The sequence below is a fragment of the Dermacentor silvarum genome, chromosome 1 (genome assembly GCF_013339745.2).
Source record: "Dermacentor silvarum isolate Dsil-2018 chromosome 1, BIME_Dsil_1.4, whole genome shotgun sequence".
NCBI lineage: Eukaryota > Metazoa > Arthropoda > Arachnida > Ixodida > Ixodidae > Dermacentor > Dermacentor silvarum.
Window position 1 is genome coordinate 88,750,765 of NC_051154.1, and position 65,419 is coordinate 88,816,183.

A 65,419-nucleotide genomic window follows, 5' to 3' on the forward strand; every position below is an offset into this window, starting at 1 on the left:
TGCGCCACTGAAACTAATCACAGAGTACAGCCCTACCTCAACTATAGTTCACGAAGTGCAGGCGAATCTAATGGACCTGATATTAAACGGCATATTTGGTGGCGCAGCAGCATCTATATAGAGTCGGCGATGTACATGAGCTGCTGCAGGCGGTATATAGTGGTTTTGCACCGCTGCCGGCGCCAACAGAATGTAGCAAGTTACGGCAGCAGCCAGACGTAAAACAGTAGCACAGCGCTATACCTGCTTTGAGCGCACGTTTATCGTATTACGAACCAAAGTGAAAGGAAACCCTTATCGGCTCGCAGCTGGGCGTATCCAGCACGTGCGCTCGCACACTTCGATAACACATGGTGGGGTTCACTGTGCAGCATAATGCCCTACCCCGTCGTGCCACATCGCATATTTTGTCTTGTCCCATTGCAGTCGCTAAATTGCGGCTGCGTATCTTTTGGAATTAGTTTCCCACTTTTTTATAAAGTATATTTTTAGTTCGCTCTTCTGTATGGGCGGTGCTGTAACTGTATGATCACCTGCACCTGGTTTTAACTGAAATGCACGAAAAGCATATTTCAGTTAAAATAAACAAACAAATATCACAACCCCCCCCCCCCCCCCAAAAAAAAAAAAAAAAAACTGATCTTCGAACGTGTTGAGTAGCACATTCCTCCCAAATGTGCTACTCAACGTTTGGCGTCCGCTCATGAAAAACAATGCAGGAAAGCGAGAAACTTTTCTCTTATGCCGAGAGCAATGGTGTACGTAAATGAATGCCCGTTATGAAATGTGCGAGATATCTCAAGTTTGTTGCATCTGATGGAGGGTTGCACGGAAGCATCTTTCTTCCTAGTACGTCACCCCGCTTGTTTCCCATTTTTAGGGCTTTCAGCAGAAGTTAAACTTTAACACCAGAAAGGCAATTTCTAAAAGGTCAAAATAGCTGTTTTTTCTAGTGGTATGTTGTTTTCCACATTTCGGCCCAAGATTTACTTAGAAATTTTCGACCCATAATGTAGAACAAGGAAATTATTTGCCGCGCATAACCATATACTTAAATTTTCCGCCGAAGACGCTATATGGAGAACGCACTTGCTCTGATAACGGTATTAGGGGTAGCCCAAAGTGTGCAAATACATTTCCCCCAAATTTACTCGTGACAACATTCATGAAGCCACACTGAAGATTCGCGATAATCTGGCCCATTCCGTTCAAATCAAACAGTTCAAGTTGCATGCACTCATGCACAGATTAGCGTTTGTTGTGTACATATAGAGATTTGGTTTAAGCCGTTTCACTGTCCTCTGAATGCTATAGATTGCCAACGTTTCGAGGACTGTCTCCACATAATTAAAATATAGGGTACGAGTTGAAAATATATTTCCCAGTCAGAATTCATGGATGGTCCACCATCCCCTTGAAAAAGGTTGGTCCACCGACCGAAACTATTCGGTACATAAACCTAAGATAACCGCAAAGTTGTGCTTCTCATTTTTCTAAATACGCTTGGCCCATTGAAAAATCCAGTTACTACTATATGTATAGGATAGTGCATCTATACGTCGACCAAGAGGATATGAAGAATAACGATAAAATAAGTATCTGCTTTCTTTATAGTTTCCTTGTTTGACTATTATTATTATTATTATTATTATTATTATTATTATTATTATTATTATTATTATTATTATTATTATTATTATTATTATTATTATTATTATTATTATTATTAACGTTGTTGTTATTGTTGTTGCTGTTGTTGCTGTTATTGGCGTTTCTTATTTCACGCTTTTTTCCCCTGAATATTTATTTGTATTTTTTTACCCATGCACCAGCAATCACATCTTAGGGTTGTTTCTGGGCATATTAAATAAACAGTTTATTATTTATTTATTTATTTATTTATTTATTTATTTATTTATTTATTTATTGTCGGCGATTGACACTAAACAACTGGCTAAGAGCCTCGTGGGAATCGCTGAGAATCAGTCTGGAAATTCCGGTTGTCTGCAAATGCATTTCAGCACCAAAATTATGCACAGCAGTTCCGAAAATCCTCCTCCGTTGTTGATGATATTCTATTTGTACAGAACGCTATGCCTGAGGCTCTGATCAATAGAACGCATTAGCTAAATTTATATTCTGGGGTTTTAAATGCCAAAACGACGATCTGATTATAAGGCACGCCTTTGTGGGCGACTGCGGATTAATTTTGACCGCCTGGGCCACGATTTTCTATCAATGCCTTTTCCGATACTAATGCCTTTTCGCGCTTCGTCATTGGTCAGATCAACACTCCACCCCCGTTATTAACAGCATCAGCCGGTCGTGAGCGGTGTATGATAAGATTGGCATAGAATCGAGTGGATGGCATATCTACAAAATAGCGGCCTAGGGGTTCTTTAACGAGCACCGAAATCTAAGCACACGAGCGTTTTTCCATTTCGATCCCAGCGAAATGTGGTCACATCGGCCGAGAATCGAATCCGCGACCACGTGTTCAACGGCGCAACATCATAGCCATTGAGCTGTACCGCGGCGGGCGAAAACGCAGCAGTTGTATGTACTGCCGTTGTCAACAGAAGCGCGCATGTAAAAACTTCCTGTAAAATATGAGTATGATTTTCTGAAATGCCCAGCATATCACTACAGGAACTAATTCACTGAATCAACCGTTAAAGGGGCATTAAGGACAAATAAGCTATATTTGCAAATTACAATTGTGAATGCGAAGAGGACAGTGTTAACATTATCGGAGATTTGATGTGTCAAAAGAAGGTAAATCTAAAAGACTGTTGGCAACACCACCTTATAATTTTCTCACCAGCCTCTTATGACGTTTCTATGACGTCATTAGATTTGGCACAGTTTATCGAGGGCTTTACTACTGTCTAACAACGAAAGAAAACTCAAATCAAGAACGTTTGCGAACTTCCAGCACAGCAAAACTCCGAAAAGTGCGAAAATGGCCCGGTATCTCTGACGTCACAAGGACACCACGGGGGGCCCCGCCTCAGGCACAAAGTTCAAGGAGGGAAATTTGGAGTTCGTTTTTCTCACTTAACGAGCAATCCTTTCTCTGTCGAACAAATGCAAAGGCAGTTTTTAAGGAGTAATCTGCCATTCTATGGACTGATTTAATAGTTCCCTTTATTGTCTCTTTAAGTGCTGCCTGTTAAATAACTCCGACAGAAGAAGGCAACGAGAAAGAATGGTGACGGCGGTAAGAAACAGCGTCCAATGGACGTCGCCGGCTCCCTTCGAATGTGCCTCCGCGGCAAGTCAGAGGTAGAGAGAGAGAGAGAAAGAACCGTTGGCGTGTCTGTCCGTGAGTCATTCAAAACGGGTCCCACCATAAACTGCGGGGGCCAAGCCCCGGGGCGGAAACTGAATGCGACCATCCAACTAACAACATCTCGCGCCGGGCCGTCCAGCAAGAAGATCGGCTCGGAAGCTGCCCACGGCGCGCGCTCCTCCCCCTAGGCAAGAGCGGCGACTTCCACGGAGGAGGGGGAAGAGTGGGAATGGCGGCGGCCGTGCATTAGAGAGATTATTTGAAGCTCTAGGACCCAGTAATTTGATCACCATGCAGTGAAACATACGACGTCCGCGGGTTGCCGCTCTGCCGGCCGGCTCATTCTTTCCTATTGCATCTAATTTATTCGCTGTGCGACGTAGTCGCGGCGGACGGCGCCGCCAACAGCGTGGCGTGTGGTAACTCCACTGAGTTCACTCGCCGTTCGAGACCGCGGCGCTCCTTCTTTCCTTCGCCGCCGCCTTTCTTTCGGTCGCGGCAGAAGTTGCCCGTCTCGGTTGCGAAAGAATGAATAGGCCGCACTTGATTCGTTGCCGTTTTCTTTCTTTTTTTTTTCTCTCCTCTTGTCGCGACGCTGCTTGAGGACGTAATGCCTTTTTTTCGTCGATAAAGTTATTAAGCGTTAATTCACTCGGTATTTGCGCGAAAATTCCATCATACTGATACATCTTGCATTATAAGTGTCTGCTACTCATTCAAGCATTCCCTTAACACCACCGCTCATGCCTCCGATTCAGAAAACTGAGTGCAGTGCGGGGGAGATTCTCTAAAGTATATATATGCTTGCGCGCGTGTGTTATTGAGATGGCGAAGGCGAATGCGAAGATAGTGTAGCTCCTTATTCATGCAAAGCCGCTTAACGCGATAGCATTGAATCACTCCCAAACTTCCTTTTCCTCATTCTTCTCTGGAAATCAGCCTGATTTTTTTTCTCACACTTTGCATAAATGATTACGCAAGACCTTTACCGTAGTTACAACGCGTTGATCGAAGCAGTAACAAAACATGCTCAGTCATTGCGTTTATCACTTATTGTTTCTTGTTTATTGCTGCTATCAATAATGATCATTCATCGGGTTTCATGCCCGGAAGCTGCACCTGGGCCATGATGGACGCGCTCGTATAGTGGGAAGCTTCGGATTGATTTTGACTACCAGTTGTTCTTTAACAAGTGCCTGAATCATATCAGAAGGATGTTTTTTTAAACCGGCCTCGCGATTCATTATTGCAAGAACAAGAGATATAGATAGTTCATACACAAAGTGTTCGCACGATAACTAATCGATGCAAATGTAAATTACCAATGTCAGGCATGTACTACAGCTCTGCGTCAGCTCAACACAAACTGAGGAAAGCCTGGACAATGAAGGCGTATGTGCTTCTTCATCGGCAGATGGCGAAGCTGATCCTCCACTCCGTACTTGCAGCGCCCATGGTTCCCTCGTCTGTATTTCCTCAGCATGATTTTACTGTTGCACTTCTTTTTATTACCTCGTCGTCTTTTCTTATTAATACGAAATCAGTTATTATGACTATTGTTAATTTAACTATCTGATTGTCATTAAAGTAGGAATTGCACCAGTATACATCTATTAGAACGTCGGCCGTCGCTCGCGCAAAAAACTATTCGTGCACTGGTGCATTTCTTGAAGGGCACCATCCTTAGTGACAGTTTATATGCTTGCCGTGCATATTCAAGCAGTGCATGCAGTGTTCACTGTCTCCCTATTGCTATTCCTCTTTCTATTTCCTCTTTCCATATTACATCCAGTGTACGGTACCAAACCGGACGCTCGTCTGGTTGACTTCCCGTCTTCCCTATAATTGCTTTCTCTCTCTCTCTCTCTCTGCAGCACATTGCCGCAAATTTTCAGCAAAACCCTATAGGAATGTACCATTTGAACGCGAAACTGTGTCATTGTATGGTTGTCACACGTTTTTCCGCATCCTTGGTGGCAGCGCGTATGAGGCTCACGTGCGTGTTTGATAGAGTATTTATTGATTTATTTTCTTGCTTTGGAAGCATGTACAACTTTGTTTATTCAACTCTACACAGTTTTTAAAAGAAATCCGCCATAAATACGTTGAAATCATGGCACATCACGGCTGCTCCTCTCCTTCGCGTTTTTGCCAACCAGTGCATAGCTAACATATTGGTCAGCTCAAACAAACAAACAAACAAACAAACAAACGAACGAACGAACGAACGAACGAACGAACGAACGAACGAACGAACGAACGAACGAACGAACGAACGAACGAACGAACGAACGGACGGACGGACGGACGGACGGACGGACGGACGGACGGACGGACGGACGGACGGACGGACGGACGGACGGACAGACAGACGGACGGAAAGACAGAAAAGAATAATAAAATACAACTTAAACAACTTAAAATATATAGAACTGTTTACACGTAAAGCTCTTACGCTAGAATCCGCAAAACTTCCAGCCAATCTTGATGCTGTACATATAGCGAAGCCGGACGGCCAATGGTACAAAACACTTAAGAATGAAAAGCTTTGTAAATACGGCCCATATTTCACAGGAAGTTCGAATAAGCACATTGTAGGCGCAAGCTGGAATCAGGTAGTGCAAGACAGGCGTAATTGGAGATCACAGGGAGAGGCCTTCGTCCTGCAGTGGAAAACAAAAATATAGGCTGATGATGATATCACAGCACCTACAATGTGCACAGCAAGCAATCACTTTTTTTTGTGAAATAAAATTAACCTGTCTAGCCAGCATCTGCCCTGGAATTTAAATCACGTATACGAATCCTATGGTTGCTATAATTTTTGTTTGGTTCTCAAGCTTATCTGTACATGTCGTGTGCACGAAGCCACTGGCTGCATGCCTTGCAGCCCTGTTATGAAATTCCATTAAGAGTGCCTCATGGTTTACGCTTTGATATTATACTTGTATCTATATTATACAGTTTTTGTTTGTTTTGTGTCTGTGAGATTACGTAATTGTTTGAAGTTTTATCGCTAGCAAGTAGACATGTGCTAAATTTTGTAGCTTTTAATATATGTATGTATATTTATTATGGGGCCACACTAGCCTTTGGTTGCGGGCCCAACAGATATTTTTTTCCTACAAATTCATGTAGAATGGCAAATAAATGAAAATGAAAATGAAATGAAAAATGGTTTACGCTTTAACTGTAACCTCAATGAACCAAACAAGAAGGGATGCAGACATCGGCGGTGAGTGAACCGTGGCTGAGCTTCGTGCCAACCTTGCGATGTACGTGCCACGCTACAACGTCGAGCCCAAAACTTTAAAAGCACTGTTCATCATCATCATCATCGTCGTCGTCGTCGTCATCGTCATCATCAGCCTATATTTATGTCCACTGCAGGACGAAGGCGTCTCCCTGCGATCTCCAATTACACCTGTCTTGCGTTAGCTGCTTCCAAATTGCGCCTGCAAACTTCAAAACTTTATCACCTCACCTAGTTTTCTGCCGTCCTCGACTGCGCTTCCCTTCTCTTGGTATCCATTCTGTGACTCTAATGGTCCACTGGTTATCCATCCTGTGCATTACATGGCCTGCCCAGCTCAATTTTTTCCTCTTAATGTCAACTAGAATATCGGCTATCCCCGTTTGCTCTCCGATCCACACCACTCTCTTCCTGTCCCTTAACGTTAGGCCTAAAATTTTTCGTTCCGTAGCTCTTTGTGCAGTCCTTAACTTGTTCTCCAGCTTCTTTGTTAACCTCCAAGTTTGTGCCCCATATGTTAATTATTGTCAACATTGGTAGCTGGAAGAAAACGTGTGTAAAACCTTGGTTGGATCAGTTCAGCGTAAATTTAGAAGCGAGCCCGAAGGCACTATAGACTTACCTTCTCTCTTCTTTCTCCTCTTTCAATCCCTTCTCCCCCTTCCCCAGTGCAGGGTAGCCTACCGGGCTCAGCCTGGTTAACCTCCCTGCCTTTCCCTTATGACATTTCTCTCTCTCTCTCTCTCTCTGCATTGATGTAGATTGTTGCACATGCCGCTCTCAAGAAATGGCATTCGTGTTAGGAACATAAGCTTCTTTCTTTCTTTCTTTCTTTCTTTCTTTCTTTCTTTCTTTCTTTCTTTCTTTCTTTCTTTCTTTCTTTCTTTCTTTCTTTCCTTCTTTCTTTCTTTCTTTCTTTCTTTCGTTTTTTGAAGTTCGGCAGTCAAAAATTTATATGTCGATTGGCCCTATATCAAGTTTTACGGCTATATCGAAGAAAAGTGAAGATGATATGGTGATGCAGTGCTCCAAGCAATTCAGATTATGGGTGCGAGAGAGTCGTCTGCCTGCCTAAGAATTATGTTGCGCGCGTGCGGGCACGAAAACCACCTTTTTATCGTAACAATAGGACGGATATATTAGTGCAACGAAGTTGTGAAGTTAGTGAGTACAGTTCGGAGCTGAAAAAAATGAAAACGGGTGAAGCGCGCTATAATGCTCTAAAGAAGCAGAGCATCAGCTGATGCACAACAGAATAAAGACACTAAATAATATTATGAAGAAAAAAAAAACGAAAAACAAAAACAAAAACACAGAAGAAATCGGCATGAAAGCAAAAAATTGAAAACTGACCGTTCCTTTGCGGGAGTCTTTAATTAAAACTCTTAACAAGATGCAAAACGTTATATGAAAGCGTCTTCATTGTTGCCTGTGTTCGGTTTAATTAGTGGCGCAGCAGTTACCGATTATACGGGCGATCGTTAATGCTCTGCCTATGAACAATAATTCACCTCACGCCGCGATCGGTTATGCGCGTTCGATACCGGCTGGCTTCCCTGGAAAAAAAAACCGAAAAAAAAAAAACCGAGAGAACAAAGAAAAGGAAAAGAAAAAGAAGAAGCACCGTGTTCTTACCGTGGAAGCCTGGCGGGCATCTCGATTCTTCCTCTTTGTTTTTTTTTTGGTTTTTGTTTTTTTGTTTTTTTTTGTTTTGTTTTTTTGTCCGCTTAGGTTGCAGCGAATATCTTGAATGGCGGGCATTGTCTGAGCAAAGAATAAAAGAAGTGCAGCCTCTCTGGCTATAGATACGCCAATTTCGATGTTTGATAAAATAAAGTCGTCTCCCCGCTCCCTCCTTTTTTTATGAATTTTTAATTTTCGGGAGTTTTCTGTGTACAGCGGGTGGCAATTGATCGCCGTACATCGGGTTTGTCGACAAACCCACATTATAGTAATTGTTAAATAGATTAAATAAACGGTACGTGTTCCACCGAGATGGCACGATGTCGTGGACACCTCCTAACAGTCGATATCCTGCTTAACCACATAAAGAAAAAACATACTTCAACAGCACTTTGATTACGACAAACTAACTTCCTAACAGGCCCGTGACTATCGAGACTTCACTATTTGCTGCCTGTGGTCACTTCAGATAATCTGAATAGCTTTGTTTCTGCGCTATATACGTTGGCAATTCTTTCATTTGAAGTTGCAAGGCCTTAAGTGTTAAGCAGCATGCTTTAAATGCCGCTCTGCAGAACCAGATGCTAGTGTCCAGCGCTGTTTTTTTTTTTTCCGCGCCTCTAGATTATTTATTTTTTACTCCACTTAATGATGTTATAGTAAATGGTACTTGTGCTTCTTTTTATATAGATATTTCTGTTTTTGCGTCTCTATGCCACTCTCAGCTTCGTCACTATCGTGTGTTGTGACCGTGCGCATATATGCATATATTCAGGGCAATGCAGTCAGTAAACCTTCTTTGTGAACACATTGTCCCCTGAACTAAATTACACCAGCATACATTCATTAGGTAACACGAGGCACTGCCTGGGACCTAGCTATCTCATGCACTGCGAATTAGTGTAGCTGCCGTAGCCGACTCATCAAAGGCGCCAACTTCAGAAGACGCCAGCACTTTTGTTTCAAACTCAGTACCTTCCGTGGTGTGTCAATACTGATCAATTTTTTTAAATGTTTATGGCGATTGAGTGCTGGCGGGTACCCTTTAGAGCTCCCTTTCAAATATACCGTACCATAACTTGAAAAATACAAGTAATTCAGTGTAAGAAATGCGCAAACGAACGAGGAATATATACTTTCAGAGAGAACACTGGACGAGACCTGCTTACAATGAATAATTTCCAACTAGTCCGCTTCACCATCCTTGTACATCAAAATACAATATGGATGACATAGTTGAAATATGAGTTTACGATAATGGTTGACTCTCCAATAAAGTGTCATATAGACGCAATTAATCAAACACTGCGAAATCGAGGAAATTAAGTAACATGATGGGCTGTCTTACTACAGAGGAACACTGTTTTCGGAATGCTGGGCCGTCTTTATGCGGATATACCCATCAGTATAATTTAATTATATCGACATTCGTTGTAAAGGCGCGCTGAAGCAAAAGGGTGTGGTAGGCTTTAGGCGCTATATACAGGTTTAAGTATTCTAACCTGGTCGCTGATATCCAAGGAATGTTCTTCTGTTATCCTCCCATGAAATAGAAGAATGGTGCACTAGTGACATATATATATATATATATATATATATATATATATATATATATATATATATATATATTCTCGCCTTTTCTCGCCTAAAAGGGTTTCGAGACTTTTCACTTAGAAGCGCCGAAGAATTCCGACACTTCTTGCCTGAGAGTCCGGCGGCGCGTGGCATTCTCACATCGGCAGCGTCATGCCCTGAAAGCTCACACGCCAACAGCCACGCTTTTCCTCAAGTCGAATCGTTCATCTCTACGGAACGCGCAAGGCAAGGGACGGCTGCAGGGCACGTAGATACACTGAGAGTGCAGTGCAAGAAAAACGGGGGAAGAGCAAAAGCACCCGCATGGGCCCTTTCTTTTTTATTGTTGTTATTATTATTTCTCTCTTTGCAGTGACAACGTCGTCGGAGGGCGAAAGGAGCATGACAAGATCAGTAGCTGAACGGTCTTGTGCGCGTTAGTCCTTTCTTTCTTTCTTTCTTTCTTTCTTTCTTTCTTTCTTTCTTTCTTTCTTTCTTTCTTTCTTTCTTTCTTTCTTTCTTTCTTTCTTTTCTGTTTCGTTCTTTTTAAAGTTGTTTTTACATTGCTTCAACTCGTTATAAAAGGCGCGAGTAAGAGCGGGGAAGCCGAATGAGCGTGTGCGTAGCATGAGCGCCAGAGAAGCCAGCACAAAGCAAACGTCAGCTGGTCCCGAGCGAAAGGAGGGATTCGCATTATTATGCTTCGCGCTTTTTTTTTTTTTTTTAATTCTGTTGTGGCCCGTTTGTCTTTTGTTTCGTTCGCCTCCAGAGACGCGATCCCCGCCCTTGCCTCTTCTTCCCTTGGCCGCGTACAGCGCGCGTGCACCGGCAGCTCCTCGGCGGCCCCCGTCATATCCGGCGTGCGCTAAAAGCCTCGCCGCCGTTTTGTCATCTGTCACAGCTACAGCGCGCTATGATTTGCTGCCGTCCCGGGGCAAGACGCAAGGGGTAAATGCATCCGCCACCCTTTTGCCGGGCCTTGATGGCGTTTAAACCCCATCCGAGAGTGGAGTTAAAATGTTCTCTCGCGCCACTGGCATGCGGACGCTCACGCTCGGCTGGAGCACCGAGAAATGGCCGCCGCCGGAGTGACTGCCATGCATGCTGATGCGACACCCCCCCTCTCACCCTTTTTTTACCTCCTTTTTTCTTTGGGCCCCGCTCCAGTGCTCCGCGACAAAGCCACTGACCGAAACAACACTTTCTGTGGCGCAGCGCGTTACTCGTGCCGCGACATTTTTTTCGGGCCAGCCGTGCCCGCCATTAGCTCGCGCTCTGCTTCCACACAGCGATGTTTTGTCGCCCGCGCCGCTCTTTCTTACTTTGTCGTTTTGGATTTCTCGCCCGAGGATGGCTACTACAACTCAGTGTGTCAGCAGCGATAGCTGGCGTGGCGCTCAGAGCGTTTGAGCATACACGTTTTCACGCCACAGAACGCACTGTGCGCCTATGCTGCAGGGTTAGTTACGTTTCGCGAAGGTTGCTGTCCCCCCCCCCCCCCCTTTTTTTTTTTTTTTTGTACAGAGGTCAACACACATCTCTAGAACGGCGCGAACCACGTTCGCAGGACTGCGCTGGCGAATCTGATGACGATATGGGGCACAAAATCGGCTGTGTGTGAGCTTGCGTGACTAAATTGACAATTTCCGTTGACTTCTCTCGACCTGGTGGTCGGCTTAAGCTTTCGTGGCAGCTTTGCCTCTCTTGCGAGGTGTGTTATAGACATGTGTGTTGACCTCTGTACGCCTATATATAACACGGCAAGCCCTAGGCGCTGAACACTCTTCCCAGAAATGTAACTGCACCTAGCAGGTAACCTGAGAAACAAGCGGTGCCCAAATGTGTGCTCAATATTCGAGTGTTCAGTATCCAAAATACCCGCCGCTCTGACTGGAGTGCTCGCATTGGCTTACAGATTGTGGCAGCCGCACTACGCCCACTATGGCGCACTTAAAAATTTTTCACCGCGTTAGACATGCTCCTTGTGAGAAAAAAAAAAAAAGAAGAAAAAACAATACATAGTTCTCGGCTACATCATCCGTCATATTCGGGTGCAGCTGTTGTATGCATTGTAATTGATCAGTAATTTTGTCATATACATATCGACAAAAAGAAAATCTCAGAATCGCTACCTCTCGCCACAGCAAGAAAACACTTTGCAAGAAGCCACTGAGCAACAGCGCCACACGCCCAGTGACGCACGAAAAGAAATGTACGGTTTGTTTACCGAATAGTTCTACCTGTCCGAAATTTCATTCTCTTGTCCATGCGGTGTTGTACATCAGATGTCATCTAACGACAAAAAGGAGAAGACGCGGTAAAGGTGAAAAGAGGAACAAACGCGACGAGTTGTTCGGCAATACGAATACACGCGTATCGCTTCCCGCTCGGTTTCCGATGCCTCCTTTGTGATTCAGCTGCGAAGGCTGTAAAACGCGAAGAAACGATTGTCGGACGCGGCTGACCGAATGGAAAAAAAAAAGGCGATATGGCACGCACGTAACCCTGCGCGAACCTCCAGAGAAGGGCGGAGAAGAAGGTGGAAACAACACGAGCGAGAAAATGTGTCGGGTATGCGGAGGAAGGCGTGAACAATGCGCAAGGGGGCAGGCGTCGGCCGCACTGAGTGCCGGAGCAAATAGCCGCAGGCAGCGGCCGAGGTGCCAACACGGAGCCCATTGTATTTTACAGCCGCAGGAGCGCCGGCCGCCAGGTGCGTCTCGGATCAATCCTGTCGGCGACTCGATATTGCTGGTCAGAGAACGCGCTCTTTACGAGCTCCATGGGAGCCCCTTCGGCAGGAGGGGAGGGAGACGCCATCGCCTCGTAGTGCAGCATGCAGCCTCCCATGAAACGCCTGCGACCTGCCGCGCACCGCGTTTACGGCGTCGCGAAAATGGACGCCCTTTGGGTTTCGCTTGCGCGCTCTTTACACGCATGGATCGTGTCCTGCAGGTTCCCGGCTAGCGCATGCCGCTTCAGCTGCCCGCTGAAAATGCGTAGGATTATTGAGCGTGATAGGAACAAGAAAACCCGGGGGTGTTTATAACGATGGTGGTCAGCTGGGCCAACATCCTTTTCCAAAGTAATCTACCCTTTGTAGAGCCGAATACTGTTGTTCCTGCGGGAGGAAAAGGGTACGACTACACCACACACGCTGGCGCAGAGATGCAATAATGGCTGGGTTTATGCCTGGGCGTGCGCACAATAAAGGCGATAATCTACTCGTGTACAGTCGACGTGTTATATTGAATAACGTGCGACGTTTGATACTCGCCTAATGTGAAACAATCAATCGAGCAAAATCGCACTTGGCTTTTGAAAACAGAACATTTGGGTTAAAGAAAAAGAAAGACAGAGAAGACTAACGGAGCGAAAAGGTATACAAGACCAGCCAGTGGGCGTACGCAAGCGGAACGCAAGCCCTTTGCTTCCACTAATGTTAAGCTAATATTAAGGTGAAGGCAAATGGCCACCGACACATAGCTCTTACGAATCATTCATCGTCTTTAAAAATGTGGCCTTAGAATGATGATTTTTAAAAACTTTAAACACGCTCTACCTACCTTTCCTTCACCATCTGTCCTGGTCTCTTTTTGCTTTGGCTCTTTAAAAAGTGCTAAGAAGTGATACACTACATCCGTCGGGATGGTTTATCCTCGGGACGAAAGCATAACGTTACGCTACTGATAACTTGTCGCCTTTGTGTTGCCCACAGATTTCGAAGAAGTGATTCTCGTTTTTCACTGCGTATTATTTATTTTAAATGGCGGAATAACCACACGTTTGTCAAGATGCATTATATTATCGGCTATCATTCATTAAACAACAGGGCCGCAATTTTGTACCGACGCCTTTTCTAATGCCATTGCTTTTAACGCTTTTCGAGCTTCGTCATAGGTCAGAGCGACGCTCCACCCACGTATCAACATGATCATGCAGCCGGCTGTAAACGGTGGATGACAAGAGTGGCATGGAATCAAGTGGAAGCTTCGCTACAAAATCGCGGCCCAGTAGATTTCTGATTCCTTATTTGTGTGTTCGATTGATAACCGTGAAGCAAAGTAATAAAAATAGCCTTCTCTAATATATAAACGAGACGGAGGGGAACCGAGGGTCCCGATTTTTGTTATTCACGACCATAAGAAGCTAAGCAGGCTAAGGAATACACAGGGGAATGTATTTGTAGCGTTTAATTTAAATGTAGAAGAAATAAATTAAAGTGAAATGAAAGTGGACAAGAAAACAACTTGCCGCCGATGGGAGCCGAACCCACAACCTTCCCATTACGCGTGCGCAATACACTACAAATTGTGCTACGGCGGCGGCGCTGTTCTAACGTCCATAATCTTGGGTGTTTATGCGTGTATAACCCCGGGAGTTACCAGAACAGGAATTGGCCTCCCTAGTGAAGCATTTGGCCACTGCCTCCCTCGTGACTCTTGCAATTAACCCGTGGCTCTCAGTCCCGGCTGCGGAGCACCTGACCAAGGCGGTGGCCAGACCTGCGACGCAGCAGAGGGTGCTTAGAATCCATGAATTCTTAGCACCTTCTGGATATACTATGGAGTCGGAGAGGCCACCACTGGAAACTGAACCTGGCAACTTTTAACACCTCGACCCTCTCGAGTGAAGCTATAGCTGAGTGGGGCTATTTGAGGGATTATCACGCTTTGCCTGGGATATCATTGGCCTTATAGGTTAGAACTGGTAAAGCTTATATATACATGTGCTGACTGCGGTGTGGGTCAGAGAACAAACGGAGGTAGCCAATATTCTGCAAGCATGGTAAAATGGAGCTGGGCAGGCCATGTATAATGCGTAGGGCAGACAACCGGAGGTATATTAGAGTAACGGAATGGATGCATGCCAAGAGAAGGAAAGCGCAGGCACACTTTGGAATCACATAGTGCAAGACGGGGTAATTGGAGATGGCTGGGAGAGGCCTTCGTTGTGCAGTGCAAATAGAAATAGGCTGCTGTTGCTGCTGTTGCTGCTGCTGATGATGATGATGAACACTAGGAGTGTTAGCCAGTGCCACTCAGGTCATCGAGGCGGATGTGGAACATCCTTTTGACCGATGGCGCCACGTAGTACGTTAACTTTATGAGCAGGCAGCTAACCATTAAACATTCGTACGCTACCTGAAGGCATCAAACCTGCCGGATTCGAGATCCTCGCTATATATATGTTTGTAGTATAGTCGCGGCCATATATATATATATATATATATATAGAGAGAGAGAGAGAGAGAGAGAGAAATAGAAGAGAAGAAATGCAGGGAGGTTAACCCGATGCACGTCCGGTTTGCTACCCTGCACTGGGGAAAGGGGGTATAGGGTTGAAAAGAGAGAGAAAGAAATAGAGAGAGCACAGTTGAAGCCAAGGAAAGCATAGGGGAAATTATTTGTTGATTGAATTGAAGAGTAGACATGATAAGATAAATTGAAATAAATGTGGGCGAAAAAAAGAAGTGCTATATATATATAGCACCACTGTACATGCCCATCGTTTTGATGACTTTGACATGAGTCATTGCACGTGTTGACATCCATGACGACACGAAATCTGTGCACACCTGTGGTCATGGGCTACTCACGATTTAGGAGCTTGTTTTCACAGCTTTGTTGTATTCACTTTTTTTTTAATAATTCCACTCTGTGCACGCGCAGTTTTCCATGTACGTGTTCGTTGTATTCTTTTTTACTTTGTATTTTTTTTTCACTTTGTATTTTTTTCTTGTCTCTTTTCACCCTTACGGCAAAAAGGTATAAATTGAGCTATGTATGCTTGTACACGCACTCTTGATGAAGGCCGGACCCCGGCCGAAACGTCAGTAAAGTCTTGTTATGTTTTTCCTACGTGCTTCTATTTTTTTAACTACTTCTGTGCCGGCTGCGGTTACTCTTTACTTCACTGATATATATATATATATATATATATATATATATATATATATATATATATATATAGACAGTCCAAAAGATGAAACGTCAGAAATGTACTGTGCAATAGCAACGTACCCCGGTACGCCGTATTTTTTTACTTCCTCTTATATCTCTCTCTGTAAAGGAGTACGTTTATCTAGGTCAATTACTCACACGGGACCCTGACCACGAGAAAGAAATTTACAGAAGAATAAAATTGGGTTGGAGTGCATACGGCAGGCATTACCAAATCCTGACTGGGAGCTTACCACTGTCGTTGAAAAGAAAAGTGTACAATCATTGCATTCTACCGGTGCTAACATATGGGGCAGAAACTTGGAGGATAACAAAGAAGCTCGAGAACAAGTTAAGGACCGCACAAAGAGCGATGGAACTAAAAATCTTAGGACTAACGTTAAGAGACAGGAAGAGAGCGGTGTGGATCAGAGAACAAACGGGGATAGCCGATATTCTAGTTGGCATTAAGCGGAAGAAATGGAGCTGGGCAGGCCATGTAATGCGTAGGATGGATAAACGGTGGACCATTAGGGTTACAGAATGGATACCAAGAGAAGGGAAGCGCAGTCGAGGTCGGCAGAAAACCAGATGGGATGATGAAGTTAGGAAATTTGCAGGCGCAAGTTGGAATGCGCTAACGCAAGACAGGGGTAATTGGAGATCGCAGGGAGAGGCCTTCGTCCTGCAGTGGACATAAAATATGGGCTGATGATGATGATGATGATGATGATGATGATATCTCTCTCTCAGAGGAAGCATGTGTATACGCACGTAGCGCAGTTCGAATCCATGATATCCACAAGAACCGTTTACTTCATCATTACCGTACAGGATGGGCGGAGGCGAGCGCCACCTGGTGGTGGTGCAAGGAATCCAGCCGCGTGCGCGGCGCGCGTACTCCACTGTGAGTACGCGGAGTACCTTTTGTTCTCTTGCTTATTCGGCAAGAGAACAGCCAGGCCGCAGCCACAGTCAAGAAACCCAGCGAGGTTCGCAAAGAAAAGCTTCGCTTTTAAAAGTAACTGCTCGCGCTGTTTTGCAACCGCTCAATACGCGCGACTGTCACGGGCGCAGCAAGAACATCGGACACATAAGCACGGCATTACAGAAAACAACGCAGTAAACGCGCCATTGCACCTTCTTCCCGCGGCTCATTTGCAGCAGCCGCTTGGGGCACGAGCAAAGTATACTGGAAAGGCCAAAATTATTCTTCCAGCGAGCACTGTTCCAACTGTAACCTTTTCTTTTTTTTGTGCCCGCCGTCTGGCTATATACTCTAAATTTCGCTGCCACTCTGGCGCCTCTGCAAAGTTTAGCATGCCCTGCATATATACCGTAGCTCCTTCCATTCCTCTGCATGAACAACAATGGTTCCGAAATCGTCGCTAGCAGCGTCCGTAATCTATTTTAGATTCAAGAGGAGAGTTTGTTATTGTTGCACTAAAGTCAGTGATCTATTCGGTGTGGAGCGAAACCATGCCAAACTTCAGACGGATGGAAAATTGGAAGAGAAGCTATGCGCAAGCCCTGAAAAAAAGAAATAATAACGGAGGGAGGGGATGCGGGGGATGAAAAAAGGCGAGAGTTTCTGCTCGTTCTTTTTTGAAAGGCCGAGAAAATTTCAATATGAGAATGACGGACACATCGTCCGGATATTTGTTTCTAGCCTAGCTGCTACTCCGCGCGCGCTGAGAGGAGGAGAATGGGAAGTAAAAGAAAAAATAGAGAACGCAGATGATGGTGACAGAGTATAGTAAATTATGTACACGTCCGATGTGCATATATATGTCCTGCGTACTATCACATCACGAGAGACAGGTGCGTAGCTAGCGTTGCTGAGTGTGGAGTAGATATATATATAGAGTCTGGAGTATAGAGGCGACTTTCGATTCGAAAAGTCAAGGGCGGTCTTGTCAATTGTTTCGCGCCTAGATGATCTTCCGCTCCGAAAGAGTTTAATCGACCAAACGAGAGAATGTGGCATATTGTCTTTGGTTATGTGCAGTAATCAAGGCTGTCGGAAAGCATGTACGGGGTTGTTTCTGAAATCTTGATCACGTGACAGTTGGGTCGCCTTCAAGCGTATGTAGGTATACCGTCGGGTACCCAACCGAGTCTCATTTTTTGCAGTGATGTTGCATGCGTCAGCGTTGTCTTAGCTGAACTTCTAAGCCATACGTATACGGAGCTATAATAGCGTGAAACAGTTATCTTGGCGATGATTGGGATCAAGACAGTGTATATGTATACACTCGAGGCGCTCCGTATTTCAGAGGGTGTCTCTATCCGGTATTGCAATCACGTCTTGAGAAAACGATCGTTATTAAATCGGAGTCGGTTTAATAACGATCGCTTTCTCAAGACGTGATTGAGAAAGATCTTTCTTAAGATGTCGCAACGGCTGGGTATCCACTTGAGCACTATATGACGCGGCCTTTTTCGTGTGCTTCAGCATACAACAAAGCTATATATGTCCATAATGAGCTGCGCTCGTTCGCTTCTCTCTTCATAGAACATCCGACTTCTTGCGAAGCTGTCCAACAGAATGAAAAATAATGTCCGCCAATGCTATACGCCAATACAGATGGGTCGTAGTACCTCACGGATCCCTATTAGTTCAGCTAGAATTTAAGATGTTTGCGATTGATGTGCTGACTTATGCCAAAACCATATCCATGTTTGCAGTGCGTTGCACAGAGGATGATACTTGAGCCTCGTGCGATAAACCGTAACTGAAAACCAAGGCTGTTCGGCAAGAAAGATCCTGGCCAGGCATCCGTATAGGACAGTGCAGTTCTCCCTTAAATAGATGTATAGGGCGGGTTAGGCAGACGAGATGTGTTCAGCGTCTCAGCCAGCATTATTTCCAGCACGTGGCTTGCAGGAGGTCTGATTCCTAAAACCATTGGGGCACTGTAAATGCTGCAAATAACCCACAAAGAGGGACCGGGATCTTTCAGATGCTCCTTATGTTTTCCCAGTTATATATAAAGCGCAGAACATGGGCAAAATTTTCTTTCTCTTTTTCTTTTTTCTTCTCTTTTTCTGCGGCGTTGCAGCATGCCTGCATGGTGCAGGACGGCTCTCCGTCTATAATGTAGTCACACCAATGAACTTGGTGGCTGACTACACGTATGCTCCTGTTCACGCGTGATCGTTAGAAGTAGTTTTATTGGCTGAGCGCAGAGGCTCTTGGCGACGGCAGTAAGCGAATATATAGATGAGACAACAGTTGGCTTGCCTTCAGCTTCAGCCGCGTCACATTTAATGTCCAGACGCATACCAGGTGATCACTCTTAAGTTTTATAGAATTTTTAAATATCACTGTGGCAGATAGCAAAATTACCTTCCTTGAGCTGGAATATTCATGGAGCCGGACATCATTTGCCCGAGAAATTGAAACACATATTGAACTAAATAACGGAAGTTCACTCATTAACTTCTTAATAAATTGCTTTACCCACATGTTGCAAACCCGTGCCATCCTCAAAATGTTTTCGTAGTGAACATGTTTTGCAAACTCAACGGCTACATTTTGTAAATTGCAATATGTTCCGTAAGGTATATTAATCAAGAAGCTAATTAATTATTTTTTTGTCAATTAATTGATGGTGTGATTCAATTTATCGTGCAAGTAATGTCCGCCTTTTTGAATATTCCAGTTCAAGGAATGGAATTATGCTATATCTGGCGCAAGTTCTTATTTTTTATTTTGTAAAACTTAAAAATGATCACCCCGAATGTCATCGGCGTACGCTTAACGTATACATTGAAATAGAGCGTGGTAACTGATTGATCATAGAGCGATGGAACGAAAAATGTTAGGCCCAACGTTAAGAAACAGGAAGAGAGCGGTGTGGATCAGAGAACAAACGGAGATAGCCGATATACTAGTTGACATTAAGCGGAAAAAGTGGAGCTTGGCAGGCCATGTAATGCGTAGGATGGATAACCAGTGGACCATTAGGGTTACAGAATGGATACCAAGAGAAGCGCAGTCGAGGACGGCAGAGAACTAGGTGGAGTGATGAAGTTAGGAAATTCGCAGGCGCAAGTTGGAATCAGCTAGCGCAAGACAGGTGTAATTGGAGATTGCAGGGAGAGGCCTTCGTCCTGCAGTGGACATAAATATAGGATGATGATGATGATGACGATGATGATATACCTGTAATGGCGAAATTGAAAAGCGTTCGGCTCATGCAGAAGTTCGCCCAGGAGCACACATCCCATGATATACCGGGTGTTTCGTTTACCTGAGGGAATGTTTAAATTTTAGAGTAATGTAAATCAGGGTTGCGGCATTTTTACCATTCGAGTGGTCATTGGGCATTCTGCGCAGTGATGTACGTAATTAACGCAGTTACGTTAACATTTTTTAATTTTATCTTAGGCGGCTAAAGCAAAAGAGCACTTTGGAACCCTTCCTCGGCATTATATATAGCTGAACAATAAAAGTTTCTTTAAACAAACTCTTGTTAAAGCTATCGGAACAAATATTTCACATTCGAAGGCTCACGAAACTGACTCGGAAAAAGAACGCCTATATGACGTCGACCTCACCACACCGTGCCACCGTCACCAATGGCACGGCCCCGTTTAACTAACTTGCCGTTTAAAAAAATATAGACGAAAAACGTGAATAAATAATCGAAAGGACATCCTGCCGCTAGGTACCTGGCTCGCGGGGTTATGCCAGTGGTGACGGTGGCAATATGACGAAAGGTGTCGTGAGGTCCACGCATGAGGAAGGAATAGGAGGGTGCATTGCACAACACGACTGAAGCCATACGAATCGGCCCAACACGTGATCGTCACTTCAGATCGCGCTGTATGTTTTAGTGCTCCCACTCTACTGGGCAGATCTACGGCAGGGCAGCCTAAGAAGTGCGCATCGATTATAAATTACCGGGAACCCAACATTCTTGGCCAATACGCCGAGTCTCAGATGTCACGTGTTGAACCAACTTTTCGTGCAAAAAGCGAAGGGAATGGCCTCCCGAGAAGTTGGCTTGCCAGCGCTGGCTGTGCGACGTAATGCTACGTCCTATAGTTTGTTTCCTTCCTCCACGGGTCGACGATACTGCTTTTCATATACACATTCTCTCACAACGACCACCAAAATTTACCGCCATGTAACGCGCAGCGAATCACGGGATCATCTTTTCGTGCGCGCTTGTATCGCGCTTTAACACACAGAAGGTCAAGTCTCGCGTTAACCAAACCACCAGAGCATGTATACCACGCAAGCAGCGAGCCTGCGGTGCACATGCAGAGAGCTTTGCTGTTTGAGAAAGTGCGCGCACAATGGAGCGCACGGAGATGGAGTCACGCCGTCCGAGGCGCCCAGAAGGCAACCGGACCCGTCTGATTCGTTTGACTCCGCGGGGATCGACGTTCCGTTTCAAAGGAACGAGAAAGGATGCCAACCGAAGGATTACCGCGGCTCCGATGGGCAAACACGGCGACCCGCGGCCATTGTGCGCCGACGACAGTGCCCACTTTGTCCGCTCTAAAAGAAGGCTCCGTGGCACAATGTGCGCCGGCCCTCTTTGCATACGTATATATATGTACACATAAGCGGGCACTATAGACACGAACGCCCGCTCCCGAGCTGCCAGACGAGTATGTGCCACACACGGGATCCCTGCAAAATGGGGATTTAGCTTTCGGCAAATCCCGACTCAAAAAACACGCCAGACAAGGAAAGAGAGCGGCCACGCTGGAACCGAACAAAAAGGCGAGGGGAGAGGACGAGCACGCGGAGGGCGGCGGCGATTTCTGCGCCGCCTTGTTAGCGTTTACTCGGCCACCGCGCGAGAATGTTCGCGCATTAAAACGCTCCGGGCTATCTATAACGCCGTCGAGATATATATATATGTGTCTATTGGGAGGACATAATAACGGCGCCTACAATCACCATAATGGGGCCGGCGAGAATTATCAGCAAACAGGATTCACCAATAGAGCCAGGCGCTTTGCGCGCGTGTGCGAGCGCCGGCCGGGACCATGGCGATGAATAAAACGAACCGTGCGCCGGCGGTCACGCAAGTTCCCAGGCAAGCGCGGAGTTAACGCGCCACCCGCGTCTACCGTCACGTTGCCATGCATAGTAGGTGGCGGTGGAGGGGGCACGGGCCATAGGCTGAGGCGCTCGGCTCGGCAAACAGCGGAGTGTGCATAAGGGGCGCCCGCACTGAAAAATGGGGCCCGCTTTATGACGGCTTCATTTGCCTGCACTGTTGCTCTCAACATGGGGCGAGCCTCCGGTGGGCTATAGACCACCGCGGAGTGATCGCTCCAAGTCCCGGTTGTGGGTTTCACCGCAGTGTTTGCCTGGACAGGTGAACTGCTTTAGTCACAAGCACGAGCGCCAATGGTCGGGGGTGCGCATGCTGGCGCGCTACCATTTCTTTGGCACGGAGCATCATGATAAACGAGTCTGTGGTCGTGAACACATTTATGGTCATCACAAATTTTTTTTTTCTTGGTGCTCACTGTGCAGATATACCCTTAGCTTTCGTGCGATGGTTCTACACATAAATATCGTTTTGTCTATTTATCGGGATGCACGCTTAATATTTTTGGTGTTAATTAAACCCTCTGCCAAGCATACTCCTTTTTTTCTTCTTTACTTGATTTTCCTTTTCTTGCGCCATCGTAAACTTTATTATACGGATCACTCATTTCAGTCAGACCACCACCACTGTCATCTGCAAATATTCACCCCTCAAACTGAAATTTCTTATCCCTACATAGTCAAGTGCGTATTTATTTATTTATTTATTTATTTATTTATTTATTTATTTATTTATTTATTTATTTATTTATTTATTTATTTATTTATTTAGAAGCACGAGCCTCCACTTCGTTTCAGAGGTAATGATGATGATGACGACCTCAAAACTTTGGCGCACACCCACTAAGAGGGAGATGTTAGATAGAGCTAATATCATTGTCATCTCCTTCCTCCTCTTCTTCTTCATCATCGCCTCCGCCATATTATTTATTTATTTATTCAAAATACAAATTATGCTTTCGCCAGCGCGCGCACTTATAGACAGGGTGCTAAGATTACCAGCCGCGCGCTCGCATGTTCCCTTTAACGCCTTCAACAACGAACCGCACGCACTGTAAACACCAGGTGTAACATGCTGAAGAGCGGCCATATTCACAAAGTTTTTCGTTCTTAAGAGCTGGTTGCCGTTAATTGGCAGGCCACCTTCACCAATGTTATGTCCGATTGGCTGACATATATCTGCCAGTATGCGAACAGCTTTAAAGTGTATATGTATTTGTGCTAGTTCCCGATTCTGTGACTGCGACTTTTGAAGCGTTCGATGTCATTTACATGAACCCTGCTGATGCATGTGGCGTAAGTGAAAAGTCTAACGCCTCAGGGCGCATTCAAACTAGTTCCTCTGTATATTGATTGACCGCGACTTTTCCGTCACCATCAACCGACTGCGCGCAGCTCGGGTCTGCTCCGCGGACCCAAACTATGCATACAGAAAGATCATTTTTACGTTTTATGGAAATTTTAAAAATCGCCTGTGGCAGATAGCATAATTCTTGTCCTTGAGCTGGATTTTTTGAGGAGGCGGACATTACTAGCACGACAAATCGAAACACATATTGAACTAATGAACGAAAATGTACTAATCAACTTCTAAATAATTACTTTACGGTACATATTGCAATTTACAAATTGTAGCCGGTGGGCTTGCAAGACGCATCCACTTGAAATGAATTTCCAGGATTACACCAGTTTCAAGATATTAATTCCCAAAGTGTGGGACGAAATATACATGGGCGTTCCAGCTACTTTTGTGCCTGAATGCATAAGAGAGCGTTTTGTTAAAGAAGGGGAACGACAGAGCATTTTTGCGGCAAGTTTGACGGCGCATATCTCCAAACTGGTAACATTCTGAAATTCATTCCAAGTGGATACGCCTGACAAGCTCACCTGCTACAATTCGTAAAGTGCAATGTGCCGTAAAGTAATTAATTCAAAAGATAATAAGTAGATTCTTGTTCATAAGGTGATTCTGTGTTTCGATTTGTCGGGCAAGTATAATGTCCGCCTCTCCGAATAATCCAGCTCAAGGACTGTTATGGCAACAGGCTATTTTGAAAAATTCCACAAAACTTAAAAATGGTCACCCTGTGTATGTGGTGCGCTTTCATGCTGTTTAACATCAGGGCCTTATTTTGTTTTCTGTGAAAGCAGTGTGAATCTGACGTCCGACTATATGATCTATCCTGCAGACAAGATGTGATTTCACGCTGAAAATGTCAGGTCATTATACGTTGTGTATTAATGCATGTGGTGAATTCAGGGCTTGTATTAATGAATCAGGAAGGGGCCCCTAGTCCGTGGCTATACTATGACGTCTTTGGCGATGGTCCGTGCGGGTCGGATCAGTGCCCGACAGAGTTCGGAGGTCCCGTCGCCTTCAAACTGCTCTACAGTGGTGCGGGATGCACGAAGGATGCGAGGAAGGGAAGGTTAATGAATGTTGTATACTGTCACTTCCCGTGAATCACTTTACTCGGAGCTTGAAACAAACTCTGAGCTGATATCACGCAAAACCGTTTGTATCAAGAGCAGTTCCTATAAGAACGGGTGTCTGCCAGCCGTGCAGTTAGCAAGAAAACCTTATAACGAAAGGTATATACCGTCAACCGAGTTGCAAAGAAAGAGGGACATAAAGAGACTCGTTGCCGTGCTAACTGCTTTAAGGCCCAAACTTACTTCGTTCAATTAAACACACCGTCCCCAAAATAAAATGACGAGGGTGGTGTTCAGTACCGTCCGTTCAATTAATGCACGCAGCCCATACACAGAGTTTAAACACCGCTGCCTGTATTTTTTCCCGTATATAGGGCCCAGGATTTTTTTTTTTTCGTTGTTGTGTATTACGTTTATTCTGCCTCCTATATTTTACTTTTTATTGTCACCCACAGAGTATATATATATATATATATATATATATATATATATATATATATACAATAGTTCTTTTCTTAAATATTGCCGTTACCTCTTAGTATACCGCAATTCGACGGAGAACGTTTATGATAGTCCACATGTGGCGAGTCCAGGTTAGCTGGTACTCGTCATCCAAAATTACACCAGGAAACGGTACTTCAGCACTAGTTCGATTTTTACTTTCTTTACAATCCCTATATGCTTTCCCGTGAAAGGTAATATCTTTAATTTCGGAACTGATATTTGCACCTTCTTTATTATTAAATGCTCGTTTATTGCATCATTAAGTCGATGCTTATAGCAATGTCAAGTAACTTGTATGACGTCCATATGCAAATAATGGCTGCAAATATCAACTATATAGTGATTCATTTTGTAATTTTTGTTTTGCTGAAAACCTTTTCAAACAACATTAATGCGCCTAAAGATGCATACGTGTTCGGACTATTATTTTTTTATTATTTTTTTACTTTCTGATTAACCCAATAGTACAAGCCAGGCTGTTTATTTAGGAACATATTTGTTTGTTAAGTGAGCATGTTTACTGCTCTGCGCGGTATAACGATTGGACTGCAATGCTTACAGACTCCGTTGCGACTAGCATGCATGTAGTTTACCCTACTTTTACCTGCGTTGTAAAAACGAGATGGTTAATTTTTTTTACACCCGTACGCTTCCGTACACACACTAGCCTGTACGCTACTGAGTATTCGTGATACTTGTGATCCCTTGTTATTAAGCGGCTAGAGACTTCATTATTCAACCTTCGGACCCTTACTGGTAAATCTTCTGCAGGAAAGCGCTTCCGCAGTGTGACAATTTCGCCACGATAAAAATGTTCTTCTTCTATCATATATTTTTGGTTTGTTTCTGGTTCAGTGAAAATTGTTTTTACTGTACACCAGCGTTCGTAAGCGTGGTTCTTGTACACCTACTGCTACCGTAGGCATTTGGCTAATCATCTTATGATAATATAAAATGCTCATACGGGTCGCCAAGCACGGGGAAAGTGAACAAGGCAAACGAGCAAACAAACAAGAATGCGCCCGGCCTACGCAGTTGGGTCTGCTTCGAGAGCAGTGGCGTTCGACTCCGCTTAGTTAACCACTACCCATCTTCACGCTTTTCAAACATTGCACTTCCAGCTGCCCCATCGTGAGGCGGCCGAAGTCGGTGGGATTTCATTAGGCGTGCTTCGGTTCGAGTCTCCCGCCGATGGGGCGAAGAAGAGTCGCGTTCGGGAGCAGCCCGCGCGTCGCGGCGCTTATTGAGAGGAGGCCCGCGCGAGAGGGGCACACAGGCGCGCACTCCATAAGCGCGCGCGCGCGGGGCATATTGGCTGCGCGGCGGCGCGCGATTGGCGTCGCGGGCGCCGCCAATGGGGCGGCGCGCCCCGCCCCCCGCCGCCGCGGGGCGCCTGCCCACGGCGCGCGGCGGTCGCCGTCACTCGGCGGCCAAACACACAACGCCCATGGTAGAAGCAGCGCGGCGCGAAACCCCGCGTTGCTGAGAGCGCGCGTGCCATGCTGGAGTTGGGCGCCGGCACGAATCCGCCCGCGAGCAGCGCCTCGTCCATGCTGTCCATGCTCAACATGGAGTCGTCCCGGTCCAACGCTTTCCTGCTGGGTAGCCCGCCGCTGGCCGCGCTCCACTCGATGACCGACATCCGCGCCAGCCAGGCGTCGTACTCGGCGGGCTCGCCGGCGCTCAAGGCGCAGGGCTCGCTTTCGTGCGCCTACTCGAGCGCCTCGGGGACTCCGCACGGCATCAACGACATCCTGGGGCGGCCGCAGGCAGCCGCCGCCGCCGCCGCGGCCGCGGCCGGTCTCGGCGCCATCGGGCTGCCCCGCTTCGGCCTCGGTGCCGCCGGCGTCTATTTCAACCCGGCCAACGGCGCGTTGCACAAGATGGGCCTGGCAGAGCTGCCCGGCCGGCCGCACCTCTACTGGCCCGGCGTGGTACAGAACCCGGCGCTCTGGAGAGACCGCCTCGCGTCCGCCTCAGGTGAGCACTTGTACTTGCTTTCGCATGCATGAATGTACAACACTTAACTGTTCCCTTGGAGACAGGCACCTTTCCCATTTTGTTTTTGAATCCCATCAGCAACTTGCGTTTGGTCAAAATCCAAGTCTCATGACACTGCCACATTTCTCTCGTGCTTCGAAGGCACGTGTATACTCTTCATGCAATGCAACGCACGCGCTCAGTGAGCACGAGCCACGGATCTAATGTTCTCTGATGGGAATCTCCGTTGGTACCGTGTCGCATAACACTGTGTCTAAAGCGCCCCTGGCTCAAGTGATGCTTCCCCTCGTAACACACGGCACGCCAAACACCGACGCCCGCCGCTGCATGGGTGGCGTGGGTGGCTGGCAGCCCCAACATATAACTTCAGTGCTTGTTCAGAGCGCTTCTCTTGCATGTTCTAGCTGCGCGCACGGCATGCACCACACGGTGCTTTCCGGTAAAGTTCAAGCACGCAGTGATGGCAGGCTTTGACACACCGCTCCCGGGTGGTGTGGCGAAGAGTTTGAGAAGGTTTTCTAGCTTTACCGGGCCCGGACATACTGACCACGTTGTAGGGCGCTGTACAAGCACAAATCAACTCAAAGAAGTCGTTATGCCTGTGCTTGACTGCATGGCATCAAATAACTGTAGATGAAAGGCAAGAACGCAATAACCGCGTAGTGTTACGATTACTGTCAAGCGTACGCCATGGAGCGCAAGCTAACTAAATAGCTCTTATAGAACCAATTCACAAGTTTGATTGAGCGATGTAAATAATGATCCATACGTTTCCAACAAGATGTGCAAGCGCTTCGGTAGTTACATAACTTATCCAGGATCACCCCAGATCTACGGTGGGAAAGATTTCGCTTCCCAATGCGAGACCCCACTTTTTACGTAATGACTCGATGTGCTACTAGCATTCACATAGTTCTTATAACTCAGTGTCTTCAAATGCACCGCTTTTCTTCACGTCGCAAGCTCAGTCGAGTCAATTCAAAATTTATTCTATACAACGCTCGAGCGATCCTTTAGGTAATAACTAACTGTTGAAGAGCACGCAGGCGGCAAGGTTGCCAGCATGTTCACCAACATCAAATCAATCAGTCCAGCATGCATGTTACTGAAAGCATGCCCCTGTATTTGGCAGCATGTTTCTTTTTGCTATGTGAAGGTCAGTAGATAATTACGACCAAACGAAAAGAGAATGAATAGAAATGACAACAGTAATAACATTGTGAGTTGCTGATGACAATATGCGCAAGGGCCGAACTGTACTATGGGGGTCGTGATGGCTGCCAACAGAGTCGTTCAGACCACTTGGGCTTCGTTAAACACACCGTTGTTTGATTTCATGGACGTGCTTATCGCCCCCCACATATCCTGTCAGAGCAGAAACGGCACTAGCTGCCCCACAGGGGAGCATTGGAAACTCTAGGTGATTTATTTCGATGTAATTGGAAAGGTTGGTAACTATATTTTTGCCGGATCGTCCACAAAGTAGATATTTTAATAACACGACATAGTTTACCATTATATACCCGTTCAGTATGCCATGGCCGTTCGCATTCCTGAGCGAATACCGTTCAATGACCACTGCATGTTCTTCAGAAGAAATGAGAAATCTTGCACAGGTGCGTTTAACTCAGCGCAAATGCCGTCCTCCATGTGCGTGCGTTGTGAGAAGCTCATACGGCAAACAGTACTGCGTCTGGTCTATCCTAGAAGGGTTTACTGTTATTTTACACTTTGAGGGTGAAAATAGAAGTGGCAAAGCAAGCTAATTGGTTCGAATTTACTTGTTCTTCCTACTATGTCTCCTGTGCAGTCAGCACAGGAAACATAGCAGAAAGAAAGACGGCGGGTGTTCACTTTCAACTACAATTTGATTAAGAAAAAAAAAAAAAAGAAACGTTCACGATGATGGTGCACGCATGCGAAACCACGCCAATCACTCGCAGAAAAATAAAAAAAATAATAATAACTTGCTGACGACCTCTCCATACAAAGAAGTGTGCCAACGTATAGTAAGCTGGGTGAGCTGGTGCATTTTTACTTTAAACTAAACAGCTATATAGGAAACACCGACGCAGTGTATATATAGTTCAAAAAGCCTTGTTGTTCAAACAGCCTTGTTGTATTCACTTTTTTTTATTATTCCACTCTGTGCACGCGCAAGTTTCCATTTACGTGTTCGTTGTATTCCTTTTTACTTTTTTTTTTCACTTTGTATTTTTTCTAGTCTCTTTTCACCCTTACGGCAAAAAGGTATAAATTGAGCTCTGTATATGCTTGTACACGCACTCTTGATGAAGGCCGGACCCCGGCCGAAACGTCAGTAAAGTCTTGTTATGTTTTTCCTACGTGCTTCTATTTTTTGAACTACTTCTGTGCCGGCTCCTGTTACTCTTTACTTCACTGATATATATATATATATATATATATAGGTTGCGAGCCTGCCAATTCCTTCGTGGTTTAGTCTTTCTCGTGTATGGGATTGTTAGCTGGTTTTCTTTTAGCAAACTAATCTAACCTTAATATGATTTCAAACACTGACAAGATTACACGAAGTCAGGCACTTCATTGCCCTATATACTGCCTCGGGCACTGCCACGCTTTTTCTTGTCAAAAGATGCGAGTTTGATCTATGAGTTCTCTACCAACCTTGTCTTTGTCGTGTCCTGTAATGGCAGTCTTGAAAAACCAACTCACGACCACATTTCAAGCGCAGGGGAAGATGTACTCTTATATCGTCCTTCAGTTTCTAAGCGCGTCATTTTTATGTGCCGGCCTTACTGCCGGATAAACATTGTACCACAGCTTCTTGCAAATAGAATGTTATGCACTATACTTCAGTTGCACGGACAAATCATTTTTTTTCGTGCGTCTATATAAGAAAAACAAATTCATTGTCGTCGTCAAGGAACTTGTGGAGACACCGCGTATCAGTATAGAGAAGGAAAAAAAAAAAAAAAGTGCGGGCCAGCGTTGTCTCAGGTCGCTTGAACATTAAAGTACTGGTAAACTGCGTGATATTTCTGGCTGTCTTACAGCACAAATGTGTGTATTCGTGGGGTTTGAGGGTATAATAGAGAAGGAGAGAGATCGTATGGTTGCGCATGCGCACATCACTGTTGTGGGTGGCTTTTTCCTTAATAAAATTTCTACTCATAAGTGAGCGCACTCTGTTCCCTGTGGGTTCTTTTTCTCAATCAATAAACGCACGTGATTTTAACATTATGCTCTCCACCCGCTGCTGTACGCTCTTGTCAAGATGCTTCGCCTGTGATTGTTCCAGAATTTTCCTCTTTAAATGCTTACGTCGCGCTATTGCAGCATGATATTCAAGGCTATTTTATTTAGTCGCCGTAATTTTAATGTCCATGCTTACACGATGTTTCATTTGTTGAAACAATAAGAACAATAACGAATAATCTCCTTTCACATATATTTCCTAAATAAAGTTCAAGCACGTGAAATATGTCAAAAGCTTAAATTAAGAATTAATTGTGTTCTGTCAACGTGAATGCAAAATTAAAGAGTATTAGTTTTATAGCTTTCATTACTCTCTCACGCCAACTCGTATGCTTCTTGAACTAAATATTTTTGAGTCACATTTGTCACTCAGTGCTTGTGCTGCGTTCCCCGTTTAGAAGATTTATTGGGCAGCCGAATTATCGTCTCGTTGCTTAATCACTTAAGAAAAACAAAGAATCAGTTAGTATATAAGGACAACAGGCTTGCAGTTGAGCACTGCCTGACAAACGATGAAATTAAATGCGGTTTGATCTTTCTTACGTTACCTAATTTTGATCTTATAGTCAATACTAGTAATTTTACGATGTTGTAAGTGCGCTTTTATTTCGACACAGTGTATCAAATATTGTTTAATAAAGAAAATTATATTCGAAAAATGTGCTTGACACAACACAACAGCAATTCGTGGAACTAAAGAATGAAATATTTCTAAAACAGTTCTGATCAATGGCAAAGTTCATATTTATGTCGCATTACGAGTAAGCCTGGAAGTTATCTAGAAGCCGCTGCATTTTGGCGAGAGAGAAAGAGAGAGTAGACAACGCAGCTCTTCGTTTTACGCACAATATATATATGCTTGACAGATGTCATGTGTACACATTTTTTCGGAAGCTTCTTCATAAACTTGCATTTCGGCATATCGGGCAAATTAGGGAGCGCCGTTACTCTTCGTTCAAACCAAACATAGTGCTGAAGCAGCCGAGTGAACCAATACGCTGTAGGCAAACTTTCGAACACTTTATACAACATACCAAAGAAAGCTCTGGCATTTCATTAAGTGTTGGCAACGTATAATACATTTCTTCACACCCATTAAACGGTGCTGGTACACGCTGAATGGCAGTTTAAAAACGCTTGTTAAGAGTCTGTTCTTGACTGCTGCTGCAGTGAAAGCGATAGTATTGGTATGCAGTGAAGAGGAATTACACGTAGAGCAATCACAAGTATACTGCACAGGAGTTCCGCTGAGCTAAAACAAGGTTAAGTGCAAAACACGACGAAGGAGACTTGTACGTCGTGCTTGATTATGCTTCAGCCTTCGAAAATCTGTCGACTACCTCAATCGTCTTGATCAAATATATATGTTATGCTGGGCAACCACCTTTACCACTGGCAGACGATTGAAACACAGAGGATGAAGGCTGTCCCTGTGTCAAATGGCAGCATGGACATTCGCCTGGCAACAACCCAGCATACATACTCGCGGTCTACCATCTATAACAAACACTTTGGTCTACGACGAGAGGATTAGCAGATGCAGTTTCAATATCAAGTCTCTGCAGTTTTTGGAGATAGCAGAGTCGCCTTGCTGATACTCTCCGTGAAGAGTGAGCGGGGGTGTGAGAGACGGGGTGCTGAGGCAAAAGCAGTGATGTAATTGCTGTGATAAGGCATTCTGCTTTTGTGGTTTTATACATACAACAATGCCAAGTACTTTCCGCATAGCGAGAAAAGAAAAGAGGGACATTTTTATTGTCGAACTGTATCAATGTTTTGTGTACACTTCACAAGGTTTTTTTTTTTTTTTAACAAAGTCTATGACGAATTGAGAAAATTTCTCCTGTAAATTTGGTCCTCGACTTACCACGTCTCAAGATGTATACTAAATTTTGAATCTCATATTCTATGTACAATTTAAATATCATGACTAATGGAAGTAAGTACAACGCCAATCGAAAGGGGTGTGGTTTGAGAGCAATTTGGTAGGACCACAATTTTTCTTTTTTGTGTACTCTGAAAGTAGCAGTGCGGTTTTAGAGTGAGCACTATACAGTATCTGCAGCTATCATCGTGGGTGCATGTGTGTCACTTTTTGAAAAAAGACAGGGCTCGTAAATTTTGAAGTTTTTACAAACTCACAATTCTAGATAGTGGTAATGCAAAGCGAGTTACAACAAAAGCAAGAGTTAAGCGAGTGCGTACGTGATGTGTGTCTTACTGTTTTGCGTCAATTTGCGCAAATATATATATATATATATATATATATATATATATATATATATACTGTCATCACGAAGTCAGACTTGAAACTAGGAGTTCTTTCAAAATTCAGAATCGAAAGTTCTAAACACTTGAAGGTTCTTTAGTTCCAAACATGAATCGCAATAGCGGAGAGGCAACCACCAGAAAATGAATAAATGTGCAGTACAATTCTGTGTTACGTCTTTAGGCACTCTGATTGCTAACCACGCTAAGGGCGTTTTGTATTGAGCGATTTCGATTCGCGTCAACAGCGGGCACCTTCAGGCGGGGGGGGGGGGGGGGGGGGGCGAAATGCACAAACAATAATATTAATAGACGCAATTTTATGCAGTATACCAATAATTTCGCTGTTAGTAACGCTGTATTTGGGGATCTCCGGATTAATTTCGACCACTCGAAGTTCCCTGGCGTTCACCAAAATCACTGTTCATGGTCGCTTTTGAATTCTATATACGGGATGATCATTTTTAAGTTCTCCGGAATTTTTAAAAATCGTCTGTTGCAGTTAACATAATTCTCTAACCCTTGAGTTGATGGATTATTCAGAGAGGTGAATATTACTTGCACGAGAAATCAAAACACATATTAAATTAATTAACCAAAATTTTATAATTAATGTCTTAATTACTTTACGACGCATATTGAAATTTACGAATGGTAGCCGGTGAGACTGCGACCCGTATCAACTTGGAATGAATTTTCAGAATGGCGCCAGTTTGTAGATATGTGCCATCAAACTCGCCGTAAAAATTCAGTGCTGTTCTGCTTAATTTTTTTTTTTTTTTACAAAACGCTCTTTTATGCATTGAAGCACAAAATTAACTAGAACGCCCATGTGTTTCGTTCCACACTTTGGGAAATAACATCTCGAAACTGGTGTCATCCTGGAGATTCACTTTAAGTGGATACGTCTTGCAAACTCACCAGCTACAATTCGTAAATTGCAATATGTGCCGTAAAGTAAGTAATTAAGATGGTAATTAGTGAAATTAGTTAATTAATTGAAATGTGTTTTGATTTCTCGTGCTAGTAATGTTCGCCTTTTCGAATAACCCAGCTGAAGGACAGGAATTACGCTATCTGCCACAGATGATTAAAAGAAAATCCGGAAAACTTCAAAAACGATCACCCTGTACACAGCTCCCCCAAGAATGCGGTCGCGTGGAATCAAGCTCATAATAGTCTCGTTCTTCGCAGCGAAACGCCATAGCCATGAGCCACTGCATTGGGTCAATGACAAAACGCCCCTGTACCTAAAGGTTTAGGTGAGCGTTAAAGAATCCAAGGTGGTGAAAATTGATCCGGATCCCCCCACTACGTTGTCTTTCATAGCCCATTGTGCAGCTTTTGGAGGTTGAACCCCATGACTCGATGAAATAGTTAGAAGAATGCGACGGTAGTTTTGCTTTCTTTTTTCTTTCTTGTTCCTGAATAGCGTTCGCCCGCACCAGACTTAAACGACACCACCACCTGCGTTTCCACACGTCATATATATATCATATCATAAGAAGCCAACAAACATTATAACACCAAGGGCAACATAGGGGAAATTACTTGTACTTTACTAATTGAATTAAAGAAATGATAAATTAATGGAAATCAAAATGGATGAAAAAACAACTGTCCGCAGGTGGGGAACGAACCCACGTCTTCGCATTACGCGTGCGATGCTCTCACCATTGAGCTACCGCGGAACCGTTTTCCCATCCACTTTCTTTGGGTATTTCTGTTTTACAACTAGAACTAACCCGGGAGCTCAATGGTGAGAGCATCGCACGCGTAATGCGAAGACGTGGGTTCGTTCCCCACCTGCGGACAGTTGTTTTTTCATCCATTTTGATTTCCATTAATTTATCATTTCTTTAATTCAATTAGTAAAGTACAAGTAATTTCCCCTATGTTGCCCTTGGTGTTAATGTTTGTTGGCGTCTTATGATTAATAAAAATCTGGCCCCTCGGTTCCCTTTCTGCTCGTTCTATATATATATAGAAGGAAAGCGGATTTCATCTTCATGCGCCACGTGATGGCAGCTTTGAAAATTATTATATGGGGCATATGAGTCGTGCAGTGCTGGCGTCGCGATTATTACGAGGCATTAGTATTCGCAGATTGAATATAACTGGCTCTTGCTGATACACTATGGCGCCAAGTCATGCCATTGTTTTTCTATAGCGTTGTATGCATGTATGCTATATACGCATGGTACTTGCGACACATTTAAAGCCTCCATCTGTCCATCAGAGGGGAGCAAGGGATACTGACAAGTCCCTCTAGAGGATTGCTCGATAGGACCGAACGAGCGGACATGCACCATTTCAGATAGGTGCAACCGTATGAAGCCAAAAAACAATGAGGCCATTAAAAAGAGAGACAGAGAAAGAGAAAATTAACTGTTTCTTTTTATTCAAATGTAGAATTCATAATTAATGAAGGTTAAATTGACGATCAGCTTAATGTAATTAATAAGCACCTAGAGAGACGAAAGAAAATATAACACCGGTTGGAGTCGAACCTAATTTTCTACTTTTATAAGGCCCATACATGGAGCACTTCTTTGGGTTTACCATCTGCAATGATGTAGCACCTCTGTTCTTACGGAACGCTTCCACATTCGATAGTGCACCCCCTTTATAGACCACAATTTCCCACAATTACGAGCATTATACCGAAACCATGGATGCTATTTTGCTTTTTTGGGCGGGTATAATGTAAGGATTCCTTTCGCTTGATTCTATTCTTTTTTTTTTTTTTTTTTGTCACTCACCGTTTACGACCAGCCTATAGCGGTGATACCCACGGCGGAGTACCGTTCGGACCACAGCAAACGCGAGAAGGAATAGCATTGGAATAGAATCGTTACATTATCCCGGTCATGCCTGCGCATTAAATTACGCTCGCGTCTGCGCGTATTCTGCTATAATAGTATGATGACGAAGGACGGACGTTTGCTTTACATTCGTGCTTCTGATGCTGGGCACATGAAGGAGTGATTTGCGCGCCCTCTTTAACTACATTTTCTTATTCATCTTAGCTAGGAGCTTCTTATTCGTCTAAGATGTTAACACATTTAAACATACTGCAGTCCTTTATATATTCTACTTTGGCAGCAGTGACACAAATAAAGGTGCAAATAACGAACTGCAACATGATTATAGACATCGTTTGGTGTGTTGTTAACAGGTCGAGCACATTTCTTTCGAAACTATATTTAGTTGAAGAAAGAATTTCGGGCTTGCATAGCCGAACCTTTTGTGACATTATGGATATGCAAGCGACAACACAAACATAAACGTGAAACTCGATGTGAAGTTAGAGGCCGATCGATAACGCTTTTGAGGCAAAAGTGCCACATGTTTAACGAAGGCAACGCCGGAAAAGGCAAAAGCGGCTCAAAGGTGAGACACCTCTAGGTTCCAAGGTCAAGTATTTTGTTGTATCAAGCATCATATCTCTTTACATAATAGATATCCTGATTTTAACGCAACTTTTTTTTTCTTACTGCGGATATTTTTTCGATGACACGGAAACATACCTGGGGCCGTATATTTTATCACTCCATGTCGTTTTCCTTTTTTCTTATCATCCGTCGCGCCGAGTTGCAGATCCGGGGTGACAATTAACGCCAGCGCGAAGGCGTTCGGGCCAATGGCTGAGACCGAAAAGACTGAAAAATGGATGGGTTGTTGCAAAAAAATACGGACAGAGTTTGCCACTGCACGGTCAGTTACTCGTCCGCCTTCTGGTGTATAAACGTATAGGTCTCAGCTTGAAGACAGCTGTGCTAGGCAGCGTGCTTATCGGCAAGCTAAATATTTATTGCCCTCAAACACAGCCACCGGTCTTATCTTCAGTGATAATCCTGGTAGGGCCAGGTTCTTCACGGGCGCCCCACCGATACGATTCCTATCACTGGAGCAATAAATCCCTCATCGATAACTCATACAATAAATCCATAAATCTGAGCCGGCACCGATAGGCCGGAATACCATCTTCCGGAGCAATAGAAAAATAATGTATACAGGTTTCACGCCGCCAACGCATTTCCCTTGCGCTATAAACGTTGCACGTCAACGCCGATCCTATACCATTCCCAAAGAGCATAACGCACGTTTGTGTGTAATATAGAGTGGAGCGTTCGCTTATTACCGCACTTAAGTGTTATGTAACCTCTCTCTCTCGCTATCAGCAAGGCACGAAAGCCGACGTAATTCGTAAAAGAAACGCGCCGTTCTTCCATAGTACATAAAGAGACTTCGAAGCTCCTTTGTTCTTTCCATTACGTTGGATACGCGCCCCCGCAACAGCAAAATAATTCAAAAGGGCCTCGTTCACGTTTGGTTTCATTGCCGTGACCAATGGCATTCAAACCGCGCGACCGACACTGTAGAAAGGGGCGAAAAACAAATACAACGTGACATGCAGGCGTGCACTGCTCGGGTAATCCCCCTCGCGAGAAGGGGCGATCAGCTCGCCCATTGTGCGCGGCCGTGTTTGTTGCGCACGCCTTGACGCTGCGCTCGCGGACTGGAGAGAAACAGGGGAGGGGGACGCAAATAAATTAAGCTCGGACAAATGAGGATCGTTCCGGCCCCATCTGGTGGCGCCAAAGGCTGACCGCTTGACACTTAACTGAATGCCCGCAGAACAAAGAAGAGGCCGCCTATCAGCACTGCAGCGGAGCGCAACCGATAGCCCCTATACAAGGATCGTCCCGGCGGCTTTATAACGAGCACCCCAATCTTTTCGCTGCTTTTGTTCTCCTCTAGCAGCGAAGGTGCCGGCGGGCCGCCGAACCCGACGCGAGCCGCTTAAATGAAGTCGTTGGCGGCGCGCCGAGGGCACTGCGGGCTGCGTGCCTCCCTTGGCCCCCTTTTGTCACGTGACGGCCTTCGGGTGGCTGGTGATTGGCCCAAGCTGGCCTCTCATCTCGTCTAGGCCCGCAGTATGGAAATTTGGCCCAAGCAAGGGGCGACGAAGGGAGCGCCGCGAGAGGGCCGACTTAATGAACGAAGCGATTTGGACGCCTTGGCCACGCAGACCTTAGGTTTAATGAAAGACCCATGACGAGGGACAAATTAGTCCCCGAGAAGCCCGGGCCACGCGCTAGGCGCACCAGCTTGGCGCGCATATCTCGGATGGCCACTGCAGCGGCACGCGTTTAAAGTTTCGTGCGCCCAGTTGTTGGAAAGCCGCCGTTAGAAGTTGTAAAATTGCTTCCAAAGTTATTCCGTCCCTCGCGGGCGGCCCAGGCGTACTTCGGTCCGAAGTTGCGCCGAGCACCACTACGGGGCTGTCGAAGCTTGCCAGGAGCAGTGTGATGAGTGCCTCTGGCTGGCGCGCAGCGGTGCCTACGCCGGCCTCGCGGGTCATGAGCTATAGGCATGTACAGCGTGGCCACGCAGCGCAGTCGCATTGACAACCTAACCTAGCAACGTTCTCTGATCAGACGGCGGCGGTGGACTCGATCTTTCTAGAGGAGCTCCCGGTGAAATAAAGGAAATAATAAATAAAAAAAAGGACATATAGTTTCATGACAGCATCGGTACAATAGTAATACTATTAAAGAGAGAGAGAAAAGACCGGCTGATTACGATTTGAATGCTTTTTTATTCTTCATATTACTTCAATATTATCAAGTGCTACTTAGGTTTTCATTCGATTATGTCGCTGCTCTTCGTTGCGACTTTAGATGAGAAGGAAAGGAGGGGATGTCATGAGTCGCGGATCTGTAATTAATGTAATACGTAGTCTCGTCTAGTAAATTAACACATTTGATTAATTCTGTTATACGACAGGGCTGTCATGCCGACTCAGTTTATACGTGTACGATTGCTAGATGTTAGTGTCATTGTTATTAACTGCCTTTCTTTCTCTTGCCATAGCGTTATAGCATTACACAGTTCATCTTTATTGCTGTAAAACAACGCGTTCCTGGGCCCATAATGTCAACAATAAACTCACAGTATATGCCATATAGCTTTCGGGATCTCCTTCCTGGCGTAGCAGCTATTGTGTTGCTCAAAGAGAGCGTGGGCACATTGACAACGCTCGTATAAACCCGTCACGATCGCCTCAGAAGCGTCGTAATGACCAGCAACCTTGTATCCGCATTTGTGACGCGAATCGGAGGCCCATAAACGCCACTTTGGCTTCGCGTCAGCGACGTGACCGTGCCATCCGCACCGCGGTTATGGTCCCGGCGGCGAGCCTTGGCGTATACGGGCCATTACTGCTGTAATAGGGCGATGAGAAATAGCCCTTTAAGGGCGCCACTTTCGGCTCCGTTGAACCCGTCCGTGGCCTGAGCTCCAATTCCGCAGCGCAACGTCATGTGCGTGTACGGGCCACATCTCCGGGGGCCACGATCACCGCGTCCACATCATTATTGCCACGCTCCACAGCGGCCCGGCGAACGGCTCCATTTTCTCGCCGCATGGTGTGCAGGTAATTCTTTACACGCCCATATAGCGAGCGTCCGCTGCTTCGTAAAGTTTCTGGCTGAAGTGCCAGCGAAGCCTCAGTCATACAGCGTATAGATCGCATTCGTGGTATTGGTTGCCAGGATATATACCTCTGAGTGCGCAAAAAACTACGGCTTTTTACGCGCCCAGAGTTGAGGTGCAGCAGCTGCGTGCGCGCCGCGCCCATTTTCTTAACCAGGTGACTTACACGCATTTCCTTTATTACCGTGTCTTACGTACACGGTATTCGAGAACTATGGTATATGCATACAAACGGGCTTTACCTGCAGCGAGGTGTCATTTTCCATCACAGGTTCCGAAAAAGATCTCACGCTGGGGCACGCTTGCCCACATACCTGAAATGTTGACTCGGTATCCTTGACGCGTCTGAATTTTTTATTTGTTTGTTGGTTTGTTTCCGTTGTAGCAAAAAACAGAACAAGCACTTATGTGTGTGTGTATTACTGCTCATGTCATGTCTGCGGCGCTAAATCGTCGCATGCTGACAGAAAAAGCAGTCACCAGAAATGACTGTGTATACCGTCGCAGCCGTGTGGGTCGCGGGCGAGGTGCAGTGCATAGGGATTCGCTGATGGGGGCCGCAGCCTGGTCTATATAGCCGCCACGCGTGCGGTTCGGGATAAGGGGCGCATTAGAATTCCCTGGACAGAGCCGCCTCCGCACAGCTTCGCCGAAGACGTCCAGCCTCGCGTTGCCAGGGCAACCGCCGCGTATAGATTAATCCGGCTGAAACAAAAACGGTACTCGCCCGGAAACGCTAAAGGCACTCTGCTGGGCGAGAAGAGAGGCCGCGACAACTGAAAGAACAAGGAATACAAAAAAAAAAAGAAAGAAAGATAGGGGAAAAAAACGACAGTCCGGCATTTTTAGTGGTGTTTCCAGGCTCCGCGAAAGAAAAAGTAAAAGAAGGAGTAGATAGAAAAACTGGCACTGACAAGCAGGCCCCACATGGGTCTGTCCAGCAGCGCTCGCTGTCTATGTAATGCGATGCTGCTCCTCTTTGCGATCCGCTTCGCCGGTGTACGTCTTGGGCTGCCGCGGCTTTGTTGCCTCAGATGTTTTTCGCCGAGCGAGGAGAGGCTGCAAGATCGCGGACGCAGCAGCACAACGCAGCATCTCTCGGCGGCTTCTTTTCGCGCTGTCGGTCCGCGTTCATGTATGTATTACATACACACACGCCCGCTTAGATTCTACGAAGAAACGCCTTTTCTGCTTTGTCTCGCTCTTGACTCGTATATATTGCAATGGTAGAAAATAGCACACGGTCCTCTCTTCTTTCCTTTGGCTTTTCTGTGGACGCCGTCTTCGTGTGTTTCGAGACAGAATTTGAGTGCCGGGACGTCGATAAGCGTTGAGCGAGAACAATATTTCGCTGCGTACGCCTGTGCTTACGCGCTGTCACCTTATGACGCGGCTGCCAAAGGGAGCTATGTCTTTCTTTTTCCTTTCATTCCCTTGTTGTACTTACTTCGTTTTGCGATGCTAAACATATTAGACACCATTACGCAACCTCGAAACAAAACATTCAAAGAGTGTATATTGCTGCATGTACTCGCGCGACGTCAATGTCAGCATCAGGATTCACAATGATACAAGGTGCAGACCGCGGACATCGCTGCGCTTATACAGTAGGTTCTTCGCACATCATGTACAAGAGCATATATATAGTGCTGTTATCACGAAGGGTGAGGGTCCCGTCCAATAGAAGCAGTACATTCGCATGAGCATCAAATAAACTTGAAAAAGCGATGTGTGTACATGTAAATAAATGTCGGAGAAAATGAATAGAAACCGGAATTCAAGGCTGTCTTGCTCTGTAGAATGATTCGTGAAACGTTATTTTTATATTCCGCTTGTTCTGTACGTTTAAGCGAGAGTTGAACCTCCCATGTCTTCATTTTCGTCTTCGGGTCGAAAACGAAAGCCATCGGCGTGATTGAAAATTTAAGTTGACACTATACAGTGTATAAATACTTCGATATGAACTGTTGACAACTTGCCAATGCGTCTATCGTTATTCATTTTGAGTTGAAAGCACAAAATTCTGCGCAATTTCTGATCGAAGGATACATTATATGCTTGCTAAGCAGGAAGAAATGCTTAAACTTATGGGTTATAAATAAGGGCGTAACAAAGGTGCTCAGCATTTTCTCTATGGCAACGTGTTTTGCTAAGTTAACTATTCTATACCTGTTTCGACACTCTGCAACCTTAACACACGCAAGCCCCTCGTACAGGAACGGCGGCTCATTAGGCAGTTGCGCCGACTGCTGGCGCAAACTATATTGATCGTGGCTCTAATCGATGACAGCTTCGCAGTCGTTGGAAGAGGCGAGCTGCGCCCGCGGTATAAAGGCCTGTCCATTGGGAGCTCATGAGAAGCATCTGCATGTCCAGCTATAGACCATCAATCGCAAGCGCAGTCTTTCCGCTGCGCTGAGCGGGACATTTCAGCGTGATCAGTCAAACGGGCCTGCCCATTTGTCCGGCTGCTTCTCCGGCGGCATATCGATTCGGGTTGTCCTTATCATTCGCTGATAGATGTCTTTCTTCTAGCCGGGGCTCCGAGAAAGTTTATTGTCGGTCATTCGCACTTCCACGCTGAAGGCCGGTGGCTGCTCAAAGCTTCGATATTCTTTCCCACATGCCGTTTACTGTCACAAGTAAGCGCATACACAACGCACACAATTCATAAATGAGGTCGGCCCATCGACTGGCATCGCGGTGAAACTAATATACTATATGATGAAAATGTCCAGGAACATAGACGAAGCACAATGTCCATATGTCTTCGCCCTTTCTTCGCCGTCAGGATATCATGTGTACTGTGCCAGTCAAGACGTTTTTCAACGACTTAAACACATTTCATAATAGGCGTGCATTGCCTAACGATATCGGCGGTTAGGATTGTTTGATTTACAACAGTCGCTCGTGTTGTGAATGACCCCATTGTGTCCGTATTTTAAGTTATAGTTATGATCCATAAATATAACTTACGTCATTGGACGGGAATTGTGACAGTGCTTTCAGGGATGGCAGTGGCCCGCTTCGGAGGTGAACGACCACACAGTGGTCAGGCGAGAAAACCTCCACCAGCAAGGCACGCGTAAGCCCTCGAAAATTCATGAGTATGGCTGGGTACGTGATTCGCCGTGGCATGTAGGGGTATCAGATGTAATTGCGCCAGTTGTCGACAGTATATCCAGACGATAGCGCGCGGTGAGTTCAGGTGCGTAAGTCACAGTGGGTGCATCGCGTTGTCCTTTCATAATGTATTTTAAGTGAATCACATATTTCGGTAAGAATTTACCTTCTTTATGCTCGGACGACAGAGGCCCCTGATGGAGGCGGTCGACGACTGCTCAATATCATGTGACCTGAGTTGTGTCATTGACGCATTTTAAACTGTGACGTCGTTTACCAGTCCTTAAAACTTAGTGTGAGAGCTGAAAGCGTTCTGAAAGCAAAAAGTTGTTTCATTGTTATGGTTGATTAGGCCGACATGATAGATGGTTCTCGTTTAGGTTAGAGTCTACTTTGCAGGGATTTCATTGTAATCCACGTATATCTATAATCTATGAGCAGTCAACAACTCCGGAATTGATGGCGAGAAAAGAGCCCACGAGAAGTTGAGCGATAGTTGTGATGATTTTGAACAGAAGGGTCAAATTGAGCAACATGAGGGAATGCTGAATATTGGATTGATACTTTAGATCGCGTTCAGACGGCAGACCAGGAACAAGAAACAAGAACCGCTTTTTTTCTTTTTTTTCCTTTTTCTTAGCATAGGTAAAGTCACAAGAGCTAAACATAACCTGCAGTTTCTCTGCCAGGGAGTGAACAGGCAAGGGTTTTAACGGGAAAAACGCTGTTTATTGCCCAAAGCTTACGGGCTCATGGTTACATCAGGAATAGGCGGTTAGTGCACATAGCATGACATTATGAGCACTTGTGCGCACTAACAGCAGTCTGCTTATCAGGCGCGCTATCGCCGACACAACACAACCACTTACAATCCATCGTTTCGGCGAATCTATAGCCTACATTTGTTTTAACAAATCAGAGTCACTTCGATCTATCGAGATGGCGTTTCCGGCGTTGCAAGTTCGTATAAGGCTGCCGGTCTGAATTAATTTAACGTGTGCACGAGAAAAAGGGCGTCTGGCCAAACCCTTTTCCCCGTGGAGAGCCCGCGCGCCGGTGCACGCCACAACGCCGCGGGCCTTTCTGATATTTACTCGGACCTGGCGGTCTTCGTTTCCCGGCGATTAATCACCGGCACTACACGGCAGAGGAGGGCGAAGATGGGCGGCCATCTATCCACGCGCCGCCATTTGTCCTCGCGCGGTTAACGGCACCACCCCTGCAGCCAGCTTGGCTTGTGCGGGACAGCAGCTCGCTACGGGCCCTAAATGATAGCCGCGGTTGGCCGACCGGTCTATAACCGCCCACCAGGTCTACTCGGATGTCCGCGGCACACTCGGGCCTGCCGTGCGCGCTTATGCAATAAATTGTCCCTTTTCTCCGCGGCTGTCAGGGCGTGCCGGAGCGTAACTGCAGGTGCGGCGGGCGCCTGCTCGCCGAACAACGGCTTCCTTCACGTCTGCGGCTTTATTCTCAGTCGATCACTTTCGGAAACACATTTACTCTAGCTTTACGAAACGTTCAGCGCGGCGCATCACTATAGCGACGAGGATTACGTCAGTGCACTCGATAACTGCATGCGAAGGGAAAATAACCCCATTGCTTTCGTCACACCAGCTTCTGAGAGTGGCTTGACCAATCAACATGCGCCGAAAGTGATCGACGGAGAATAGGGCCCTGGAATCATGCATGACCTCCGTCTGCGAAATTTTCTACTTGAGAGTTCTTTCTTTCGCCCACTGCCTCCTTTTCTTTTTCTTCTTTTCTTTTTTTTCACCCTTGGCTTTTATTATTATTATTATTATTATTATTATTATTATTATTATTATTATTATTATTATTATTATTATTATTATTATTATTATTATTATTATTATTATTTCTTGTTTGTCTCTCTTTGCACGGACCCACAGAACGGTTCAGCACTCACTCTCATCCGAAAATAGTTCCTGCGATTCGAGCTTTTCTAGAATTTATTTTATTCATTTGAACAAAGTAAAGAATTCATATTACCGTAAAAACCGGACTATAGGTCGAACCGGAATATAGGTCGACTCCCCAACTAACCAATTCTAAAAATGAAAAAAAAAATCTTTTTCAATGGCAAAAGTACCGAAAGACACCCTTACCTTTAAACAAATGCGACTAAGCCGGTTGCACAATGGTGACAGTATTTATTTAAATGCTGCTCCGTGCCGTGATGATAAGGTGCTGACAAACACTTGGGTCGATGGTCGCACGATACGAAGCCCACGGCAACCTGGCGGCTTCCGCGTACTCAATCGCCTTTTTCTTGAAGGCGACGGTGAATTGCCGTCGGCTTCCGCTCATTTTGACACAAAATGTGAAAAAGCAGCCTGAATGCGATGGTGAAGGCGGCTGTTTACTTCACCTGCCCATTGTTGCAAGACTTCCGTAGTTTTTCCGCCAATGTCTGGTATATAAGACGAGGGTCGACTTTTCGCAATGGTTTTTTGAAAAAAAGTTCGACCTATATTCCTGTTTTTACGGTAGCTAACCAAAGCAGAAATTCACATTCACACAAGGACACAAAGAAACGTAGACAGAGCGCTGTGTCTTTGTGTCTTTTTATGAATGTGAATTTCTAATACGGATTCGCAATCGCGCTTTAAAAGGTAAAAAAAACAACAAAAAAACAATACGCATGGCATGCTGACAATATTTCTCGGTGCGCACAACCACAGACAATAACACAAACATACACAGACATACAAAAGGTTGGTAAGGGTGCGAGGATTTACAATTTCTGTTGTGATCTTGTGACATCTCTGTCCGCGTGGACATCTTTTAGCGTCGCCTTCAGCCGTTCTGTCGTAACATAGCGATGTTAGCCTGAAAGGGAATGTAGATGTGGCGCTGAATCGTGGAATACTTGCATCTTACCGCATTCCCAATCGGTGTGACTGCCTTAGCACCGCTCTTGTCACTGTGTTACGAAATGTGGAGCCTGCTTTACAATTCTGCACGTAATGGATTTGTGTAGCTTGCGATAATACCTTTATTACCACGTGTGAGGGTGCTTCATCACACGCTGTGCTCAATATCCTGAGCTTGCGCGTGACCATGCATGAACTTCCAGTATAGAAATGCATGATCGCTTTCCCATTAAAAACAAAACAAAAAGAAAGGAAGAAAGAAAGTCTAGCCGTATCAGATCTCATGAGAGCTCCGTGTCAGAACAGCTATCCACGGTGAGGCACTCAACGAATGTATAGTGTTTCTATGGAAGACATCGTTAGTTTTGTGTATTAGTTTTCACCAGAAGCACAACTGTAGGTTAGCGCGTGGCTTTATATCTCATTAGTGTCAGTATATCTTCGGCCAGTTGTTTCATTGTTTCTAAATTCACTTATTAGGGGATGTCAGAACAGACGAAGAGGGGTGTCGGTGTGGGCTTACAAGAAGCTGCAGAGATGTTATTTCTTTAATGAGATATACAGCATGCAGTTATGGTCTCTTAATCGCAAAGATGATTTCCTTCCACGTGCAGCTGTTACAGATACTATATAACGAAAAACATTATGCAGAACCCATCCCTGATGTTAGTTGATATTGTACGCGACGCTTTCTTAGTTTTAGAGAACGGTGAATTGAAAAACAACGCATGGTATATACAAAGTGCAGGTCTCTTTATTTACATATTACGACGTGTCTATGGCTCTGTATCACTGTGTGACTTCGCATAATATCGATCTGAAGACGATAAAGCAAGACGCGTAATTAACGGCTTTCATGTTGGCAATTTCTCTAGTGAACATGCGATCGATATGTCCACCGAATCTCGACGTAGGTATCGCATCGTCTAATACCGGCGAGCATTTTCGAAACGCAATTGCCGTAAGATACCGTGCTGGCTATTTCCGCGCGTTTAAATGGCTTGCTATTATGCGTATACGTCATAAATCACGTGCGTGATCTATAGGACACATGTAACGCATAACCTCTAGCAAAACGCCACAGTAGACTGGGGCTTATTATAGATATCCATGATAGTAAAGGGTGCGGAAAGGGTGCAGGATGTGTTGTTCGAATTAGGCACTATATAGGCCAATACAAGACTATATATCTTGTGGCACGAGTTTCATGAGTTGTGGGAGCGCGGCGTTCAGACGTCAGTGTGCACCTGCACATTCGATAGTGGTTAGAAACGGGCACCAAAGTGTGAAGAAGAGGTTAAAAAAGCTTGAAAGCTTCGCTTTATTACTTCAGGTTTGTGCACTTTGCTATAACCGTGAAATAGTGTGTTTCGTGTGCGCTGAAGCTATACTATATACATGCATTACTGCTGAGAAGACCTGAGAAGACTGCATCTTCGAGCACTGGGAATGACTCCTGATCATTGCACGTAAAGCACGTGATATTCCACACCCGCCAGGTTATCAGGTTGGCTGTTGTTTTTCATTGTTGTAGTTAGAAAACAGTGAAATATACATAACTTTTCTTTTTTCTTTTTTTCTCTTAGCTGAACTTATAGCTTCTGCGGTTGTGCACCGCTACGCGAGCAGAATAAAATCCGCATCCGTTCGGTAAGAAAAATAGCACACCTACGAACAGAATCGCACCAGCTGCGGTGTAGAGCACGTCACATCGGCTGGAGCTACCCACGGTATAGCGGCTGTCCCGGCTGGCGACACGTGACAAGCATGGGCACACATTGAAATTCGCCGCTATTAAACTGTGCTGAACAGCTTTTCATCATCGTGCCCCGTCCTGTCAATTCGGCGCGCCGATATACACATCCATTGGCGCGTAGGAAGCCGTGCGCGTTTCTAGCGCGTGTGCGCGCGCGTCTGTGTGTAATGTCACACAAGCAGCGCACACAAACACACACAGCGGTGCGCCCTTCCGTCTTCTGTCCGCTCAATACGCCTTAACCGCGAGAAAATCATTCCAGTCATTTCCCGCATCCACTTATCGACAGAACACGTGTCTATAGCACGCGGAACGAAACAAACCACCTCTGCGGCGAGCAAGGAGACCGCGGCGGGGAAGTGCGGCCGCACGCCGACCGGCGAGCCCGCAATTCGTGTAACACGCGCAGGGCCAAGCACAAAAGTAGCGAAAACAGCCACACGGCGCTATCGCAACAGGGCCGCGCGGTGTCGAGACATGTCAATATCATATATTTGACGCGCGGCTCTGCGCGGCCCGCATTGACTTATGGCGAGCGACGCCGGGCCAGCGAGCTGTCAAAAATGCGGGGGAAGGGGGGGTAGGCATTCCCTCCAAGGGCCCCCCTCCCATACACCCCGCGCCGATGCGCGTGTGCATTAGGACTGGAGCTGGTTTATGGCGTCCTGCGATTCGCAACCCAATATCGAGAGCCGTTGGCAAAGCAGCTGCGGCGCCGCGTTCCCCCCCCCGCTCGGCAGCGACAGCAGGCGCCCGCGGAGCGCGTTCGCAGCCAATTCTTCGCCCACCGAAGTGCGCGCAGCAAATAATCGCTCACCGCGGCGGCGCGCTCCCCTCGCCTTTCGGAGCCGCTTTGCTCCTCCGCGAGACCCGGCGGTCGCAGTGAAATCATCGACGAGTGCGCGGCGCTGTGGAGTGTGCAGCCCTCGAGCCGTGGTTGCTCTTCTCATTTGCATGCGGATGGAAGAATGCCCTGGTGCTACCAAAAAAAGAACAGCAAGGATCAGTAGACCCGGGCGTAAATGATGTAGTGGGCCCTGAAAACACGTGTAAACGTCGTCATAGGCGTTTGGCTGTCATTGTCATCTAGAGTAGTATGTCATGGTATTTAGGAAAATATTCTTGGCGTGGCCGAACAAAACTGCGATAGCTCACTGGGATATGCGTCTCGCCGCTTTTACTTTTTCCTTGGTTTTATGTGTTGAGCGGGATTAGCTCTTCATTAACGTGGGCGAGCCCCGATGATGTGTACTTATTTGCAGTTTCGTGCGCATGTTGTAGGTAAGGTTCTTTCAGCTCAATAAAGTATGCATCCAGAGCCGCGCGTCAACGCAAACCATTATCACGGGAAACACGCATTCCTAGACAATGTTTTTTTGTTTTTTTTTTTTAATTTGCCGCCTGCGCGTAGTATCACAGATAGTTTAAAGCCAAAATTTATGCAGGTCAGACAGGAATGAAGGACATGTTCTTTCTTTTCTGTTAGTAAGTTTCGAAAGTGTCGCTGTTTTTTTTTTTTCTTCTTTTTTTTTTACATTCGTCTTCTGTAAATAGCTCGCAATCCGAAATGACAGCCTGCTTATTCAAAGCCCTTAAGAGTACGCTGAGAAAACTTGCCGTGCTTGCTGAGGACATTAAAGGTGCGACTGTACGTTCTCAACGCATAGCAAGACACTCAATAGAGAGTTTTACATTAGGGGGACGCAAGTGTTGGGGCCCCCTAGCGCTTGAGGCCACGGTACTGCGCATGCGCAGATCGGCCACGGTACGCATGCGCAGTACCGTGGCCCCATGTGCTAGGGGCCCCAACGCTTGCGTCCCCCTAATCTAAAACTCTCTAATGACTCACTCACTTATGAGACGTGCGAAACACTTTTTAAATGTTTCTTGCATTTCAGAAGCAAACGATATATATATATATATATATATATATATATATATATATATATATATATATATATTGTTGCAACTGCGCTCTGTATTCTTGCACATACTTTGTTAAGGACGCCCCATTAAAATCTGACTTGGCACTTCCTGTTGCAAATCATTGCATTGTATTACATCTTGGCGTTTATAAACTTCATTCTGATAGTGCATAATTATACGTACTGCTGATGGATATCGCTGCCTTCCTCACTGCAATGGAGTACATAAGTTCCGTCATCGCCTTTTCTCGCGTAACCACGGTATACTCTCCCCTGGTTGCGACCGTAATATGGCCCGGCAACACTCGTGTTCAGGATAACTCGTCGCACTTACTATTTGTCGTATTTCGCAAACAGTGGTAGCCCGACCACATTTTGTTGTGGAAGGTTCGGTACCCCGATCGACCACCGGTGCGGAACTTTCTTAGTTTTACTCACCTTCCCTTTGTTAGATACAGGGTATATAAACCGGCGAGATTTCTTTAGAGCTTCGCCTAAATCTGGTGAGTGTGTTGCTAGGATTGTTTTCGTCTAATTCTATTCTTTTCATATCATCCGTCACACCATATCACCGATTCCGGCGATAGCGGGGACACGGCTACGTGGGAGCCAATGTCGAAGGGCCAGAAGAATTGAAAACGAATAGAATCTTAGAAAGTACGCATTTTACCCTTAAAATTTTCTTTGCTCAAGTCATTTGTCTCTTCGCCTGAAACGAACGCGACGAGTATCCCCGGTACCGCTTGTCTATATCGCTCAGCCAGTTCAATAGACCATTTTGTTTTGTTTTCCCCTAATAATCAGAGGAACAGTGTATTAGTAATGAAACACAATAGAAGAATAAATTTGGGGCCCTGGGACTCAGATTGAGTTACATCACATGGAGTTATATAGGTAATCCGTGTAACAAAAGTGGATCAGTATAAGTCGTAAAAGGTAGAAATTGTGAAATAGGTAGAAAAATTTGTTTTTACAGAAAGTTAATACAAAAAAAAAAAGAATCACAATAGAAAAAAGAACAAGAGCAAACCTTAAGAAACTCAAACGATAAGAACAAATCACATCGTGTTCCTAGTGTTTGTGCTTGCATGACAATGATAACGGCATTTTTGCTCTGTTTCGGATATGAATTTTTATAACTTGTAGGAGATACTGGCACGGTGAATGGGCAAATACGAAGTTACGTCGCGAGAAACACTATATATCTGAGGGATTGATTAACTTCAGTATTTCGGAATGAAAACGCTCCATAGCTGGTGTGTAAGCGAGCAAACAGCTAACAGCGGAAATGATGCTCTATAGCAGGGCATTGTTTCACGTGTCTACGTAATGCAACAAAGGGACTATATGTAACGATATTTTGAAATTTGAAAGTAAGGACTGCGATACGCAAGAAAATGTGATTCGCTTGCGTATCGCAATCAATAAGCACTGCATAAAAGAGAGAAAGAGAGAGAGAGAGAAAAAAAAAGAGCATTTGACTATTAATGTGAGTATTCAGTCGCTATCGCGAAGGGCGGCTCCAAGTAAGCGCGCACCACCAAACGCGGTTGAACGGTTCTATTTTTTCGGCTTGAAGATTACTGTTCGAAGCGCAGTACGTTATGAGATGCCAATAGAAAGTTTGTTATTAGCAGTCCAAGATGGAGGCGCCAATCCTCCGAAACTAAAGTGTTCTGAACAGTATAAGAAGCGGGAAGGACGTGGGTGGTACTGTGACAAAGCAGTACCCGCGGTCATTCTCCATTCCGCGCACAATGACTGGCCGGGCATAAATTGATCGTGCTCCTCTTCTTGTCTGTCTCTCCAGTGGCCCAGAACTGCTTGGACAAGGACGGCAAGAAGAAGCACACGCGACCCACCTTCTCCGGTCACCAGATCTACGTTTTAGAGAAGACCTTCGAGCAGACCAAGTATCTCGCAGGACCCGAGAGAGCCAAGCTTGCCTACGCCCTTGGCATGTCCGAAAGTCAAGTAAAAGTGAGTGAACGCAACAAGCATGCGCACATTTTATAACAAAACATTTGTAAGCTCGCTACTCGGATTTTCTTCCTCAGCGTCCGCGTAGCCCCGGTCGCACACTCCGCTCCGCACTCGCAAAGGCTGCTGGGAGCAAGCGTTCCACAATGACGTCAACCGTTCTCTCCCTCATCGTCTCTCGAACGGCGCAGGTGTAGAGTCTAGTTCAGTGGCACGTTGTGCGCGCGCGTGATTTCGCGCTCTCTCTACGCTGGTGCATCGTTCTTTGTACTACAGGTAGAGTTAGGCGTTCTACCACAGACTACGTTGGGGAGCTCCACGTTACGCTTGTAGAACTTAAAACGGCCCTCAAAGGGCATACGTATTAGTCTTTTTGATGACCCCTAAGCAAGCCCCCACAGTGGAAGAAATTCAATCGCGTATACATCTTTGCACTGATGCGAAACAAACGTCGACGCCAGCAACCAGACGCGCAATACAACCTTGAAGTATACGCGCAAAAATATAACGTTAGAATGGTAAATTACATGCATTGTGCAGCTGAAAGCTTCGCATTAATATGGTTTCCCAGATGGAATCAGATCTGTACATATTTTCTCTCTTTAGATCAGGTGTATGCTCCTCACTTGCCGAAAATATGGAAAACCCGTCGGAAGCTGTCGTGTTGCTCATGCACCTGCGGTGATAGCTCAGTGGCTATGACGTTGTGCTGCTGAGTGCGATGTCGTGGGTGCGATACCGTCCACGGTGGCCGCATTCCAATGGGGCGAAATGCAAGAACGCTCGTTACCGGGTGCATGTTAAAGAACCACACGTTGTCAAAATTAATTAATTGTGCTTTCAGATAGACGGAATAAATTGCAACCACACTTTCTTCTAACTCTCTGCTGGGCTCTCATACCGAAACAGCTCTTCACGTGAATATGCGCTGTAGTTGACAAGCTTAGACCTCTGAAAGGAGGTGCGCCACCGAGTTTTATGACATACTTGTAATCTTTTTTCGCTTGTCGGCTTCATGACGCCTTCACGATTGAAATAATTACACTTTGCAAGTGCAACTTCCTGTCCCACGGTGACAAAGTCTTCTTGCGGTGAACCTCAGGGTAGTTGCTGCGAGCCTGACGAGCTCACTTTTTTTTTTTTTCGAAGTATCATTATCGAAGAACTCTTACTTTCACTATGGAATATAATAAACGGTTGGTTCCGCACTTGACCCCCTTTTTATTTTCTTGCTGCTCTGCCCTTAATGGGAAACGAAGGTTTAACAAGACAGCCTGAAGGTAATAGAGAGTTGTAGCCATGCCTCATTGCCGCACGAAGAGCACCTGCCCACACGGTAAATCTTGCCGCCCGGCCAAAGGGAGCAGGCGCAAGGCTGAAATTACCGCATAACCGTATACATCGTTGATACAAAGAAGCGGCAGGGCTAAAACTCTCTCGCGACAGGCGCTATTAGCCGGACGATGGGTTTCCCGCATGTACGAAGAAAGATAGAAAAAAAAAAGAAGAAGCGGCAAAGGATAGCAAGTAAAAAAGGAGATCCCCGGGACATCGGCTCATCTGGTAACCACCAGTGGGCAATCAGAAGACAATAAGGCCGTTTTCCAACCTCGCGTGTTGTTCCCTGAATAGGCGTGAAATGGCTCTCCTACTGGTCCACTAACGACCGCCAATCTACGGACAAGAGAAGCGCCTTCCATTCGGCAACGAGAGCCACCATATAGATGTCCCCTCGCTGTGCGATCGGTCGCGTGCGAGGCCTTGGGGCGTGCAGCAGCGGCACGGGATCCCAGGCCGCTCATACGGGAAGCAGCGGGCGGCCTCATTTGCGCTCGCCTCGTCCATGGAGGCCCGAATCACGAGGGAGGGGGACGATCAACAGATGCCCGCGGTGGCTTTCATTACCGCGCGCGGGGGGGCGGCCGGGCTATTCCTTCTCGTGGCCACCTCGCGGACACGCTCGCCTCGTGCGTCTTCGTCTGTCCCGCGGTCCCCCGGAGGCCCTCATGCCGATTCGTTCTGCCTTGAATATATTGGACCCTAAACGCTGTCAAGCTGTGCTACTTGCAGAGCGTACGCGTGCTATAGGTGTAGCGCTGTTGTGTACTAAAGCGATGGGCGCCACATCGAGCGTCTTTCGGTGTCTGGTTGCTCATTCGCAAAACTTGTACAGGCGTGTGAGCGGGGTTTGTTGTTTTGGCAAGTGTCTTCTAATGACTGCGTCTCGATGCAAGTGACAGTTTGGCCATGATTGTCGTTCTACATGATGGGCGGAATACAACTGTATATAATAAAATGGAATTTATTGTTAATACAATGATACAATTTATCTGAAAAAAAATAATATTTTCCTTGTCCTCCCGGCAGTTTCATCTGAGTGCGGGATACTGTTGTTTGAAGGAGTTGAATTGTGAATACTAATGACTAGCGGTAATAAAACACATTAATATCTTTACTTCACTATTCTTATGTGAAATAATGCTGACTTCAGTCAACGCACGCGTTAATATTCAATTCCTAAAGATATTTCCGTAGATGCCACACCGAAGACAGAAATGAACTTTTTGGGGTTTTTGTTTTTGTTCTATGTTTTGCCCACAACGCGTAGGATAAGATGCCATAAACGACGTGATTTGCGAAATTACCGCGATCTTATCGGTTGTTCTAGAGTCTCTGAATATTATAAGTTCTCCGCAAAAGAACATGCACGTGAAATTCTTGGTTGGCCGCCTTCTGTAATAATATGTTCAGCATAACGCATGGCTAGAATTTACACTAACGAAAAATGATAGTGTAAGAGCTTTTCCTGAATACCGGCTCAAGATTCGACGAAAAATACGAAGTTCAGCTACAGTGCATATTAACACCTTCAAGCTGGTATATGTTTCTTCAAGCACTTGGGAAAAGTTTGCGGGCTGGTGTAGACATTTGGCATTTATATGTGCAGCAGACCTCAGATTTCTCCGATGTTGTGCATTCTGCAGGTATTTATTTATTTATTTATTTATTTATTTATTTATTTATTTATTTATTTATTTATTTATTTATTTATTTATTTATTTATTTATGCATTAATTAATCAATTCATTCATTCATTCAGTTCAACATACTGGGGTCTCAAAGGGTTAACAGAGAAATGAGGCGTACAAGATGCAATGCAAGGCACAAGATAGAAAACGAAGAAATCAAGTCATTGATCCACAATGCATCAAAGGAATTCATTATGTGATTGAGATCGAACGTGATCAGGTAATACATGATATAGTGATCTACAGTCCGGGCGAAATACCTATTTAAAAACGCTTGTTAATTATTGTGTATGTAGGTCTGGCTGGCCTGGTGTATAGTTGCTGAGTATAGTGGAAATCGTGATAACCATGGCGGAATTTACGAGTGCATGAAATGAAAAAAGCTTTAGAGATTAGAAATAACGACAAGTAGAAAGAGTGACAGGCTGTAGGTTTGAACTATCGGAATTGGGTGAAGCATTCCTGTCATAGCGACGATAAGTGAAGTGGGCGGCTTTCTTGAAGATTGATTCAATTTTGTCAATGTCGGATTTTTTCGTTTGTGTGTATAGTTTCCAAAGCGGACGAATGAGTCATATGTCAGAAGCCTTGTTTTAAGATAATACGAACGTAGAGTACTTTGAAGATAACCTAGCCTTTACAGCGCAACATTGCACGTCTGTGCTGTGTGATGAGACCAAGACACATGCTTTGTGAAAAGAAGACCGAGCTATTTTTATTGCGGCAGATTTCCCAGTGGAAAGTCAGCAACCGAACAGGTGAAACGAGATGACTAAGAGCACTCATAGTAAATTATAGGAAAATTGTTTTATAGAAATTAGTTTGCATGTGCCGAATATCACGCCATGCCAGAAAGATGAAAACCATTTGTTAAAAATTGCAGAACACAATCATCGGCGTACAAGCGGATGCTAACAGAAATAGTACGCGGTAAGTCTTAAAAAGAGGAGCACACCTAAGCCTGAGCCTATATAGAGGCACAACTGATGTTACAGTGACAACAGAGGATCAATAAAAGTTAAAACACATATATCGAGACCAGTTCGAGAGAATGTGAGAAAGTAAGTGATGCAGTTAACTAAGGCATGGCTGTTTAGAATTATAGAAAGCTTTGTTTTTCAGCGCCTTAGAGTAAGTGCCAGGGTCAAATACTTTAGATAAATCTGTATATATTGCGTCGACTTGATTACCAATGTCAAGAGCTCTAATGACATCATGAAATGAGCTAGGTAACGGTGCCGAAGGCACGAGTTAAGCTATATTGAGCGTCACATAAAATGTATTTGTCTGAAAATACCGAGGAATATGTTTGCGCATTATATGTGTTCTATTAAATTGCACTAATGGAATGCAAGAGAGATCAATCTGTAGTTCAACAAAAATTGTTCCAGGAATTGTGTAGAGGGAAAACTTGTAGTAAATTTTCAAGCTGAATAAAGAATGAATGTTGAAAGATATTACTGAAAAATTTTAGCTGACTAACGACTAGTCTATGATTATTAAATGGTGATAAATACGTTGTCTCTATTATCAGGACAAACGGTATTTTGGTGATCTAAATGTAATATTAAATTTAACACACCCTGATTAGATTAAGAATAAGTACCCGTGTCAATATCACCAATATAGCTGTCTGACTGTTTACCAAAAAGATGAATTTTGAAGTTGTCGCGTGCAAACACAGATTCATAGTAGGTAATAATATCATTCACGATATTATAAGTATCGATTGTAACTGTCACATTTATTACGAGTGAACACGTACAGTGCAAAAAGTATATAAAAAAGAACACGCTAGGTGACGTATGATACGTGGCTCAGCAGGCCCAAAGTGCGAAATGGCAGAAGAGCAGGACCCTGCACTGGGTAGGCCATGTAAGCAGCCGAAATTTCCCAATTCGCGGCTGAACATTCGTTAGTGCTACCACGTGTGTACTACAGCTAGAATTTGACCTAAGTCGGTTTACTTTTAAAGGAAAGACCATGGGCTTAGCTCCGCGTCCAGACTCATCCACGAGCTGTATACTGACGGGGTACACAATTTGGGCATAGATGGGCACTCATGTAGAAGCAAAGGCATGATAAGCGCGCAAACTTCATCAAATGACGGTTATCAGAACGAGTACAAAAAGCGTTGTCTGAGTAAACCCCCCTCCCCCCCCCCCCTTCTCCATACACATGCGCAATAAACGAACAACGCGTGAACATTGTGCCGCTGCGGCTGTCGCCTTGCCCACTTCGTGTTTCTCTGTCTATTCCAGCACCTATACGTGGCATGCTGAGGTCCCTGTTTGTGATGCATATCTTCATTTATATGTTCAATCTTCATTGTAAAGATGCCTGCGAAAACACAGTGTCGCTTTTGTTATTGTGTTTCGCCAATTCCTTCTCATTTCATTTCCTTTCTACACATTTTTAAGAGGTAACGTGTCAGTCCTATGCATTAGACCAAACTTTGTTCTTTTACATGTAATCCTCTAATCTACGACATCATGGCTCTGCTTACTGAGGCGTCTCAATCCGGACATACCATTGCGCTGCAGTGGATTCCCAGCCACTGTGGAATAGCCGGAAATAAGCAGGTTGACGCGGAAGCAAAAATGGCGCACACTGACGGGGAGATTATAAAACTTCCCTTTTGCCGTTATGACATCAACGCCTTGCTACACAACTCCATCAAAATGTCTATGGCGCGACAATGGGACAGCCCCGAATATCGCAAGAGCGCCTCCATATAGACTTGACGCCGGTTTGCGATTCCGACTTCCACTTCGGATGCGGAGAGGCCAGGAAACACTGATCCATCGATTACGGCTTGGTGTGGCGTACACTCGCAAATACCTTAACAAGATTGGACAAGAACGGGACCCTGATTGCAGCGTCTGTCACACTCCCGAGACAATAGACCACATACTTTGAGTTTGCCCTCAATATGCGGCGGAGCGAAGGACACTAAAGCATAGTGTTGACTGTTTGGACTCCCGCCCATTTTCAGAAGCAAAGGTTTTAGGCGCGTGGAGAAGCATTGATCATGCCCAGCGCACCATAAGATCGCTTTTGAACTTTATGTGTGAGACGGGCCTAGACGGTCGTCTCTAGGACCTGTGCAGTGTGCAGTGTGCAATGTGCGAAATGTGTTTGTGCGATGACGTTTTGTGTGGACAACACTACTCCTGCGTGTAGTGTGTGAAAAGTGCCCAACCGCGTATTGGACAACGTGTGTAAATAGTAGCTCATTTGTACGATATCATAATCACCTGCCACTTACCTCTCCCTGTATCTCCCACTTCCCCTTACCCCTGTGAGGAGTAGCAGGCTAGAGACACGCTCTCCAGGCCGACCTCTCCTCTCTTCTCTTCATTAAAATCTACTCCTCCTCCTTGTTCTTTTACCGAAAGCTCTAATAAAGGTAGGCAAAATAAGCAGGAAGTTGCTGGACACTGCTCAACTTTTTGCATTCTTTAACGCACTAACCAGCGTAAACATAGCCGAAAACCACAGGACTTCCTCTTCCGTTGCGCTGGTTCATTGCACATCCAGGCGCCATGCACTGTAGCTTAGGAAGTGACTGTTCGCAGAGAAGTTGAACTTATGAGAAACTCTGCACTTGTCGTCTTTTGTGTAGGCTGCCCAATGAGTGCTTGAATAAATTTCTTAAAAAGAAATCTTAAAGGGCTTTTAGAGAGCTTTTCTCGAGCGTGCTTTCTAACCCCGTTCGTGGGTTCTGATATTCAGGGTCGTCACTTAGAATTCCTTCTTTTTGTTGATATTTCTGTGGAAGGCTTGCTTACTCGAGATGTCTGCCAGCGCGTAATCTCCGCACTGTTTATCTGCTTTATCGATGACAAAACGAAACTCACGTGGCGCACATGTTTTTCCACGCAGGTGTGGTTTCAAAATCGGAGAACGAAGTGGCGGAAGAAGCACGCCGCCGAGATGGCCACGGCCAAAAAGAAGCACGACAACGAGGCGGAGCAGTTGCGCCACGACGATGTGTCGGACCACGAGATGGAGCACGGCGACGCCAAGAAAATGCGCCAGGAGGACCCGCTGCTACGGCACCACCACCGCGACGACCGCCGGCCCGACAGCTTAGCCTCCATCTAGGCGCCCGTGGAACCCGCTTACACACACAGTGCAATACTCTTTTCCCCTCCCCGTGCATTATCGTTCGCCCTGTACATAGTTATTCTCCCAGGAGACCCAGAGACTGTACATACTATAAAAGACTGTGTGCGCTTTCGCGCTCAATGTGCCACACCTCAGGTTGAGAGACAGAAAAAAAAGAAGAGGAACCAAAGGGACAAAGACTGTGCGAAGCGCGCGCACGGCGTCGGCTGTCCCTCTGCGTCCGCTCGCCTGTTCTTTGGGACTCGTCTTCCATGCGCCTCCTTCGTGGACTCTGAGGCTGTGGGAGGGTCGCCCGCCTGGTCACAGCCCAGTGAGAGGACTCAAGTTCACAGTCGCGCCCTTCTGACTGCGCGCACCTCGTCGTCGCTGGACGTTGTCATCCAGCACGCGTGCAATTACGCGCGCGACTTGCGGGCGCAGGCCGTCGGCAGCGGGGCACGCGCGCCTGTACCAGGAGTACTGCTCTGTCAAGTGTGCGGCCATGCTTGTTTCCACCGATGTATAAGAGAAAGCGGTACATCGCGGCCCGTCGCACATGTCAGTTCCTTGTACACTTCGAGAGATGTTACACTCTAACTGACGCTTCTGACGACGGCGAGAGATGACAGAGGCAACATCTTCGAACGAATCATCGCAAAAGACGGGACGCGCCGAGTGGCGAACAAACACGGTCCCGTCTTTTGCGCTGCTTCATTCAAAGATGTTGCCTTACCAAGTAGCTCGGATTCAGACCTTAGTACATAACAGAGGCAGTCGACAATGCGCCCGTGTGTGCTCAGCGTGGCGCGATCGTTGTATAAACTGATGACGTAGCATCTGCTGCTGCATGCAGCCGTGGTTCTTTGATTAGGTCTTTCATATGAAATACGTATCGTGCATGCATCTGGTACCACCAAGTTCTGTTAATATTGCAGCGCTCCTAGCGGGTATGTCTGACATCGATTGATAAGTGAATGGGGATCGATGTGATACGCGTGGTATATCTGTTTTGCGTAGTTGCGCTACTGTCCAGGCTTTCCGTTGTTGTCGTGCACCAGCGTATAAGTGCGGTCAGAAAAAGGTAGAGTACGGTCTGACAATGAAATGAGCAACAACGCTATCTTTGCTGATACTTTTAGAATGATTAGTTGCATTTCAATATGTGCGCATATAAAAAAGACTATTTAAATAATTATTTTAATGTTAAGACTTAAAACAACCTTGAACTTATTCTTGATGAAAGCTAATCATTATGTCCTCTTCCTGAAAAATTGCTTGAAATGACTCGCCGCCGCTCAATGTATTTGCTATAGTTGCGTCATTGTACAATGTTCAATTTCAAATGAAATGCCTATTAGCGTTTCTTCCCTGCGTTAGTGCACCACTGTAATGCATTCATCAGAAAGCTAATAAAATAAATTATTGCGCTATTTATTCTTTTCTGGATTTCAAAGGGCACTTAATACAACTGAATCTTTCAAAGCAGGAACAGCATCGCGAAAGAGAAAAATGGCGGTACTGCGAAATACTCAAGAGTGACAGCACACTCATGTGTTCTGTACAACCAGCGTGACAGAACAACAAGCTTGCGGTCAAATCGTTATGCATGAATGCGACTTTCTTGCATGTGATTAAGTACTCTGTGGTGTAATTTTTTACAGATCGTTGCGAAAGTGATGTAAGATATTTCTATAAGTAAGTGCAATTTAGATTATGTGTTCAAGGTATAAGCCGACGCAGCGATAAAGCATCCGCAACTCCGGAATTATTTTGTTCAAGTCCAAAGAAGAAAAATGGGTCACAGAAATATGGGGACTGGGATTGATCAACAATAGGGACAGAAAGGGACACTCAGCTTAACGCCAGCGTTTCGACAAGTGAACATTGTATTCGTCGAGGGACCACTTGTCTTCGCCCACGTTGTCCTTGTCAGGGGACTGTCATCGCCTCCTGGCGAATGTAAGTCCCATTATCTAAACGTTCAATAATGGCTGAATCTGATCGCTCACTGTCGGTAAATTAATTCAGCAGTGGTTACACAACATTCCATCAGCGAGTAAGCGGATATAAAAGCTGTGCTGTGAGACTCGAGCCGTTCATTTAGTCACGACGACTTGCTGTTAGCGCATCCTTCACCCGAGTAACGTCACCCAGCAGAATCCAGTAGACCAAATAGCGTGGCGTCCCTGTCGGTTGTGCCTGACTTGTAACCCTTTTCCCATAGGACACAGCGTGAGTGCAACCACGTTTGGGAAGCCCAGGCGAGCATCGTGTTATACTTATGTGTCTCCCACTGTGTTCTTTGTTTACATGGCTTCGAGTGTACCAGCGTGCACATGTAAATAGATGATGTGACTTAAACTTGCACGTGGATGGTTACTCTCTAGAGTAGGAAACTAATGTAGAACATTCGTCATTTTCCTTGAAATGAGGATATGTCATCCAAGACATGAGAAAAAAATAATAACTGGGAAAAAAGAGGAAGTGACAACTTTCTTGTCAAGGCAGAACGCTTTATTTTCTGTTTAAAAAATATAATTGAGTCCAGGAGTCCTAGTTCGCAACCCTGTGCTGATCGTTGTGTTCACCGAGTGTTGTGCAGAAGTTGGTGACATAAGCCGTGCGGACGTCTTCTCCGATTCAAAATATTGTGACTTAGTGCGTCACGCTAAAGCTAAAGGTATCCCTACGCACAACCCATGGTGCTTCATGTCTTCCTTTTTTCTTTTTTTCCTCAGTGCGTGATTATTGAATGTTTCTCGCTGGACGAAGAAACCAACAGGCCATATTAATAAACCTACTGTCGTGTTTCGATGATACGGCGAAGCTTTACAACAACGGCATTTCTTGTGATCTCGACGATGTATACAGTTGGCGTCCAAAGTACATGGCTTGAGTACGCTGAAAATCGTGGCATTCTTGCCGTGTGTGCCGCCATGCAAAGTTATTCTCAACGTTTGTGTAATTTTGTTTTTGTCTCTCTCCCTCGTGGATCAAAACTAATGGCGTGATTGCCAGTGTCGCTGTCCTGTCCCATCTGCACGCGCCACTGGGGTTTTGTGCTGGTTCTGTATATTGACATAAATGTGTTATTTACAGTGTCTTTTTTGCCGAAGCAATAAGAACAATAAAAAATGACATCTTCCAAAGTATATAAAAGCTTGTTCTTTTCCTCGGAAAAGATACGACTCGTTTTAGCCTCCTGTGCCAGCGTATGCAGTGTGTGTAAACGTTCCAGTCATTTGCATGGCTGTGGCGCCGACCACACGTGTGGAGGGGTCGGATGTTCGCAGTAGTGCCGATAAGTTAGTGTTGCCACAATGTTCCTGATAAACAAAGAACACATATAATATCAAATAACTTACAGTCAGTGCTCAAAAAATATGAAGCGCATTGATAATAAGACGATGGTAGGGGAAAAAGCAGATAACTCCGATCGATTCTAGACATAAAATAAAACAAGGAAATTGGACTAATACAGTGGTCGCAAGTGACCATAAACATTGCTAGACAAGCTGAAGAAAAACGAAGAAGCTGTGTTTGCACCGTACTAAAGTTGGTAGTTAATTCCATTAGGATGTAGCACAAGGAATTAGTGGTGGATTAGACGTAGTCGCTTTTTATCTCGAGCAGTGATTGCAGTTTAATGTGCAAACCCAAGCCTTTGAAGAAAATGTCGAGATAAGTTTTGGGAACGATTGCGAAGTACGCTGTACTCATGCGCACTGCGTTCACGTAGTCCGCACCGAGTACACACGCACAAGCTGCCCAACAGCGTTATCTTAGTCAAGATATTATCCAAGTATTGAGTTAAACTGTTCGTACCTTCAGATGGCCTATGACTTGGGTAGTTGATTAACCAGCGACTATGAAGTGGTGTGAAAGATTGAACGGAGTTAAGCTGACACAATAATTCATACGAACTCAGAATCTCTGCTGTGAACCCTCCTTCAAGTGTGGCTAATAACTAATTGTCAGGGCCACGATTTTGTAATGATACCTTTTCAGGTTCTATTCGTTTTCGCGCTTCGTCAGTGGTCAGAGCGAGATTCCTCCCGCGTTATCGATGGGATCAGCCGGACGTGGAAGGTGAATGGTGAAAGAGTGGCATAGAATCGAGCGAAAGGCATCGCCACTCGTTCGCCGCCCAGAACTGCGGTTGTTTATAGGTACTTTCATTCAAACTAAATGCGCCTTTTGGCATTTGAGCCACATTTTCAGAGGCCACACTCTGCCGACCATCTTGCTGTGGTCATGAACCATAAAGAGCGCGCCTCTCTATATCAGTTAATGATCCGTCTCCATGCAGGTAGCAATCCACTCACGAGAATGACAAAGAGTGAGGAAGGTTATTGGAAGCATAAGCGCCACTTGTGATGTCCTATCAAGAACGGAAAATTCAACAAGAATAAACCCAAGCGTGAGTGTTCGAAAAGAATAGGCGACAAAAAGAAATATAAAAAAGGCAGACGACGGGGCTTTATGCCGGAACTGCGCACAACGAAGCCCGAAAGCATGACGAGAGTTGGTTATCGCTACAGAGCTTATTTCTGAGTATCCGGGTAATACGAGGGGCGCACCAAAAGCGGTGCTTTCAGACGGGCGTTCCGCGCGCGATGCCGTTCGTGAGAAACGTATACAGGGGCGCGACCTGCGGTGCGCGCGAGCTGGCCACCAACGGGTTCCTTGCATAACAAATTGAGTGCCAGGGCGGGCACAAAGGAGGTTGACCACATAATCGAAATATCTCTCGAGCTCCAGTGCGTGTGCGTGTCCCCGCCGGCGCGATCGCCTTTTCATCGGCGCCCTATCAACATCCTGTGCAACAAAAGAAAGCGACCGGCGAGCACGCACTTTTGTCACTGATAAATCTTCAGCTCTCTCTGACTCTTCACCGGGCATTAACAAATGGCGAGCGGTTGTTGTCGCCCTGCCCGGCGCTGGCAGTTCGCCGGGCTTCCTCTTTGGCGCACATTGTCGCCGCGTGAAACGGCACCAGAACAAAACGACAGTGCACGATCGCTGGTGCGGGCCCCGCGTGCGTGCCTCTGCGCTCGTTCTCTCCCCGCCGCCTTTTGAAAGCGAGAGGTGCGAAGGGGGGCCGGCTGGGCCCATTGTCGGCAGCCGTTCAACGCGGAGTCGCTCCGTGCGCGCACCGGGGCATGTGAAAAGATTTAATCGCTGTTCCCCCGCGTACTGACCGCCGCTCGGGCCCATTATATTTAAGGCCTATTAAGAGATGCCGGTGGTTTTCGCAGGCCGCATTGTGTCGGCCCGGTTGACTTCCGAGGAGGGCAGCCGATGATCGGCTGTTGACGACCACTGCGCCCCGACGGTGAGCACGCACGGCTGTCAGCGCGGCCTCAAAAGGCCGAGTCAAGCGGGGGCCACGTCTCAAAGGACCCGACGGGCTCACCCACGGCTCGAGGCGGAGCTCCCCCCCTTACCTCTCCTCCCTTTTTTGTCGCGTCACGCTTGGGTCCATATGGCCGCCTGTTCCTTGAAAGGCCGCTCGAGTTAATACCGCAAAATTTGTACACACTGGCTGGCCGAGCCCCGCGATCGGCAAGCGAGAACTGGGGACATCTGGACACACTGAGGAGGTGCTTCCCCCGTCGTGCAGAGAAGGCGAAGGGACACTCCGCACAGCATAGTGCTGGCATGCGCTGTCTCCTCAAGCGAATCGGCGGCGGAGGAGAACAGAACGTTGTCACTTCCGCCGTGTTCTGTTATTTTCTCTCTCACTTTCTTGCTCTTTTTTTTTTGTTTACATGGTTCAGTACAGGTGTAATCATTTACCGTGAGCGATATTAAGATACGATTAAATAAGTGGGTTCACCGTCTTTTATTACTCGCAAGAAAGGCGGGCACAACATATTGACAGTCAAGTTCGTATAACGGAACTAATTGGGTGGTTTTCAAAGAAACAGCAGCCGGTATAATTTAACGATTCATTTCACTTGACTCTACTTCTTCGTTCGCATCCGCCACTCGCGGCTGGCCGATTAAGGTGATAACCTAGGCGGAACGCCGCTGAGACCACTGATGGTGTACGAAAAGGAAAAGAATTGGAATAGAATCGCTACATAATCCCACGGTCCGCAGTCTATATGGCCCACTTAGTGAAGCAACTAACATCTAAAACAAGCTTCTCCGTGAGCGAGAAATGGGCCCCCACATTTGTTCACTGCTTCACCGGCGGCGCGTTCTCGCAGCCAGAAGTATGTCTCTCCACGCTGATGCCCGGAGAGAGCGCCCGGGAGAAACGACGCGAGGCGCTGGACGGACCGGGTTTCCGAGGCCGGGCCCTAGGGCGACTGCCTGTGCAACACGGCGTACAATGACACCCACTTAACAAAGCGGCCACTCTGGCAAAGCCCAAAGTCAAATAACAAAGGCGCGGGCATGGCAGCGAGCGCTAAATGGGGCAACGTCGGCCAGCGCGCGCGCGCGGCCATCTCCCAGGGGCTCCACCTTCCATTCAAACGAGTCAACATTATATTCCGATGGGCCGAAATACTCGATGACATTTCTGCCTTTTAGCTTGACAAACGACCGCTCCCCGGTCTTAATCCCTCGCCCTCTCCTGCCCGAGAAAGGAGCGAGGAGGAACCGAAAGGGCCCCGGACCCAGCCGAGCGCGCCGGCTCAATGGAACGAGACTGCGCAAACACGCGGCGACGGCGATGGGAAGGGTGTGGGGCACACACAGCGCGGCGGGGAGCTCGCGCGCGCGACGCAGAGAAAAGAAAGCCTTGATTTGTGCCGAGCACGGCGCGCGAAGCCGTTGCTCAATGGAGCGGGGCCTCCGCGCGAGCTCCCGCTCGCTCCGGGGTCTCCGCCACCGCCTTGGGTTTCGCCTCTCGAGAGGATATCGGCGCGATGGCGAGCCCTCCAGGCGTTTCATTGAAATTTATTGACTTCCTTTTGAGTCTGTGGATCGCATGTCAGCGCAAGCAATTCCCCCCCCCCCCCCTTTTTTTTTTTCTCGTGGTGCCCCCATCTGGACCCTGGCGCCACTTGAATGGCACGCCGCGCGATCGTCCTTGTCGAGCCGTGTCCGACAAGGTGCGACGGCGCGATGGGCCCGTTCTCGCGCGCCCCCTTCTCTGCTGCTGCAAGGGCCGGAAACGGTGAACCTGAATGCGGCCCTCGACCTGGGACCGAAGACTAAACCGTGGTCGTCGGTGTACACTATAGATTACGTCCTCGACGCCCATACGCGTACGATAGCGCAAAATAAATAGGTCGAAAGGACTTGTTTTCAAGACAATATAGGCCTATAGACATGACATTCTATATACCTACTACTGTGCGCTTCGAGAACTGTAAAGAAAAGGCGAGTTAGAGAGATCATGGGACGCGTAGGATAAGCCTAACCGCAGAAATGCATATTCGTGGTCATTCAACACACACGTGGCATTATAGTTCCGTATGCGCACTGCGATCGTGGTGAGAACTATATAGTATAGCTATAGAACACGGTATAGACTCTTTCGACTAGCTGGTGCACTACAAGTGTGATGGCGCTTCCGGCCCACCTAGCCATTTCTTGCCTCAAGACCTGCCTCGGTGCATCAGCGGCGGTTCGATTACCGATCGCGGCGGCCGCCTTCCGATAGGGGTAGAGTGCAAACACGCTCCAGTACTTAGGTTTAGGTGCATGTTAAAGAACCCCAGCTGGTGGTCAAACCGAAACCGCGGACTCCTACTACAGCGTCTTTCATAGCCCGTGTGTTCCTTTGGGAGGTAATATACCATAATTTTATTCGTAATATTTCCTGCCAAAAACTAAAGCGCACTGTGCATTGATTCGTGCACTGATACAGTGC

At 45.9% G+C, this 65,419-nt stretch overlaps 1 protein-coding gene across 1 annotated transcript; it reads left to right on the plus strand.

Moving 5' to 3' along the window:
* Positions 1-26,230: 26,230 nt before the first annotated feature.
* Positions 26,231-60,736, plus strand: LOC119431978 (homeobox protein Nkx-6.2). Its single transcript, XM_037699418.2, has 3 exons — positions 26,231-26,741; positions 50,280-50,449; positions 57,364-60,736. Exons 1-3 carry the CDS (start codon positions 26,261-26,263, stop codon positions 57,583-57,585), a joined length of 873 nt encoding a protein of 290 aa, XP_037555346.1. The 5' UTR covers positions 26,231-26,260; the 3' UTR covers positions 57,586-60,736.
* The last annotated feature ends 4,683 nt before the right edge of the window (positions 60,737-65,419 follow it).

Bases quoted from the DNA above. Each gene is read 5' to 3' on its own strand.
- LOC119431978 (XM_037699418.2), top strand. From the start codon at position 26,261: ATGCTGGAGTTGGGCGCCGGCACGAATCCGCCCGCGAGCAGCGCCTCG. The intron at 26,742-50,279 runs GTGAGCACTTGT...CTGTCTCTCCAG, and splicing joins CCGCCTCGCGTCCGCCTCAG to TGGCCCAGAACTGCTTGGAC. The intron at 50,450-57,363 runs GTGAGTGAACGC...TTTTCCACGCAG, and splicing joins TGTCCGAAAGTCAAGTAAAA to GTGTGGTTTCAAAATCGGAG.